The sequence below is a fragment of the Euleptes europaea genome, chromosome 1, assembly GCF_029931775.1.
Source record: "Euleptes europaea isolate rEulEur1 chromosome 1, rEulEur1.hap1, whole genome shotgun sequence".
Taxonomy (NCBI): domain Eukaryota; kingdom Metazoa; phylum Chordata; class Lepidosauria; order Squamata; family Sphaerodactylidae; genus Euleptes; species Euleptes europaea.
In genome coordinates this window covers 99,559,489-99,631,577 of record NC_079312.1, presented here as the reverse complement: position 1 = coordinate 99,631,577, position 72,089 = coordinate 99,559,489, and the positions used below count along the sequence as shown (strand labels likewise).

Sequence of the window (72,089 nt, the reverse complement as noted above, 5' to 3'; positions counted from 1 at the left end):
ATGCTTGGATTTTTGCCCACCCAAGGTTGCACTCCATCAAAGGGCACTCCTGGCGGAAATGCCCCCACATTTGCCGCAGGTGTAACAGGAACTGGGGCCAGAGGGTTCCTTTTCCTCCTCAGAGCCTTTCTCACCTGTTAGCTTGGGGCCTGATTTAGGGGGCTCTGTTCCCACCTCCAGGACAATGGCCCTCCATCATGGTGTGGAATCACCCAGTGGAGGTGCTCTGGGGAAGAGGCGAGCTCTGCCACTCTTCCCTGCCTCTGCTCCCCCCCTTCAGCCTTTTCCTTCTAGTCTGGGTTTTTCCCTACCCCCTTCTCACATCTCAGCTGCCATGAAGTTCTCCAGCAGCATGGTGGCCTCCTATAGGTCGTGGGGTTTCCTTTACAAAATCCATGACCGGGATCTTGGGGGCATGTTTAGCAACAACTGCTCTATGACTACTTGCTCCACAATGCCATTCTCTCTATCAGTGAGAGCCACCACCATACTGCATCCTTTAATTTGGATACAAATACTCGAGGGCGATCTGCTTTTTGGACACCTGTATGTCATTAGATGGATGATAGAAGTGTAAGAGAGGTTTGCCACACTTAGCAGTATCCCGTTGGGGAACTCAGCTCACTATCCTCACATAGGAATTTATTAAAAGAAATTGAGCTTGCTGGTGACTCTGAAAATGGATCCAGTAAAATACATGTTTGTAAGTATGACTATTGAAATTGGAGTTTATTATGCCTGAGTGATGTTGTATGTTTATGTAAGTTTACTGTAGAATATTTAATTGTGTATAGGACTAGAAGTGGGGCTGAAGAAGAATTCGAAACGGCCGTACCCCTTCTATGATTATTTTCTTCTTGATACCATGCTGAAGGATTGCTACCAACTCTACACAACTCTACACAAAGAAGAGGAATAGCCAATTAGAGATTGTGGGATACATTACCTATATGGATGTATTTCTCATTGGACTGAGTCACTTTTGGATAGGGCTGTCAAAAAAAAAATTCGGTACAGTTCGGATTCGGCCGAATTTGGCCCTTGTGGGTTCGGTACGTGCCGAAGTCCGAACTCCCCCACTTCGGATCCGTTCAATTCGGCGGGAATTCAAAGTTCGGAAAAAAAATTTGGCCGAATAAAGCCATTAAAAACACAACCGCACCTTTCTGCGGCTCTTGGGGGGGGCATTTTTGGGCTTAGAGGTCCCAAACTTTCAGCAGAGCTTCAAAGGACGTATATTGAAAGACTCCTCAAGTTTTGTAAATATTGGGTCAGGGGGGGCTGAGATATGGGCCCTGAAAGAGGTCCCCCCCACCCTTAATGTGTATCTCTCAGCAGAGCTTGCCCCGGCCCGACAAACAGCTGATGAGAGCAAGGGCGGGGCAGGTGCTAAGAACTTTGCAAAGCAACACAACTGAAAAGCAACACCTTTGCAAACATGCAAAGGGCAGGGCAGGTGTGAAGAATTTTGCAAAACAATACAACTGCAAAGCAACACAAGCACACAATGCAACACCTTTGCAACAGTGCAAAGCAACACCTGACACCTGGGAGTTTGCATACCATGGAAAGGGACAGAGGCAGCTAGCTATGCATAATGAGCAGGAGGGGGTGGAATTTCTCCTTTTGCATTGGATTTGGGACCAGGCAGATGCATTCTTTAAGTCACCATTTGAAAACCAGTTTTGAGCAAGCATCAAAATAACCTAACTGATCTTATGAATGAGGAAAAACCTGAAGAATAAAAATGAAGCCCCCCCTCAAACCAGGGAGAGAGAGACTGGAGGGGGAACACACACCCCAGGCAGAACCGGCAAAAGCCCCTTTGGCTTCCCCCCCCCACAGAAACTGCTCCCTCCCCACACACACACACAGACTCTGCTTTCCCCCCACACACACACAGAAAAGAAAAAATATAGATTAAAGCCCCCAAAGGGGTCTTACTGTGGCTGTCTTCTGTTCCAGCAGGAGGGGCTGGGAGGCTGGGTAATCCAATATGATTCCATTTGTATCCAATATAAGATCCATATGTATGCATCTCTCGAGGGTGATCCATTCATCCCAATAGGGAAAAGGGGAAAGCCCATATCTCGGGGGGCCCTGACCCAATGTTTACAAAACTTGGGTGGTCTCTTAAAAAGCCTTGACTGAAGCTCCGCTGAAAGTCTGGGGTCGGCACACCCAAAAATGCGCCCCCTGCAGCTACGGAAAGAGAAAAGGGGGGGAGCCGATATTTCAGCCCCCACTGAAGCCATCTTTACAAAACTTGGGTGGTCTCTTAAGAGGGATTCTCTGAATCTATGATAAAAGTTTGGGGGCTGCACCCCCAAAAAAGCGCCCCCTGCAGCCACGAAAATGGAAAAGGGGGGAGAGGAAAAAGGGGTGGAGCCCATATCTCGGGGGGCCCTGACCCAATGTTTACAAAACTTGGGGGGTATCTTAAGAAGCCTTGTCTGATGCTCCGCTGAAAGTTTGGGGTCGGCACACCCAAAAATGCGCCCTCTGCATCCATGGAAAGAAAAAGGGGGGGAGCCCATATCTCGGGACCCCCTGACCCAATGTTTACAAAACTTGGGTGGTCTCTTAAGAAAACCTGTCTGAATATCCCCTGAAAGTTTGGGGTCTGTACCCCAAAAAATGCGCCCCCTGCAGCAACGGAAAGGAGCGAATGTGCACAAGCACCCCCTCACACACACACATGAGGATTTCCCTCTCTCTCTCTCTTTCCCCGGCCGGCCGCACATCAGCTGATTCCTCCAGTACTCAATCCTGACTGATTGGCCAGAAGAAGACCCAGCTTGGCCACCGATTGGCCGGGGGAGGAGAATGCTGCTCACTGAAGGTTATGCTGCTTACTGACGGCCCCGAATTGGCCAAATTTATTCGCGAACTCCCGAACTCGCTGAATTCGGCCCCCCCGGTTGCCCGCCAGTTTTGAGTTCGGTTCCTCCCGAACTAAAAACCGCCGAATCAAGGGAAATTCGGCTGATTTTCAGTTCGGGCCGAACCAAATTGACAGCCCTACTTTTGGATGTTACTTTGTAACTATATAGTGTATACATAGGGTTGCCAGGTCCCTCTTCTCAACCAGTGGGAGATTTTGGGGGCCGAGCCTGAGGAGGGCGGGTTTTGGGGGGGGAGGGACTTCGATGCCATAGAGTTCAATTGCCAAAGCGGACATTTTTCTCCAGGTGATCTGATCTCTATTGGCTGGCGATCAGTTGAATTAGCAGGAGATCTGCTACTACCTGGCAGTTAGCAACCCTAATACTGTATACATTTAGGATTAGGATAGGTTGTTCTAGCATTGTTAAGATCACATATTGTATATATTGTAGCATTGAATAATAAGGTTTTGCACTTTGTAATATTTTCGCGTCTGTGCTGATTTCCTAATCTCTGTTATATGAGCACAGAAGTGTCGATTTCTCTGCAACCTCCAGGTACTAGCTGGACACCTCCTGCTATTACAAGTGATCTCCAGCTGAGAGAGATTAGTTCACCTGGAGAAAATGGCCGCTTTGGCAATTGGACTCTATGGTATTGAAGTCCCTCCCCTCCCCAAACCCCATCCTCCTCAGGCTCTGCCCCAAAAACCTCCCGCCGGCGGCGAAGAGGGACCTGGCAACCCTAGGGATAGGTCTCTAGCGAAATTTCATACCTGTCGAGTATTGCTGCCTTCAGCTTCTCATAGCTGGCTGCCTCCTCTTTAGGTGAAGCTATTAATGGTGCCTGAGCTTCTCCCGTCAGATAGGATCCCAAGATAAAGGCCCAAATGTTCCTTGGGCCAGCTGGCTGCCTCCGCTGTCCTCTCAAATGCCTCTAGGTAACCTTCTATATAATCTTCCACCCCCAACTTTGCCAGCAGAGCCCAAGGGAGGCATCCCTGGGTGAGGCCCAGGCTAGTAAAATCTAATGATGGCTGGCTGAAATGCAGCATATGATTATGGCCAATTATTTGGCTGGCCAAACATGGTAACTCTGGACACTAAAACAAAAGTATCCAGCCACAAGCAAGTGTAAATCCAGTCCTTGCCAAGCTGCTGGTACCCCACTTGTTCCATGTTCCCTGAAATATAAAAACCCATCTGTGTGTTGGCCATGTAGATTTTATAAATGTGTATAACATTGGCGTTGCCGTTGCATGCCATTTACATCAATGCTCAATGAAACCTTCATTAAAGTTTGAAATGAAAGATAACAATCAAAATGGGAAGGGAACAGACCCTTGTCACCTGAATTAAAACCATCTCTTTCACATTTGCATCCTTGGCTTTTAATTAATTTTTAAAAGCCAAACATAACACTGTGATGTGCCAGAGTCAAAAAATAAACAGTTGCTCACTGGCCAAAAAAGACGTGGATTGTTAGTCACATGCTTGTTTCAAATCCCATGTATGTTGTCAGTACTGACAAGTCAGAGCTTCCTGTGCCATTTAACTGTGTTTTATTAAGGACCAGAATTTGTTGGGCCTTGTAGCTGGCACACCTTCCTTCTCGTACACCAACTGAATTTCCCTGCTACCTCAGATACTATCTGGCTGTATGCATTACATGGTATTTTGAGAAGGCCTGTGTGCCATCTTCTGACAAATATCCCTCAGAATTTTATATTGTTCTTGTTTGTGTCACAGGTCGGGGGATTTCTTGTTTGCCGCTTTCAGCTCAAGGAGGTTTCATGTGACCCCCCTGGGGGTGAAATCTGGGTCCTGGTTCTGTAAAATTGGAAGAATACAGGTACAGCAGATGGAGACTGCTGGGCTAGCACAGAGACATCTGGATTCAGACACAGGTCTGCTGTGATCAGGTCACCTGCCCTCGGTTCAGCATTCCTCATGTAACTTGCAGTTTGCAGTACTTTGCAGCTTCTGTTGAAGAAGCGACAGCCTGTTAAGAGTCTAGTTAACATAAATTCTGATGAAAGAGTCGTTTAGTCCACTTCTACACTAAGGGGAGCTCTGGTGCATACTCTAGTGTTCAGGGTTTATTGAATGGTTTCTCTTGGAGTTCAGCCTGCTTCTTGTTGTTTTTCTCTCTTTGCTGTGTGTTGATGGTGACGGTGAGTTGATGGTGAGTTAGTGTTTGTACTCTAAAGTGACCTGTATTAGTGACCTGGAGTCAATTATTGTCTTTTTGCAAATCCGGTTGCAGTAAAGGTAACTGAAAGCACACTCCAAAGCATGGGACTGGATTATTTCTCAAATTCTGCCAACAGGTGAAAAGAGTGATATGTAGGGTTGCCAGCCTCCAGGTACTAGCTGAAGAGCTCCTGCTATTACAACTGATCTCCAGCCGATAGAGATCAGTTCACCTGGAGAAAATGGCCGCTTTGGCAATTGGACTCTATGGCATTGAAGTCCCTCTCCTCTCCAAACCCCGCCCTCCTCAGGCTCCGCCCCCAAAATCTCCAGGTATTTCCCAACCCGGAGCTGGCAACCCTAGTGATACGGTATCTGAAGGGAACAAACCAGTTGAAGCTGTGACTACCAGCAACTGCAGATCCAAAATTAAAAGCATAAGTGGATGGCAGGGTTGCCAGGTCCCCCTTCTCCATAGGTGGGAGGTTTTAGGGGGTGGGGCTGGGTGATCGTGCACACACGGCCGCTTGCGGCGTGATTACATCACTTCCAGGTTTAACCCAGGAAGCGCTGCATCGCCGTGGCCGCTTTAGCACTCAAACCCCAGCTGGACAAGCTGGACAAGCGGCTGTCTGGATTCACCAGTTAATTTCAGACGTAGAACTGGATGGACCTGAACCAATAACAATCTCTGATTATAACCCAAGGGTTTATAAAACTGTCACAGATTGGAAGGGTCAACCTGCGGTCTAAACACATCGATGTTAAGTATCACCTTCTGAAGGATATGCAAAAGCAAGGACTCATCAACATGCAGTATTGCCCTCACGATCCTCTCACGAAACCATAGCCTGGAAAGCACCATTGGAAACTTCTACTAAAAATAAACATGGTGGAATAGTGTACAGGTTGTTGAGAAGGGGTGCTGGAGAAGCAACAGCCTGTTAAGTGTCTAGTTCAGAGGTCCCCAACCTTTTTGAGCCTGTGGGCACATTTAAAATTCTGACGTGGCATGGTTGGTGCACCAACGAAATGACCGCCCAAAAAATGGCTGCTGCAGGAGTCGGAGCCAGCCACAAAATGATTGCCACAGGTTAACTTAAGCCACACAGCGTGGATACTTGTGCTGTGGTGGCAGCTGCTGCCAAAGCAACATTTTTAAAGAATCTCCAAAGCCAATCAAATCTTCAGCAGTCAATCAGAAGCCATGCTGGGCAAAAGCCCTACCTGGCCCCACCTGCTTCCTAAAAAACACTTGGCGGGTGCCAGAAAAGGTGTTGGCGGGTGCCCAGACGCCCACAGGCACCACATAGGGGACCCCTGGTCTAGTTAATGTAAATACTGATGAAAGAGACATTTAATCCGCTTTTTCCCTAGGGGTAGCTGTGGTGCATTCTCTAGTGTTCAGAGTTTATCCAGTGCTTTCTCTTGCAGCTCAGCCTGCCTCTTGTTTTTTTTTTTTGCTGTGTGTTGGTGTGAGTTAGTGCCTGCACTCTGAAGGCCTCTCTGTTGTATTAGTGGCCTGAAATCCGTTGTCTTTTTGCAAATCCTGTTGCAGTCAAAGTAGTCGAGAGCAAACTCCAAAGCGTGGGATTGGATGATTTCTCAGATTCTGCCAACAGCTTCAAGCTGACCCTTGGTTACAAACCTGCCTTGAGTTCTTTAGAAGAAGGTTGGAATACAACTGAATAACACAAGTCCAAGTTACAAGTAAATAAATAATGACTTCCACAAAAGAATAAAGGCAGTAAGCCTTTCAGACAAAAGGTGTTGCAGATCTGAACACAAGTATAGCAGAAGTTCAGGACGATGGGCACGGGGAGTGGGGGGAACTAACCCTCACCATTTATGAAATGGATTTCAAATGTTCCAGGTCTGCTCTGCCAAAGAGTGTTCCTTAGTTTTCCCTGACCTGTGCATAACCCAAAGTCACTCTAAAATGTGAAAGCAGAGAGTAGATGGAATTGTTGTTTGACACATTTTTGGCCACAAGAGACCACACAGGAGTACATTATAGTGAATTGACTCCAAATAATTTTCACATGAATTACTAAAGTGCCAGAAATGTATAATTTATTAGCATTTAAATAAATCACAGACATTAGGAGTGCTTTGAGGTTATCACTATAAAGAGCCGCAGAATACCAAATTATGATTATTTTAAAATGTTATTCAGTACAATAGCTTTGCGTCTGCCAAAAACGAGATGAACAGGTTTAAGAGTGAAGATGGTAGACAACCGTTTTTAAACCATGCTGTGGCCAGAGGTTCTTTTCAGGCTCATTAAGGTTTTCTCATGGAGGAATAGGGTTGACAACCTCCAGGTACTAGCTGGAGATCGCCTTCTATTACAACTGATCTCCAGCCGATAGAGATCAGTTCACTTGGAGAAAATGGCCGCTGTGGCAATTGGACTCTATGGCATTGAAGTCCCTCCCTTCCCCAAACCCCGCCCTCCTCAGGCTTCACCCCAAAAATCTCCCGCCGGTGGCAAAGACGGACCTGGCAACCCTATGGAGGAAGCATCCCTGAAAGACATGTTGACATGACTAAACTTCCCATTCAATGCGCAGCAACAGGACAGTGCTGCGTGTAGTCCACATGGCCCGACAGACCTGCCTCAAGTCAAGAGAACAGAGCTTGTGCCTCAAAATCCTTTGCTAAGTGGAATTCCATGGCAGGTGTTTAGCAGTTATTTGATCTACCAGTCAATTCTATAAGGTTCATCTAGAATATGTCTCGGATCTGGCACAACACTTCATTGAGAAATGCAGAGGACGTCTTAAAAATCTCAGAATTCCTCTGTCAGGTTGGTTGCCGGCATCCTTTGTAGTGAGGAAACAAACTGCAGCAGCATTTCTTTCTTTTATAGCCTGGAACCTCACGTGCCACAATCACACAAACTAATGGAACATTGTACTTTGGACAAGGGTCAGTTCTCAGTAGGGACCCTTGTCAGTTTTTCTGCATTACTCACTAACTGTTTAGGAAAATAAATTAATAGGGATATTTTTTTAGTTAGATTTGGGATGAGGTGTGTCAATTTCAAAATTAGAATTGGATTCTTTAATAATGGGAGCAGATGATCATATTAGGAAACGAATAATTGGCTTTATTGGTTTTAATGAAAATCACATTTCTGGGTGTACATCTTCTTGGGATGAAATTCTCAGAGATTATATCCCTCAGTCCAGGGATCTTTCCTCCCAAATTTCAGGCACACGGACCAAAAAATCCCCATTATACAGGTAATTAAAATTCTCAGCTGCATAGGCCATCTGTTTTCTGACAAAATTGGGGTTGGAGCCTATGAAGGATTTCTGTGATTGGAGGGATCCTCTGAATGGCTGTTTCTCCCTTCAGGGGTCGGTTTCCCGCCTCCAGCAGGCAATTGGGAACCCTCCTTAGCACCCATGAATGCATCCCTCTCCAGTCTCAACAAAGCTCCTGCTTTACTATCTGTTCAGTAGGGCAATATGGGGGGTGGAGAGTGCTAATTTACTGGCAGGCTAAGTAGCGTGTCTGATGAGGTGTGTTTGCCTTGGTGGGCTGCAACTTTGAGCAGGAGGACATCTATTGCGCTAGTTTATTTAGATCCCGCCTTTCTTGCTGAGACTCACGGCAGGTTACGACAGTGTGATGGACTGGCTTATATAGAAAATGCCAGTACTGAATTCTTACCTTTTACCACATGGAACAGGTTCTTTTCTGTGTGGACATGCCCTGAGTGGTTGCATATGGAGATATTTGTGCTTGTGTGTCACATGTGACCTTTGTTGGTATATTTATGTTTGTGAAAACGTTATAGGAGCTTAATGAATTTCTCTTTATGAAAGTCTAGTTACTGTTGCAATTGCCTGAGTTGCTTTGTTTTTTGTTTAGTACTTTTAGACTGGCAATGGAAAGCCAGATCGTTCATGACTGTATAAATACCTTTGGTTATTTTTGTGCTGTTTTATAGAATTCCAGTCCCTGATAGGGTTGCCAACTCCAGATTTCGAAATACCTGTGGATTTGAGGGTGGAGCCAAAAATGGTGGGGTTTAGGGCTGGGAGGGACCTTGATAGAGTATAATGCCATAAAATTATCCTTCTGAAGCAGCCATTTTCTCCAGGAGAAGGGGAAATAAATGTTTTAATTAATTAATTAATGAGCAAACTATGTAGTCTGGAGATCAGTTGTAATTCCAAGAGATCTCCAGCCCCCCCCACTTGCAACCCTAGTCCCCTATGCGTAAGATGGGGGGGGGAGGAACTGTTGTTCACATCCCTATTCAAAATAGAACGTGAGGATGTTGGGGGTGGGACCGAAGATTCATGTAACCCAACCGATAAAAGGACTGACGATTTAAGCCAGCTTCTCATCTGTTGGCCATTGTCTTGCCAGCTGCTTCCCCATCCACCTTCTCTTTATGATATGGGATTACCCAGTTACCTTGCAAGGACTGAACAGGACATTTTTGGGACTGCCTTCAAATTGTCCACAAGGGGGTCTTTTTCTACCCTAACTGACAGTGCTTCTTTAGCAGAGAAGTTATTTCCTGACTCCTGCTATCCGAGATCCTTGGAGATTCCAGGGTCTGAACCTAGGACCTTGTACATGTAAAGCCTATGCCCTACCACTTAGCCAGAGCCTTCCTTCTCAGTGGCAGAGGCAGGAGGATTCGTTGCAAATGCCTGCTGTGTCAAGGCAGTCCAGGCAAATATGCTACGTCAGCCTTTTCGGTCCATGCAGGAATACCACCACCCAAAATTTGAAATCCTCAGTAAGTCAGATAAGTTTATGAATTTTCATGTTAGGGTATGGTTAACAGAAAGGACTAGCTGAAGGAATAATGAAAAACCAGCAGAGACAATGTCTAAAAAACTGAAAGATCATCACAATCTGTCTTGCTGCGGCAAAGACGCATTTCAGTGGATATTGAAAATAAAATAAGAAACAGCCCAAATATTATGAAGTGCATCAATTTCTTGGGCAAACATTGCTGAGGTCACATCTGATATTGCTTTTAAATATGTTTATCTGTGGATTAACATAAAGTCTGTTCTGTGTGCTTTCCAATAAAAGGGATTTGTTCTGTGCTTCACCTTCCTCCCAGGAGACCAGAGCTCAAATTCAACTTGCAGATGAAGATGGATGAAGTTAAGCCTGACAGACGTAAATAAATTGGCCTGCTAGAAGTGGCAATAGCATACCTATGCACACCTCCTTGGAGAGGATACGTACAAAGCAAAAGAAAACAATCTGTTATTTATGCTTTTCCTAAAAGTGAATAGAAGTTCACATAATTACCTCAGTAATCTTTTTAATAACCCTGTAAGCTGCATCACTGTTATTATCCCTTTATTATAGAAGGGTGTTTAGATTCAGAGACAATGGCATATCCAGAGTTCATTGAGGGAATTCATGGTTGAGGTGAGATGTATACCAGAGACTTCCCAGCTCAGAACGCATTGTCATAGCCACTATGTGTTAGATCCAGACTAGGTTTACTGCTGGTGGAAGGCCAGTGGAACAGAGCTTTCCTGCCTCCCCTTTCTCACTTCACTACATCAATCTCCCTGAAATGTTGCCCCAAGGGACCAGAGGACCCCTAGGAATGGAACGAGGAGCAAACTGGGGGTCTGCAGCAGGAAGTAGGGTTGCCAGCTCCGGGTTGGGTAATACCTGGAGATTTTTGGGGCGGAGCTTGAGGAGGGTGGGATTTGGGGGAGGGGAGGGACATCAATGCCATAGAGTCCAATTGCCAAAGCAGCCATTTTCTTCAGGGGACCTGATCTCTATCGGCTGGAGACCAGTTGTAATAGCAGGAGATCTCCAGCTAGTACCTGCGACAGTGATATGTCCTTCTGTGTTCTATGGCAATACCGGGGGCGTCCTTTTGATATTCAAAACATTCAAAAACTCCTACACCAAATGGAAACCAGACATTTTTCTTCTGAGAACCCTGTCCCCAGATGGTCTGAATAATGAAATTGATTACTCCTGTTTCTTATGATTTGTTATCTTGTTTCAATAACTTTCCCTTTAAGAATCCTGTTTGACTAGACAGTGATCTGTTCAGCTGCAGCTAATTAAGGGTCTTTACAATCCTTTTAGTTATGTTCTAGCCTTATTCAACTTTATTCTGTCCTAATGGAGACCTGAATAGACATTGCTGCTGGTCCCTAATGAGATGCTACCTACTACGGTGTTTTGAAGTTATACTTTTGGGTAAGATATATTTATTTAATAAAATATTTATATATTTATATAACCTTTTAGGCTTTTTACAGTATGAATTTTATAAACAATGGATAATTGAGGGCTTAGCTTTTTATTTGAACTATTGTACTAAAAATATTGTAATAAATATGTTATTATACGGATTTTATTGTACACAGATACATGTAGCTGACGAAGCCATATGCGAAACGTGATTGATTATGATCTAGACAACACGTCATTCACTTATAAAATTAAGCATTGCATATATTGTTTCTGTGCTGTTTTGGTTCTCCAGTACCTGGAGGTTGGTAAACCTAGAAGGAAGGGAGAACTGGTAGCAACTACTTCTCCCCTTCTGTTGGTGGAAAATTTAGTCTGAATCAAATCCATTTGCTCTTATTGGATTGGATCCCCCCACTCTGCTCAGCTAAGTGTTCTTGTCCCAGAAGAAAGCCCCACAACCCAGGAAAGGACATTCTGGCCTCTGCCTGTGGCTAGAGGACTAAGGGCCAGAGGATTGTTCCACCAGCAAGGGAAGATCAGCCAGGCCCAGCTGTAATTGCCAAATTCCCTTTGCCCTCTACTCTTCCCTTATGTGACTTTTTAAATTAGATTGTAAGCCTGTGGTCTCTGCCTGCTTTTCTCTGCTGATCTGAGCTGCTTTGGAAGAAGGTTGTAGGGGAAGAATGCCTGGGCCCCACTTTACTTCTGCCCTGTCTTGTCTCCCAGCATGAGGACTTTCGGGGTGCCTCATTTCTCCTCAGTGACAGAGCCATATAGCCAAATATTACTGGTTACGTGTTCACTGTATGATCCCTGTTTGGCTGATCACTATGTAGGGTTGCCAATTGCCAGGTAGTAGCAGGAGATCTCCTGCTAATACAACTCATCTCCAGCCGATAGAGATCAGATCACCTGGAGGAAAATGGCCACTTTGGCAATTGGACTCTATGGCATTGAAGTCCCTCCCCTCCCCAAACCCTGCCCTCCTTAGGCTCTGCCCCCAAAATCTCCTGCCGGTGGTGAAGAGGGACCTGGCAACCCTAACACTATGTAATCTCACATTGAAGCAGATCTTTAAAAAATGACCAACAGATGCAAATGAGGAATAGTGCAGATGCTAAAAATATGCAAAAGAATAGAATATAGGCTTATTTTGGAACCATTTTCAAACCCTTGAATATCAAAACCTCATAAACATTCAGCGCTGAACTAGATGGGAATGCAACATGTGCCAAAACTGAAATTAACCAGGAAATATAAATATATAATGACACTAGACAAGATGTTTTATCAAATCAGTAGTTCAAATGATCTTCAAAGACATTAATCGATTTTTTTTATACCCAAGTCTTGTGACGGGGAAGAAGTTAAAGCAGACAAAAGCCATTGCTTGCTTTGCAAATTCAGATTGTAGCGTGGGAAACCATGCCCTCCACAGGACCGCTTTGGAAATTGCAAGGTAACTTCCTATCACCTCAGCCTTTCAAGGGCAGAACCTGCTAGCATCAGGTACATTGCAAGTGATATTTAGGAATAATAGCAGAAGAAGTCAGAAGAACAGCTGTAGGATGACTGCATGGGCAAAAACCAAAGCTTTACTTGGAGGAGGGGATCTATCTGTTTTACCCAGAAATCTCATGCACGAATTTTCTCATAAAATCATCAGTCACTTCTACTCTTGTGCAATTTTCCTCATGTGTTCACAGCTATGGTTTCCCCACTCTGCAAAGAAGGGGAAGGGAGAGGACTCATCTCTGCTTATCTAACCAATGCATCTTGCTTTGCCGTGTTGTCTTGACGTTTTCATTGCCGGCTATGTGGGGAGATGCCCACTGTTATCCAGCTCCAATCACACATAGTTACATACAAGTCATAAGTACTTGGGTGAAAATACTGGATTCACATTCTTTTATTTTTTTTACCCCCCCCCCTCATTTCCCCCAAGTAGGGACCTAAAGCAAATTACAAAAATGAAGAGTACAATACCCCTCATCCTGTGCTGGTTCTGTAACTAGGCTGTAAGCTACGAGCTAAGATCCAAGGGCTAAGAACCCTTTGACTCTTGTTGGATTAGGATCTGGGAGACCCCTCTGCGCCACAAAAGCTTACTGGGTGACCTTGGCCAATCACACATTCTCAGCCTAACCTACCTCACAGGACTATTGTGAGGTTAAAATGGAGGAGGGGAGATATAAGTTGCTTTTGATCCCGTTGGGAAGAAAGGCAGGGTATAAATGAGGTAAATAAATAAATAAATGTTGATCCAAATAAATGTTGATCCTCATCCACATTCTCAAGTAAACACAGCTGGTTCATGAATGAATCAGAGAGGATCAGTTCATTTGCCTGGGCAACAGTGGTGCATTTCTTCCCTTCCTCGGAATGTCTCCCTGTGAACAATTTTGCACCCTTTCATTAAGAGGTACAAAAACCATTAAAAAACTGTATGTACATTTTTGAGACAAGAATGGTCGTGAAAGGAACCCCGTTTTTTTCTCAGCACTTGGTACCTTCTCCCATACTCCATTTAGAACTTACCATTTCTTGATTCCCAGGAGCCAGATGTGGCTGACATATCATGTTTCATATGTTCAGATTTAAGAGGTAAACGTTGACTTTTCCTTATGTGGAAAACCGGAAACCTGACAATTACTATTTAAAAGGTCTAGAACAAGCAATGGAGGCAAAAATAAGACATTTATGGAGCAACACCCTTCCCAACCCCAGTCACCAAATGGAAGCCAGAAGATTCTGATGTAAAACAAATCTCACCTGCAACAAAAAAGGGCTGAGAACTGTAACTCCAGGGGGATGACTCCAGGACACAGCCTGCACTAGTCTCTTGTACCATCACTCATTTCTCTGCCTTCTAGTTGCCAGACTTATTTGGATGTTTCAATATTTAATAATCGTGGAGCTTATTTCCATCACAGTCCTGAGTATTGGCTCTTTATCCTTCCCAGTGTGGGCATAACTTGGTGTACCGATGAAGCTACAGTAGACATTACTGATGACTGGAATGCAATAATAAAATATGCAGAGGCCAAAGCAGAAGTTAAAATGCTCACACCTTGATGGGAGTAGTCCTTTAAAGGCAATGCAATAGGACCAGGATTGCAGAACTGGTTAACTGGTTAGACAAGATCCATGTTTTAGAGCAAAACACACACACACCAATTATTTACCCAAATTGGATTTATGGTCAGACATTGGAAATGGCAACAGAATAGTTAGAAATAGAATTCAGATTGCTCAATGCTGATATTGTTTCTGGACAATATGTAATGGCTAAATCCTTCAACAATATACTCGTGGCATGTTTTTTGTTTCTTTTGTGTGTTGTTGCAGTTTAATTAATTTTATTTTTTATAAATATAATCAAAATGCTTGCAGCTAACTATCTTTTTGAGCATGATATAGGTCTCCAAAAGTATAAGTTACAGATCACAGTAAGAAGTCGTGCACAGTAACAGTGGCCAGAACAGATGAGCAGAAGTCTCATATATTGCCGGCCTATGGTATTTGCACTTGGGAGATCAAATGTTTAAATACACCATCATGTAAGAACAACCGGGGAGGTGCGATGGCTCAGTGGTAGAGCATCTGCTTGGCATGCAGAAGGTCCCAGGTTCAATCCCTGGCATCTCCAGTGAAAGGGACTAGGCAAGTCGGTGATGTGAAAGACTTCTGCCAGAGACCCTGGAGAGCCGCTGCTGGTCTGTGTAGACAATACCGACTTTGATGGACCAAGGGTCTGGTTCATTGTAAGGCAGCTTCATGTGTTCAACCATCCCAAATCTCCCTGCTAAACAGCACATTAGGAAAAAGGCTAACCAAGAACTTCCTGACATTTGGGAGCAGCATTCTCCCTCCCTGCTAAATCTTATATAGCTCAGGGACAGATGCATCACCTGGGGGCTTCTGTCTAGTTTACAATGCCTCTCTAAGCCCATCAACTTCATCTGCACTTCTGGAGGAGCATAACCCTATCCACAACAGAGATACCTCAATTCCCAGGTCAGTCTTTCCACTTACCAGCAGCACTTCTGTCTTGTCAGGGTTCAACTTGTTTATGAGCCTACATCCAACCCAAAACTGCCTCTAAGGATTAGTTTAGAATTTCTAGAACTGTTGGTTTTTACATGCAAACTTTCTCTACCTTTTAAGGAGAGTCAAACTGGCTTACAATCTCCTTCCCTTCCTCTCCCCACAACAGGGACCTTGTGAGGTAGGTGGGGCTGAGATAGTTCAGAGAGAACTGTGACTAGCCCAAGGTCACCCAGCTGGCTTCATGTGCAGGAGTGGGGAAACCAACCTGGTTCACCAGACTAGTCTTGTGCTCTTAACTACACCATGCTGGCTCTTTACATGCTCCCTTGGATGCTGGAAGCATGAGATCAGAGCTGAATGTAATTGTCATCAGTGAAAGCTCTGTTCAACTCTTTGGATGAACTTACCTAGCTGACTCATGTACATGTTAAAGAGAATGGGGAACAAGATGGAATCCTGTGGGGTTCAAACAAAAACCCAAGGAGCCAAGCAGCACTGTCCCAGTACCATCTTCTGAAACCTACCTTCCAGATAGGGCTGAAACGACCACAAAATGGTGCCTCCCAGTCCAAAAGGATACCATGATCAATGGTACTGAAAGCTGCTGAGAGGTCCCAGAGAATCAGCAGGGTTGCACTCCCCCATCCATGTCCTGGTACAGGTCATGCACCAGGGCTATTTAGCTTGGAAAGGGGGCGGCTAAGGGGAGACATGATAGAGGTCTATAACATTATGCATGGTTTGGAGTGGACAGGGAGAAGCTTTTCTCCCTCTCATACTAGAACACAGGGTCATCTGCTGAAGCTGGAGTGAGAGATTCAAAACTGATAGAAGTATTTCTTCATGCAACACATAGTTAAATTGTTTAACTCCCTGCCCCAGGATGTGGTGATGGCTACCAACTTGGAAGGCTTTAAGAGGGGAGTGGACATGCTCATGGAGTATTCATGGCTACTAGTTAAAATGGATACTAGTCATGATGCACATCTCTTCTCTCCAGGATCAGAGGAGCATGCCGAATATATTAGGTGCTATGGAACACAAGCAGGATGGTGCTGTTGCAGTTGTCTGGTTTGTGGGCTTCCTAGAGGCACCTGGTTGACCACTGTGTTAACAGACTGCTGGACTTGATGGGCCTTGGTCTGATCCAGCATGGCTTTTCTTATGGCAACCAAAGCTATTTCAGTCCCATACTCAGGCCTGATATTGGACTGGAAAGGATCCAAGTAATTCACTTCTCCCAGAGTTCTCCAACAATCACCAGGTCAATCATGGTACATCTAATGCTTACTTATAATTACTGTACTAAATTGCCTGATGTGTTTAATTGGAATTGCGACCAGGATTGTAAATAATTTCCTTTAATTACTACCATTGCTCCCCCTTCCCTATTTAATAATGGGGTACCATTACAGTTTCAATATGCAGTACAAGGAACTTAGGTTGGAAAGCACAGTACTGGTTTCAGGCAGTTTGGGCTTGGATTCTAAGCAGTATGGGGGGGGGGTCATGCTTGAGGAAGGCAATTTTTCTACCTTCTCCCCCATTGCAGCTTTCTGTGAGCTTAGAAACTGTGTTGCTCCAGGTCAGCGAGAACCAGCACAGGAGACCAAAGAGGAAATCTACAGCAGGAGAGGGGAATCAGCAAAAATCACTCCCCTGCCCTTAACAAATGAAAATGCTGTTCTCGGCTCAGAGGAACAAAGGGCATCTTCAAGATGGGTGTTTCCTTTTCCTCTTAGCTCGGGAGGCAGGAATTAATATTTAAATTTTTCCTTGGCTTCTGAGGGTAAACGCCCCCTACAGCCAGTTCTACTTCCTGCCTTGATCGGGAGAGCAGCCTTCGCAGCTCTCAGCTACAAGGAATAGAAAATCCAAGCCTTTCTTACTATTCTTATCTAAATACTATTCTCTACTTACTTATCTCTTAACTATTCTTATTCTTCTATTCTGTCCTATTATAAAAGGGGAAATAGGGGAATAATCTTCTCTAATACTAACGGGCCCCTTCCCGCCAAAACAAAATGGCGGATCGGCAAGAGGACAATTATATTGCCTCAACCGATTTGGACCCGAGTTTATTAACAGCCATGCCTCATATATCGGAGGCAATCGAACCCTCTACCAGTCAACAAGTTGACTCGAGGGTCAAAACAAAGAAAAAGGGCACAACAAACGGCGGAGGCAAGCGCAAAAGAGCCGACTCGGCCGGTAATAAACGCGCCAAACGCCTAATTGACGCCGCCCGAACTACAGCCGCGCCGCAACGAAACGAACGAAAGTACGCAGCGGCAGGCGGCTCGGAGACTTCAGCGGCGCTAGCCGCTCCCTCCGTAAAGCATTCTCAGGGGACGCATGTCGAGGCTGGCGGCTCGCCATTAGCCTTTGCCGCTCCGACTACAGGTATGGAGACCTCAGCGGCACCAACTGCCCCTCCGCCCCCGCGAACGCTCTGGGGACAGGGACAGGAGGCTCGCGGCTCGCCTTTGCCTCCTGATGCTTCGTCCGTAGGCGGCTCGCCTTTTCTGCACGGACAAGAAGCTGCAGCGGAGACACCGGCCACCGGTAGGATCTCCTTTCCCCCATTACAAGAGGGCGGGTTAGCCTTTCTCAGGTCGGAACTCTCCTCGCTCATCAGGGACGCCTTCACAGAAGGCTTAAGAGCGGCTCAACCCCCTCCCATGCCATTTTACCCCCAGCCTTTCACAGCCCAAGGAATACAAACGGCCCAGTTCCTTCCAGCCCAGGGAACTCAGCCGACCCAGACCTATTCCAACATGGGACCCCAGATGCAACAGACAAATGTTGGCAATGAGGCTAGTACTTCTTATGGGGATGGCAGATGGCCCACTAGAGCGGCCCTAAAGGACAACTCTGTACAACAGACTATGCAAGGGGAGGAGGGGGATGATTCTATCTCCTCAGCAGGAGGAGACAAATATGAAAAGGAAGAAGGAGAATTTAGTTCCGATGGGGAAGATATTACTGAACAGCCTAAACAATCAAGAGTATTTAACACAGAGGAATTTCCTCTTTTATTAACAAAAACTCTGGCAGCTCTTGATCTCTCAGATGACACTGAATCATCAAACCCTCAGACAAAAAAGGGAACAAGAGAGTTTTTTCATATGCATGACACTCCTGATAAAGTTGTGCCAGTACCAGAATATTTTTTATCACTCATGAAGTCAGAGTGGGAGAAACCCATGGCTTCCAAACAATGGCCTATACTCTCAAAAAAGTTTTATAACTTAGATCAGAACACCTCAGAAATTCTCAAAGCTCCCCCGGTGGAAGCACCGGTCACTGCACTACATACATCAGATCTAGTTACTGAGGAAGGACAGGCCATGATCAGGGATCCTGCCGATAGAAAGGCAGAGTTAGCCTGCAAAAAATCACACGAGGCCTCTGCACTGGCAATTAAAGCATCAGTGACATCAGCACTGGTATCCAGAGCAGCAATAATCTGGGCCAGAAAATTGACACAACTCATTCCCCAGGAGGAAAAGCAGGCATGCGAAGGAGTGTCCAGACTTCTGAGAGCAGTATCCTTCCTGGCTGATTCAACCTTAGACACCATGACGTATGCGGCTAGGGCCATGGCCACCACAGCAGCTGCTAGAAGAGCACTTTGGCTGCGCCCATGGCAAGTGGAGCACCGATCTAAATCGGTTTTAATGGGTTACCCCTACCAAGGGAAACGATTGTTCGGAGATAAATTGGACCTCATATTAGTCGAGACAAAGGACAAAAAGAAAGCCTTACCTAAGAGCCTGCACAGAGAATCCAAGAATTTCTCAAATTCCACTACATTTCGTTCATATCATACACTTCAAAGATATAGACCTGACCAACGTAGAAACAATTGGAATCAGAACCGTAACTCCTTTCGGAGAGGAGGGAAGTTCTCAAGAGGTGCAAAATTGTCCACATTTCAGAGCGACAAAGGGAATAAACCCGGTCGCCAAACAAAACAATGACTCTGCAATTCAGCCTGTGGGAGGAAGGCTAAATCTGTTTCACCCACAATGGTCAACCTCCCAGCCGGACCAGTGGGTACTAAACATAATAACACAGGGATACAAAATAGAGTTTTCCCACATTCCACCAAACACACTGGTGACATCACCAACATCCAAAAACATAGACAAACTTCGGAGAACATCAGCAGCCATCCAACACCTGATGGAAATAAATGCAATAGAAGCAGTGCCTCTATTGGAACGCTCATTGGGAATCTATTCAGTATTCTTCACTGTTCCCAAAAAAGATGGAGGATGGAGGGCCATCCTAGACTTGAAGTTTCTGAACAGATTTATCCCACTGAGACGTTTCAGAATGGAAACACTGAAGTCAGTTACAGAGGCATTACGGCCAATGGACTTCCTAACGTCCATCGATCTCACCGAAGCTTACTTACATATACTCATATACCCACAACATCGGCGCTTTCTGAGATTTCTATACCAGGGAATGCACTACCAGTTCAGAGCCCTCCCCTTCGGGTTGACGTCTGCCCCAAGGGTATTTACCAAAGTCCTGGTCACTCTGGTGGCAAATCTACGCAGAAAGGGCATAAGAATACACCCTTATCTAGACGACATACTGGTGTGCGCAGACTCAGAACAACAAAGCGTACGACACACAAATCTAGTAATAGAAACATTGACAACACACGGATTCTTAATCAACTACAAAAAGAGCAAGTTGACTCCTTCCCAAAGACTGACACACCTTGGGGTAGAAATAGACACAAGACAAAACATGCTGTTTCTCACTGGGGAAAAAGTCAAACTCATATCTTCTCTAGCAAGAAAAACCTACATTACACAGGTATCCAAACTCATGTCACTTGCAAAACTACAGGGTCACATGGTAGCTTGCATCCCTACAATTCAATGGGCACGTCTACATGCGAGGCCCCTACAATGGCTACTCAGACCTTACCAAAGAGACATTCAAAAGAAAAGGGACCTAAACATTCTCCTCTCCAAGGAAGCCAAAAACAGTCTGATATGGTGGTCAGACCAAAACAACCTAACAAAGGGACTCAGATTCATTCTACCCGTTCCGGAACAGATATACACAGACGCTTGCACGACAGGCTGGGGGGCGACATTCCAAGAACACATAGCCCAGGGCACCTGGACCCCCCAAGAACAAAAGTTACACATAAACGCTCTCGAAATCAGAGCGGTACACAAAGCCCTTCAGAGCTTCGGACAACAAGTTCAAGGGAAAGACATATTAATCAGGACAGACAATGTGGCCGCGAAGGCACATTTAAACAAGCAGGGGGGATCCAGATCTTCAATACTTCACAAGGAAGTAATGCCGATTTTACAGTGGGCGGAGACCAATCTAGCGTCAATCACAGCAGAACACATTCAGGGATCCACCAATGTGCAGGCAGATTGGCTCAGCAGGGAGACAATCAACGAAGCGGAATGGTCGCTACATCCAGACATATTCCAATTAATTACACAGAAATTTGGAACACCAATAGTGGATCTATTTGCCAACAGCTTAAACCACCAGATACCACGTTACTATTCCAGGTACACACAAGCGGGGGCGGAACAAACGGACGCACTAACAGCGAACTGGCCCAAGGGAATGTTATACGCCTTCCCACCTCTGCCACTCATCCCAAGAGTGCTGAGGAGGATAAGAATGCTGAAGGCACACGTATTGTTCATAGCCCCGTATTGGCCCAGACGACCATGGTTCCCTACATTGATACAAATGTCAAACAACAACCTCTGGAGACTTCCAGACAGACCAGATCTATTGATTCAGGGCCCAGTTTGCCATCCCGACCCAGGATGGTACAAAATGACCGTGTGGGTATTGAACGCAGGAGACTGCATAAATTAGGGTATACTGAAGACATAGTCAACACTATCCAGGCCGCACGCAGACCTTCCACACAGAGAATCTATAATTCAACCTGGAAAGCCTTCACTAGGTGGTGCAGGCGCAAAAACATCAATCCACTCAAACCTCACACACTGGGTATACTGACCTTTCTCCAAGAAGGTCACAGACTCGGCTTGGCTACTTCAACGCTAAAAAGGCAGTTAGCTTCCATAGCCACCATAGTCCCTCGAGTGGCGGGCTATAGAGTAACCAGACACCCCCACATAAAATCCTTCCTTAGGGGTTTGACTCTTACAGCTCCACCTGTTAAGCACAGGTTTCCCACCTGGAGCTTACATACAGTACTAACAGCTCTCACGAAGCCACCATTCGAACCTCTTGCAAAGGTCGGTTTAAAATGGGTGAGAATGAAGGTTCTCTTTCTAACGGCTATAACTTCAGCACGTAGGATATCAGAGATAGGGGCACTATCAACTCGCCCAGGTCTCATCATATTCCACAAGGACAAAGTAGTCCTCAGACACGATCATTCGTTCATACCTAAATGCAACACAAAGTTCCATAGAGAACAAGACATAGTCCTACCGTCATTCTGTCCCAATCCAAGAACACCTGTAGAAAAGACATGGCACTCACTAGATCTGCGTAGAGCACTCCATGTATACATATCCAGAACTGAAAGTATCAGAACATCTGACTCATTATTTGTTAATATTTCCCAACCAAAGCAGGGAAAACCCATGTCGAAAGCATCAATCAGCCGTACCATCTCCACATGCATAAAGACAGCTTACAAGGAAAGCAAACTACCAGTACCAGGAGGCATAACTGCCCATTCGGTTAGAAGCATGGCCACCTCGACAGCCTTCGATAGACAGGCTCCCTTAGAAGAAATTTGTAAGGCAGCCACATGGTCATCTGTGTCTACCTTCGTAAGACACTACAAATTAAACCTTTACTCGTCCGCAGATGCCGCATTCGGCAGACGAGTACTGCAAAGCATTTTGAAGGACGTCTAACCCTCCCAGGGCAGGGACAGCTCTTGTATGTCCCATCTTGAAGATGCCCTTTGTTCCTCTGAGCCGAGAAAGAGCCTTGGCTACTTACCGTGAAGGCTTCTTCTGCTCAGAGGGACAAAGGGCATCTTGCCCTCCCAGACGTCTATTGCATGTTGTATCTAGTTTGTCAGTTGCTTACGATTACAGTTCACTGAAAGAATAGTTCTTTTTTCTAACCTTTCCTACTTATAAAGTCCAGGAGGTTTTAGAATACAGTTCAATGACATATATGCTGTTTGTTAACAATTTTTTCTCACTAATCTTATATGGCTTGGAAAGTTTTAAACTGGCTGTAGGGGGCGTTTACCCTCAGAAGCCAAGGAAAAATTTAAATATTAATTCCTGCCTCCCGAGCTAAGAGGAAAAGGAAACACCCATCTTGAAGATGCCCTTTGTCCCTCTGAGCAGAAGAAGCCTTCACGGTAAGTAGCCAAGGCTCTTTCTGTCAACAGAATACCTTAGCATCCACACCTTTATTTTTAAAGGGGCTTTACTGGTAAGCATCTTTTTTAGCACCTAATAACTGGGGTGGCAGTGCAGAAGGGGTTGCAGGTGCACAAGGATTTCCTTAGAGTGCCCTGGAGGGGATGCCCCCACAGATTTTCCAAACAGCTGGGGGGGGAGGGGGAATTGCCCTAAGAGAAGTTCTCAGGAAAAAAAATCTAAAGCATACATGTCCATTTAGATCAAAGTATTGATTACCTGTCTATTTCTACAGAGATATCCAACACCTGAGTTTGTAGTGATCACTGGAGAACTAATTTCCTTCCAATGCCTTTCAACGACCATATTTTTCTCTCACACATATGCAGGGTACAAGACTGTACAAGCATTCATGCCAATACACATCCCAAAAGAAACCAAGCGATACAGCTCTTTTTGTGGTAATATTTTTTTTGGGAATGGTTACTAAATTTTCCAAATTTTAATTTAAACTGTTTATGTCTTTTTTTAAAATTTTGAACCATTCCATATTCTCTCTTTATTGCAAAAAGACAACATGCATCTTAGAAATTCAGATTGTAATCAATAAAACAAACATTACATGTATGAATTTAAATGTATAAACAGTTAGAAATTCAACAATATCTCCTAATATACTATTACACGTTCACAATTTTGTAAAAACTATAATACAAGTTTACTATACATTGAGAGGAATTTAATATTCCTTTTCACATGATTTTGTTAAAAACCACTGAAGCGTCTCTATTGTATGTGGCCATATATTTTCAAACCAGTTTTCAAATGCTTTTTTTTAATATTTCAGGATTTATAAAACAAAAGAAAACAAAGGATTTCACACCAGAGAGCTTATACAGCAGTAATACAAGTAAGCTTTAGGAGGGGGATTCACTGACCAATTGACACTTGAATTCTTCTCATTTTCTATCAGCTCTATACACTCTTCAGTGGTCAGTAAAGCATAATTCTAGAATGGTAACATTTTATTTTAGATTGACTTAATAGTTCTGAGGTTACTGGGAAGATATATTTAACATTACAGTTTGTGAAGGTGGAAATTATTTTCACAGCAACCAAAAATAAAGCGTTACCCAAAGTTACCTTCCTAAAACATACAAATAGTGTCCAAATAAGTTCTAATACAGGGAGATCCATAGCTGTGTCAAAATGAAGGTCACTTTGAACTAGTTTTTGCCTTCTCCTCCGTATTAACTGAATTACCACTCCACTGCCCATCACTTACATTCCCAGTAACACAATATATGCTTTCAATACGTGAGTTCAGGGGCACAACTCATTTTTGTGCTTCTGGGCCAAGAAATCACATTTAAGATGTCACTAGAGGATTTATGTAAGCCAACATATCCTTAAAAAACCTCCTCATTAAACACCTTTCCCCTCGGCCCCTGTATTTCATACACAACTAAAAAAAAAGCCAACACTTATGAACAAGGACATTTGTCCTTTCTTGAACAGTGTGCTAACAAAATTTTAAAAACCATATGAAAAGGAATCCCATCCGGTCTGTGTCAAAGGCTACTGAAATTTCTCTTATAGCTTCACTTACTCCTTGTAGTCTTCCGGATACAAAAATACAAGAATTCTTATGGAAATCTAGATGCTGGTAGTTTTAGTACACAAAAAAGCAAAATATTTACAAAATTATACAGCTTTAAGAAAAACCCTGTACAAAATATATATATAGAAACCCTTTGTTCCCTCTATCATTTGTTTAAACTGTCCAGACCCCAAGCACTTTGCTGTGGTGGGACATTCAAACCATAAGCTGAGCCACAGACATTCCAAAGACATTACAGGCGACAGGAGAAGAGCAAGGTGTTGTATATTAGATGTGCAACTATCGTGCTTTTTTTTTTTTTAAAGAAAAAACTTCATTCACTGAGATTCAACTTTAGTAGGAATGTAGCAATTCAGAAAACAAAGACCTTCATGTAGAGGGGAAAAAATCTCTTTAAAATTATACTCTCCAGATTTCACTAGAACCTAAATTGATACTGGTTTGGCTTTTACAAACCACCACAAGAATAAAGAACCCAAATTGAGAGGAGGAAGAGAGAAAAAATATGCCTGACATTGGTTTGGCTTTTATAAACCACCACAAGAATAAAGAACCCAAATTGAGGGGGGGGGAAAACATATGCCTGACTACATGTAACGTCACTTCCAGAATTTGTTGATTCACTCTTAAGTAACAGAAGTAGTAAATTAAGTACCAGTTGTGTTATTACATTTTGAACATAAAAACTTCTGAAGGATGAAATTAATATTTTTTCCAATTTGCTTGCACCTATGTTTTAGTATCAGGAGACTTCATACAATGTTTGCTCCGCTTCTTCACATCTTAACGTTCAGAATGCAAGTAGCATTACATACCTCCTTACATAACATAGTGCTATTGTGTACAGAGTACAGTACAGAGGCACTAAGAATGAAGGGAAAAGACCCACTGGGTAAAACGTTTAGGTTTCAGGGCAACACAAGAGGTATGAATATATAGTGTTCTATTAACCTAGTCTCTCTCAGAATTAGCACAATGTACTGTTTGGTGCTTAAAAAAAATAAGATAAAATCAAATGCACAAAAAAAGGCATCTAAGTTAATCATCATCCTATCTGTCTCTCTTCAACGGCAGTTTTAACATCCAGTTTAATTACTCTGTAGAGAGTGCAGCAATATATCACACCCAAAGTGCTTCCTTAGAGCAAGGTTTGGCCTTTGAGGGCTAGAGGCAGTAACTTTCTTGGAATACCGCACAGATTTGGACTAAAAAAAAATTAAAAATAGCTAATTCAATCATTGAGTTAGGAGAACGAGTTCTAACGGCTGGGGAACATTTAAAAGTCTAAGCACATTTTCCAATATGGGTAGAGGGTGCCCTACACAAAAAACTGTTCAATGCAGTCTGTGCAGGATGCCTACTCTTGCTCCGCCAAAGTGAATGCGGAGTTCACGAAAACAGCGGCTGGTCAACCGAACCCAAAATTAATCAAACAAATTGAGTTAATTTCTGAGGATTAAATTGAGAAGAACTAAGATATTATGATAGGTCTCAGCAGTGCTCACAATGACTAGACAGAACACCACACCGTGGACTTGGGCTGGGCAGCCTTGCACTATAGTCTCTTCCACAATCACATTATGTGCAATTCTTGATGGCTTACAAACATGGAAGTGAAACTGATTTAAAGCTAAATAGCACATCACCAAATGAAGGAACTTGGCTGAATTATCAGATTCAAGGCAATGCTTATATATAAATGAATTTCACCCACATCTCTCATCTGAGACTTATTATTAAATAAAACCTGTAAAGGTAATTGACAACAGAATAATCCATATTTTAAAACAGAGTGGATGCAAGTTGGGCTCGAAAGGTTAAAGACGAAATGTATCAGAGGATCACAACCATCTTTAAAGTTCTGTATAAGCTTTGGGCCTTTGGCTGATCTAATGTAATGGCTACTTCTTTGCCAAGTTCATATATGAAACTCACTCTTGCTCTATTGTATATAAGAAAAGGAAAACAAAACAAAACAGATTTTTGGCTCATTCACTTCCTTTAAATAATCTTTAAAAGTTTTAGTTTGAACAGTTCTAAAACTATATGATTCAATTTCAAGTTTCATCTTCTCCAAGAACGAGATTCATCTTCATCTTCATCATCGTCGTCATCATCTTCAGGCAAAAATAAATCTGACGTTTCTGTCTCCTGGGTAAAGACGAAAGATAATGTGGTTTCAGAAAAAATGACACTATCTAGAGATACAGCAGACAAGAAGCAACATTTTGATCTAAACTAATCCCCCCAGTATATTTTAACATGACTAAAGCTGTTTTAAACACGTATCTCATTATCAAATCACACTTATTACAGTAATGAGCAGGTGACAAACAGAATTAGGCAATTGATTCTAAATGCTGTGAAGCAATCACACTTGTCCATCGAATGATCAGTGCTGTTAAGTTACTGAAAATAAGTAGCATGGTTTGTTTCTACAGTAAATAAGAGCCCTGCTGGATCAGACCAATGGCCCATCTTAGTCCAGCATTCTCTGTCACACAGTGGCCAACCAGTTGCCCTGGAAGTCCAACAAACAGAAGATATGAGGCAAAGAAACTCCTGACATTTTCTCCTAACAAACCGAGAAGTTTGCTGCCTCCGACTATGGTGGTTCCCTTTACTCCCCATGGCTAGTAGCTGTTCACAGACCTATCCCGCATGAATCTATGCTCATCGCGATTACTATGTCCCCCAATTGTGAACTCCACAATTTAATTACTCATTCAGTAAAAAAGCATTTCCTTTTGTTTGTCCTGAACTTATTACCTACCAACTTCACTGAGTGTTCCTGAGTTCTAGCATTATGGGAGAGGGAGAGAAAGCTCGCCATCCACTTTCTCTAGCCCACGCATAGTTTGATAAACCTCCCCTATCACATAGCTGTATTTTAAGATGATCCAGGATCGTTACCAGCTTTGTTGAGGTTGACATCCTACATCAGCAGCTGCCTCATAGATTGTTATTTTGGCCCAAACACACATCATGTACTCTAGTTTGTTTTCAAACTAGGAGAGATCTCCTGCAGGAGCAAATGGAACTACCACTTGCAAGCATGATGGTGGTGTCTGCAATTTCTGTCAACTTCCCACTTGAGAAACACTCCCACCACCCATGCAGCATCCCTGTGCTGTTTGTGAGTACCCAGACCTCTAGGAGAAGCTTTGCAAGTAAAACAGGGACTGCAGAAGAGAGACAGGAAAGATCCATTACATTAACAGAGTTTCATTTTAGTTTTCTTATACCTATCCATAAGAGAGATCAACAGATAGGCTGTCATACTGTTCCCCAATTATTATAAGGTTACTAGCTAGTAGGAAGGTAGAATTAACTTTATATTAAGCTAAATCCTACTGTAAACACTTTCACTGAAGAATTATTTCATTGCTCAGGAACTGTTGGTGGTTATTTTGGCACAAGTGATACTTATTTTTGTACCTGGTAAAGTGGAATGGGAATATGCATACAAGATTGAAGCATGGGGATTTCATTAACTTTGTATGCAAGAGTGAGAATAACTCTGGATTGCATGATGCCCTATGCTTCTTGCCTCCCACTGCTAGGAATTCCTGAATATATAAAGTGACCTGCGATGCACATTCCACAAATACACCTGTGCGTTAATTGGATGTTTGGCTATATGAAGTCATGCAGGTGACTTCAGACCAAAAGACTCAAGTTTGCTTTTAGTTTCAGAAGTGAGAATTTCGTAAATCAGGCCAGAAAAGATAGTTAGCATTATTCAACTATTTTAACAAAGAGTTAAACAAGAGCTAAATTTTCTATTAATCCTGCTGAATTTATATTAGATGTATTTAGTGCTGCAATATAGAGAACTGAACCAGTCCACGAGCTTTCTTAAATGGGTATACTCCAGTCCAGAAACAATGACAAACTACTCCAGTAAATTATTCCAGTACCTCTTCCTTAGGCTCCTCCTCCTCAGTTTCAGCAGATACAGAGGGTACCTTGGGTTTGTGCCATGATATCTGAAGTTGTCGGTCTTTGAATTTTAATCCTTGGTTGGCAGCCTAAAGTAGGATATTTCAGAAAATGACAGTTATGCATGTAATATAGTGAGAAAAATCAGTGACAACATACCATTTGTTTGAGCACCAAAAGAAGCTCCAAATACTATTCTTCACCCGAAGCCTTTATAACATTTGTCACCTGCACACTTTTTTTCTGAATTACTGAGTGCATTGTTATTCATTTGCTGAATTACAAATTTGAATCAGCTTGGAAACGGACTGCAACCATACAAGTTAAACACCTAATGTTTTAAAAATCTTTGTGTTGAAGCCAAACAGGAAAACTACTTATGTTAACCATGAAGCATCCAATAACGTCTATCAACTGACAGTAACTTAACCACTTTTCAGTATGATGAATATTTAGCTTAAATATTGAGCCAGCACCATCTCTTCAGAATTAGAGGAATATTAACTGACTAGCCCTGCCTGCTCAGAGCAAGTGAGAAGATTAACCCATGCTGTAGAACACCTTCCACCAATGGAACATGCAGACTACTCATATCATGCTACTTACAATTTCAGCTTCAGAGCGGGATTTGAACGTCAGAACAACACTTAAAGGAGAGTCCTCCTCGTGAAGGCCTTCAATATCTCCAAATTTCTGTGAGACACATCATATTAATAAGGACCATGCATGTTTTACAGTGCAGCACACTAATATACCATAATAAAAGGTAATATGAGTCACTGAAGATTGTTTTGATGGAAAAGAATGTGCACAAGGGAAAGACGTAATGAAAGAGAAAAATGTCACAGGTGTACTGTACTAGTAAAAGCTAAATCCTAGAAGTATGGAGAGTTTCTGGATTTTCATCTGAAAATTGATTTGTGTATTAAGTATACCAATACTATGTTAATTCAAGAAACTATTCAGTGGCTTCCTGGTCACTTGGCCATTAAGATATTCCTTAAAACAAAAGGCTAATTTGTACAGTGAGCCAAAATGGTACTTATGACGTGACAAATTTATTTCACCCCAGCTTGCCTCTATAATGCTCATCATTCAAAGCCATGGTCATGAACACTGCTGCTATTTGACTGGAACACAAAATGAAGACTATATTATCATCTCATATGTCTTCACAGGATTGTGTGGAATGTATGCTTCTCAGCTCTCACTGAACTCCTAAACTGACTTTTATATTTCCAGGTTTAGACAGCAGTTTGCAAGATTGGTGTCAAGAGTTATTTAATGGGAAAGTGCTTCCAGCACTCATGTGCTATGCTGAATATATCAAGTACTGAAAGACTAGTTAAGAGTTCACTACAGACAGGTGCTGCAGGGGAAGCAAAAGATCTGGCATCCCTATTCAGAACTCCTGCCCTTAAAACGTCTGTCCTAAAAAGTACCTGAATTGTCAAGCAAAAAGCCCAGATCAATGACATAACCAAGACTGCCTCCACACACATCTTTTCCCAGCCCAGAGACTTTCATTCTATTTCATATTTGGGTATATACCCAGAATCCAGACACACCTCTTTCAAACCCTTTTGGTCAATTAGATAACATACCTAACAGCCTACCCGGTCCCCTCCCCTCTTTCCAAGCTGAGAAAAACAATAATATTTAACCCAATCCACTAGTACTGTAACTGGGACCAGAATCTGTTCTCAATGTGCGCTTCTGATGGGCTTCAAACCACCTAAATTCCTTTTGGCTATGACAGAACATTGATCCTGCGATTTCCCTCTGAATTGCTTCCTGCACATGTGAATCCCAGCATGAAGAAGCAGACCTTTGCCTGACCTCCATGAATAAGTAGCTATAGCCAGTTCTGCCTTCACTCTTGCTTTCTCTTTTAGCTTCCCTCTGGAGTTTGTTGCACAGTATGTGTGGATTTTTGGAATACTTGGTTCATTTTAGTGGTAGTGCATATTACATGGAACACCTAATATGGTTTTGACTGCTTGAGTCTGTTAACTATCCAGTGCTGATATCTGTATTATTCCCCTCACTAATGTTATTTGCTTTCACTTTATCGTGATTCTCAGTACTCCTTTTAAATGTGTAGATACATTTCACCATTTTGTCAACAGATTCCTTACAGTCATTTGTGTAGGTCAAAGTAGGGACGTTCCTTTAAGTTGGGTGTAGAACTTAAACAGTAACTCCTGGCATGGAAGTGAGAGGTGGTGGTGGAAGGAGTTTTTTCTTCCTTATGTCTGGGATACTTTTTGTGTGGATTTCTGTTGAACTGTAGAGTGGGCTACATTCACCTTGACCTGTGTTTAGCATACACTTGTCTTCCTGATCACATGTGATGACATAAGTATTTGACCATGGACCTTTACTTGGCGTAGTGGTGGTTTGAGAACTGCCTTTGTGCAAGTGGAGACCTTTCCAAAATTATGTAGAATAATATTACTTTCATGTACAAAAAGAGGAATTCCCCCTCCCCACATACACATCAATAATTTCTGATGCACATTCATGGGCTGAGCAAGGGGATGCTTCTCAGCTGGCCAGCATCAAGAGATTTCCTTACAAACATATCCATTTGTGGGTTACCAACCAGAACACTGGAGTGGAAGGCCCTCTTTCCCCCAAAAGGTGGTCCTGCATCCTCCTCTTCGATGAACACAAAACCAAGCGGCAGTTGTGACTGTGACAACCCCTGCCTCCTGACTGCTCAGCTTGTTTAAGAGGAGAGTTCCTTCCTGCTTGTGTGTAAGGAAAGAAAGAAGCTCTCTCTAGGGCACTGATTCTCAAAATGTGGGGACAACGTCCCAAAAGTGGGTCACAACTTTTCACTAGTGAGCTTGATACCTAAAAGCTCCAGCCCTGGAGATGGCACCCATAACAGAGACTCACTGAACTGTTTGAAACATTGTTGCCTGCACCTTAATAGCCTGCTGCTCTGGGCTAGCTCTCCCCAGCTTTGTACAACCAGACTTTCCAGGACAAGAGGCCGGATCACCTGCAGAACCTGCAAAAGAATTGCCATGATCCCTGATTGCCTCTTGATCCAAAAGCCTGAGCCAAAGAGAAGCCATTATTGCAAGGCGAGAGCATCACGTAGCCCTTCTCTGCATATCCCCCCCCCTCTCTTCCTGTATCTTGTGGGAAAAACCTCAGCTATCTACATTAAAGGATTCCCCCTGCCGCCTCCCTGGAATGTGAAGTTTTACAACCTCCGATTTGGTCAAACGTGAAGGACCATCTCAGGATGTATAAATCAAGGATGCCAGCTTAGGAAACAAATTGCCACCTCACCCTATCTCTGACCCTGAAATCTTTTTAATCTCTTTTTGTTGTTGGAAGGAGCCATCTGGAGAATCTCACTCCCCCCCCACCCCCAGAAAAGGGTATATTTTGCCCTACCCAACAAGGCTCAGTGCAGATCTTCCCCCTTCACTCTGCCATGTCTCCCTCGTGTGTTAAGTTCCATACACCCCTCCCTCCCCCCCCACTGTATTCTGTCTACCTCTATGCCACGGATTTTGGAACATCTCCACTTCTAGAGATTGGTAAAGTATCCTAATTAATAACTCCCTCAATATCTCTTACTTACCTCCTTTATCTTTATTCCTATTTTCTTGTACGTGTGTTATTTGTAACATTGAATGAATGAATATATATATATAAACCTTTTAATTTGGAATTCCTGAGTCTGTCTTTATTTGGGGAGTCACTGAGAAAAAACCCTCGTAGACATAGGGCGATCCTGGCTTAATAAATACATAGTTACCGATTGCTCGAGCTAATTCCCCATCCAAAGAGCAATTTTGGTAACAGTTTATTGGTGGAGAATGCGGGCAGCCCCTGCACTTGTGAATGCCTTGTGAAGTCGACGCACAAGCATTTCCATGGCAGACGTAAGGGGAAGTCTCGGTGACTCTCTGAATCTTGACTGAATGCATCACCTGAACAAAATTGTCATATTAAAAGAACAGAGTGTGTGTGTAAACTGTGTGTTTGGCTCTAGAGAGCACTATCTTGTGGGTTGGCTTCCCTCCCCATCTGGAAAACTCTCTGTAGGGGAGCCCTTTTGAAATTCTTTGTGTAACCAGTCCCTCTCTTCTTGAGATTTCTCTGTGGTGTGCTTACTTTCCAGCCACCACCAGAGCTGAGTAACTGAATATTTTTGCGAAACTGAATCTTTTTGTGAACCTGATTGTGAACCTGAATCTTTTTTGTGAACCTGAATTTTTTTTGAGTAACTGCATATTTGAATATTGAGTACCTGAAAACTTGCGATCTGGACGCAGATCATAGCCGGGGTGAGCTCAAGCCCCCCCCCCCAAACAGGAGCGACGGCACTGGCTGTCTGCTACTGAGTGAAACTGAAAGATTGGCCGGGAGCGAGGTGCCCCCCCAATCCAAGAGCAACTGCAAAGTCTGAACCCCAGGAGCGACGGCACTGGCTGTCTGCTACTGAGTAATTGATAGGATGGGCTCGAGAGCGAGGTGCGTCGAGGCCCCAATCCAAGAGCATTGGAAAGTCTGGAGTGGAATGCACAGAATTTCCAATAGAGAACCCTGGAGGGGAGTATCCCCTTGAAACAATATGGGTTGTGTAGTCTGGCTGCAGCAGACTGCACTAGCCTGCCTTAAGCAATGGACCCTGGGTTAAAACCACCCCCAGAGCAATAAAAGAGTGCTTGCAAAAATATCTAATTAGAAATTGTAGCAATTATAGCTCAACTTGAATCCCTGAACTTTTCTTCCACGCTGGGCTGCACCCCCACAGCCAGTGATTAATAATCCAAGGAGCCCGGATCGACTCAAACCCCTCCCTTGATGTGGACTATGGAACGTTTTCCCCCGCCACCCTGAAATACCCACAGGTGGCGTTTCAATCCCAAGAGTGCAGATCAGGCTCAAACCCATTCCCCTGGTTCTCTACTGAGAAACGGATTTCTTTTGCCTCACCAGGATCAGCCAGAGCGATCCACCCTTTCCCCCAGAGCTATAGTTTTCATCATGGCAGGAAAATTGAACAGTGACCCCAGCCTAAGCAAACTAAAGAGATGGCTGCCAAAATTAAGTCATGGTGATCCTTCAAGGCACAATATTGGCAAACGCGACCCTGTTGGATCCCAGGCAACTAATACTGGACTAATGAAGGATAGGAGTGATTTGTCCCACGCTCTCCTTGAAACACAGAAGGAATTAAATCAAGGGAAAGGAGCAATGAAAGCTGCCTTGAGCAGGATCACCTCACTTCAGCAAGAACTAGACCATTCTAGGGCCACAATCCAGTATTTACAAGAGCAAATCATGGCCCAAGACAAGAGCAGAAACTCTGCTGCCCCTTCCCAAATGAGGGAACAGCAGAAGATCCCATGGGATTGTAGCAAGGCAAAACTGCCTCTGCTCATTCCCTCGAGTGACAAAGGGGAACTATCGGCTTCCTCCCCCGCGGAGGAAAGCTAGCTATAAACGCAGCGACCTGCCTACCCCCGCCTTGGGAGAGGCAAGACACGAAGGAAAATTGCAGTAACTTCATAATCAAAATCCAACATTGTGATTTGGTTCAATACGAAGGAAAAATGCCGTTTCAAGCCTCTGTCTGAAAATTACCATGCAATGTGCATCTCCCCCCCCCTTTTCCATCTCTTGATCCTATGGGCTTTTCCCATGCAATGTGCATCTCTTCTTGCCATGCAATCTGCCCCACCTCTTTCCCCCTTTTGAGTGAATGTGTGTGTGCGCGCATCCCCACCCCCCTCTCTCTTTTCTAAACTTCATTCTGTACTATTCCTAGTCAACTGAACGAACATGCAAAAAGCCTCCTCAGTGCAGGAAGGGAAATGGTTAAAGAAGTGTGTGCCTAGTTTTAACTATGTAATGAAAGAATTAAAATCTCTGCAACTCAATGTTAAGATGTATAGCCTCTTCGGCAACGAAAGAGTTAACAAGTCAAGCTGTATTGCCATGGGGGAGCGGATCTTGAGGGAAGATCCCTGTGCAGCTCTCTCACTGTTCTTTAAATTATAGCAGAGCCTCCCTGGCTCAGGGAAGTGTGTCTGAACCATAAAGAGTACCAAATAACTTGTTTTCCTTTGCAGGAAACAATGACATGTCTCTGTGTATCTCTCATCACCCTGTGATGGTTTTAAGTAAAGATTTTTACCGGGGCTTGTTTCTTGAGAAAGGTATGGCCAGCCTTTCCCAAGAATATCATCAACCCCCGTCCACCTCTCCAAAATAAAGGCAGTTTTCGCACAATTTGGCAAAGAGGAAAATGAAGTGAAATTACATGTGTGTATATGCCCCCCCCTTGTCTGCTTCATATTGAAACTTGTATGTGTGTGTGTGTGTGTGTGTGTGTGTCGACCCCACGGTACCAGGGGAAGGCACTGGAAAGAGATATTTTGTGAGTGTATTGAATGAAGTGAATATGGAGTGTCTATTTCATTGCGCAATGAAAGCCTTTTTTAAAATTTTCTTTTATGTGAATATATGTGTGGACCGGGGTACTGTATAAAATGTGATGTGTTCTCCAGCCAGTTAGGAATATGTGACCCAGTGAAGAGTCTGTGTGAGTGCATCAGAGCAAAGGTTTCCTTGTTTGTTTGTTTTTACCCTATGGAATGAATGAGGGAAGGGACAGCTTAGTACGCTTTGCTTCCCCCCCCCCCCTTTCAGCTCCTCACTCGATATTTTCTGGGTCTTGTAGTCATTTATTGTGGTGGAAAAAGGAATGGTAAAAGTATGTAGAAAGACAGGATTTTTATAGAAAGTGATGGTTGATGGCATGGCATCTACTGTGAGGCTGCTACTCATAACAGATGCCTGTTAAGGTGTGTTTTCGTAAATGGAAGGTTTTGAAGGTATGGAAATGAAAGGATTTGACAGAGGTGTCTATGTGTTTCAGAGGGGCTGCACTGAACTGATGCAGCAGTAAAAGGAAACTTTCCCCACAAAATAATGGTCACAGCCCAAGATTGTAATATTATATGTAAACAATGGTCTTGCCCATCCCAAGATTGTATTGTTATTTGTATGTATAAAACGCTTAAAGGCAGTCCTGTCCCATTTAAATCAATGTTCAGGACTTGCATTGTACTTTTCCAAGCAGCACTTTGCACATGCCCAAGTGCTGCCACAAAGCCCCATTTATACTCCTTTCATCTGATTGCATCAGAAGAAAGGAAGTGGGGAGAGAAGGACACCCGGTCCAGTCCGGTCCATTTTTGTTTTTTTTTATCTGAAAACTTTTAAAGGAAAGGGAGATATGACCCACTTTTTATTTCTTTTGGACTTTGAATTTGAGGGATTTTTTTTTTTGAAGTTCCTGAACAATACCTGATCATTTGCAATGGATCCATTTTAATCATTGTGCCTTCTAAGAATCCAGCCTAAGTTTGTGATTTAGTTTATATGATTTTGGCCTTCTTCCATTTTTTTTTGAATTTTATTTTTGAGGAGTTTTAAATGCTTCAACCTAGCTCTTTCATTCCCCTTGCGGAGTACCAATGAATATGGCTATCAGAGATATGAAAGGGGGGAGCCCCCCCCCCACTTGAAGGATCTCTTCCCCCCCCCCTTCTTCTTGAAATGAAGATTGCCTGGTATTCATTAACAATCTTGCCTCCTGTTTTCCCTCCCTCCTGAAAGCCATGCCAACCAGCCAGGAAACCGGGAAGAGAGGCAACGCACTACCAACTTTTGTTTTGTTTTGTGTGCAGTGTTTTAACTTTCTCTCCACCTTAATGAGTTTTTTTTTCTGTTTTGCGTCAAGGAGCAGCTGTCCTTGGAGTGATCCTCCAACCACTAATGTGTATAAGTTCTATCCCTAAATATACAGGTCTCTGCTATCAGTCACTGGTGGAACTCCCTGCTGCGTGCTCCCCCCCATAGTCACCTCCCAGGCAGGAGACTCTTGATCTGAAGCAATGCTACTTCAGCCCACCTGCGGGGAGAAAGGAGGAGAGTCAACAAGGAGCTTGTTGTAGGGGCATACTTAGGAAATGAATCCCTGTCTCGAAACAAACATGCTATTGGGTATATATGAGTCATTCAGTCCCAGGTTACTATGATGTATGTATTAATGCAAGGATGGGATTGGTTCAGATGGGACCCTGCGCTGACATTTGAAACCCAGGGCTCCCCCTTGTGCCAACCTCCCATGTAAGGAACACACACACCCCCAACCAAAACATTGGGTATCCAGACAACTGCCAACTACCGCTTCCACTAGCAATGTTCTTGCACTGTCCTTTCTCACAAGGACTCATTAACAAATTGACTTAACCCTTTCCAGTACTTATAGTCCTATGATTTCTTGTTATTTTGTAGGCACAGATGCTTAGGTTTCCCTGCAAACAGCCATGCTGATAGCTTTAGTATACTAATCCAGATAGCACTGGTATCCTACATCCATTACTTGTCTGTACCTGCTTCACCTTCCAAGGTTTTATATTAGTTCAATGCCTAGACTTAATGATTTAGTAATGTTTACAAACTTGCCAAGTTTTATGTATGTTAGCATTAGGATTTTTCTGAAACAGTTGATTGCCCAAGATGGAAAGATTAAGATAACAACCTATCTCAGCCACTGCATTGACAGAATAGATTTTAGATATTTATATGTGTAGTCTCTTTTATTGGGTTTAAACATGAATGTTATGATTTGATCCCATTGGATATATATGTGTGTGCAAGCTGCCATTCTTCCTTTACCTATGCTTTCACACATCTATGAGTTTTTGGTAGATGGATGCAAAAATGGCCCAGCAAAACGATAGTCACCTACCAGGCTACACGGCTCTCCTAAAAGCAATATAGAGACCTGTGTAACCCCTAGGCTTGCTCTTAAGTTTTTATTATTTTCTATTTTTGACTTTCCAAGGTGGGGACAACATTTGGCATCCCCTAGACAAAAATTAAAGGGAGGGACTGAGGGACCCCCCTTCCCCCCTCTAAAAAGGTCCTGCCCTTGGACAGTCAATCTCTTTTTGCACCTGAAAATGTGTTTTTGCTTCTTCATGTGTCAATCCCCTGACACCTGCTTTTGCCCTGAAAACCAGTAAGGCACCCATCATGCTCCACCATTTGAAGATCTGCATGTGCCAGGCCCTCTGGGGCACGTGATTTTGCACCAATTTCTCTTTTATATAAGGATATAAATGTGTATGAGAAGGCTCGCTTTTGTGTTAGCCTTGCAGCCCGCTCTATTTCCAGCTCACTGTGAACCAATTAACCCCTTCCACAGTCTTCCGGGTATACATCCAAGCAAGAAGCATGAACAGCCGTAAAAGAGCTGTAATTTATGGAATTGTTTCAGCAATGTTATTATTATTATTTTTTGTAACCAAAAAGTGAAAGTGATACCGAGCCTCTAAGCACCTGGAGCCCTGCAAGCGTCTCTATCATCAGCCTGTAGCGAAGACCTAGTTAAGCTAATTAACCCTCTCCTTGCTATAGATATGAGCTCACGAAGTGCTCTAAGGGGGGTGCTTTCCTATTTCCTACATTTTAACTTAATTGCGATGCCAGCGGAAACTTTCCTTTCCTACTAACTGTAACCTTGTAAAGAAGACTGACAGTTTTTTTCTCTGCAAACTGCAACATCCAGAGTTTTTTCTGTACAGTTTTCTATGTATTGTAAATAGCAGATAGCCAATTTAGTTACTCTCTCTCCTTCTTGTTATCTTTAAACTAGTTAGAAAATCAACAAGTGTAAATAATTGTACATATATATCTATACCTCCTAGCACATCTCTATTCAATGTATCTACTTCTCACGAGTAGTAACAGCAAAACCAATATAGCACCCAGGTGTTTCCAATTCCCATGGCTGTCACCTTTTTAATCTGGCCCGTTTTTAGCTTAGATTGCAAAATGGCTCATACACTTCCCTTTGATTTATACATCTCCTGGGTCTCCAATCAACACTACAAGCAAGTTCCAGCGACTCCAAGTTCCTGTGTTCCAGTCCGTTCCTGTTTCTAACCCGCTGCCTGCTGTTTCCAGCATTCCTGCTTCAGAGCTCCTGTTATCCTGCCTCCAGCAGTTCCTAAGATCCAGTTTTTGTGGTGGCACCGTCACAAAGTTCTGGAGCCACCAAAGGGGGGAATTGATACCTAAAAGCTCCAGCCCTGGAGATGGCACCCATAACAGAGACTCACTGAACTGTTTGAAACATTGTTGCCTGCACCTTAATAGCCTGCTGCTCTGGGCTAGCTCTCCCCAGCTTTGTACAACCAGACTTTCCAGGACAAGAGGCCGGATCACCTGCAGAACCTGCAAAAGAATTGCCATGATCCCTGATTGCCTCTTGATCCAAAAGCCTGAGCCAAAGAGAAGCCATTATTGCAAGGCGAGAGCATCACGTAGCCCTTCTCTGCATATCCCCCCCCCTCTCTTCCTGTATCTTGTGGGAAAAACCTCAGCTATCTACATTAAAGGATTCCCCCTGCCGCCTCCCTGGAATGTGAAGTTTTACAACCTCCGATTTGGTCAAACGTGAAGGACCATCTCAGGATGTATAAATCAAGGATGCCAGCTTAGGAAACAAATTGCCACCTCACCCTATCTCTGACCCTGAAATCTTTTTAATCTCTTTTTGTTGTTGGAAGGAGCCATCTGGAGAATCTCACTCCCCCCCCACCCCCAGAAAAGGGTATATTTTGCCCTACCCAACAAGGCTCAGTGCAGATCTTCCCCCTTCACTCTGCCATGTCTCCCTCGTGTGTTAAGTTCCATACACCCCTCCCTCCCCCCCCACTGTATTCTGTCTACCTCTATGCCACGGATTTTGGAACATCTCCACTTCTAGAGATTGGTAAAGTATCCTAATTAATAACTCCCTCAATATCTCTTACTTACCTCCTTTATCTTTATTCCTATTTTCTTGTACGTGTGTTATTTGTAACATTGAATGAATGAATATATATATATAAACCTTTTAATTTGGAATTCCTGAGTCTGTCTTTATTTGGGGAGTCACTGAGAAAAAACCCTCGTAGACATAGGGCGATCCTGGCTTAATAAATACATAGTTACCGATTGCTCGAGCTAATTCCCCATCCAAAGAGCAATTTTGGTAACAAGCTGCAATGCCAGGGGGAAGGAAGAGAAGAGGTGAGACAGAAGAGGAGGCTTTCCGATAATGGCAAATTGAGGACTGCCTTAGCATAATGTGCAAAATAGCCATGAAGCACAGGCTGTTGCCCAATAACGCTAATAGTAATTTATTAAGTGCTAATATATGTGAAGTATTCCTGCATTTTATGTTGAGGTGGGGCAAAGTAACATGTTCTACTTTGTGACCCTCTGCAAGCATGTTCTCTGGATAGGCAGCATTCACATTTTCCAAGTAATTAAATTAGAGTGGAGTTACTTTGCATGTCAGTCCCAAAAAAGTACAGTGGCATATATGCAACCAAGGATTCTTAGGAAGAAGGGGTGGCAATATTCTGACGACTTTGCCCCTAAGGGTTCACTGACACCCAGGGAACAAAATCTGAGGACTTGAGTGGGCTATGGCAGGAGGTAGCAGCAAGAAAGCCCCACAGATCTTTTGGATACACACCTGTACATTGAAAAATGGGTCCAACTTCAGAAAGGTTGCGAACCACTACTCTAGTGTAAAAACAGAGTCAGTCTCACTTGAGTGGTAAAAAGTCACTCCAGAGTGATTCCAAGCTTGAGAAGTGTCTTTTCAATCTATGACAGCCCTAATGAACCATTTTAGAGAAATATGATTGAAAATATGTTTGGATAAGAAAATCATAGATCAGGGAAGGATAACCAACTGGAAGCTACGGATAGCTACTATTTAGAATGGCTAATTTGCCACTGAGTGCGCAGAGAGACACAGGATGCAATCCCATCACTACTTCCATTTAAAAGAGCAGACTAAATTCATACAGAACTAGCCAGTCACCAACACAACCAAAAGGGATGGTGTTCATTTTTATAGCAGATACGCCTTTATACAGACAGTAGACAGGTTAGATTAAATCTTAGTCACAAATAGCTAACTTACTGCGAAATGCTGCAATAACTCGTCTTTTTCCTCTTCCACAAAGCCCCTGATAGTTAGTGCTTTGGGACGATGATCTACCACCATATGGTTCACTGTTCCTCTCCCTCTTCCTCCACGGCCTCGTCCTCGTCCTCTATTTTGAGCAGACATTCCTTTTCCACGACCAACAGGCAAGATACCTAAACGGGCAGCCTACAGGAGAAAGGAATTGTCTTCAGCTTTTGTAAACATTGTGTTTTGTACTGTTTACTACACGTAATGGGCTTGTACCTTCGAGATCCATGAGTGGAACAGAGGTTGTGATGTGGGGCTTATGGAATGGGAGTTCTCTGTTCCCCCTTCCTACTGCACTGAGCCCTCCCCCTTTATTCCTAAGGGTCAGGAGACCTTCATGAACAGCTTAGGGGGTAGACCAGGGTTTGCAAATGTGTGTGTGTGGGGAAATTAGTAGAAATCTCCCCCCAATGGTAATGCCTGTCTGCCACTGGAACCAAGCCACATGATGCAAGCCGATATTATTATAATAGAGCAGATAATGTCGCAAATTCACCTCCACCTGTAACTGGTTGAGCTTTTTCCTTAACTCTGTTGTATCTTCTCCTGAAGACAGCCTCTTGTGATAGTCTAGTTCTGCATCCAAAAGTTCCTTTTGTGCCTTGAAATGCAAGAAAAGATTAATGAAATATATTTGCACTTTGTTTCTGTTTTCTTTCAGTAGTGGTTTTGATACAGGTCCTTTTGGAATAGTTTCTCACCCCCAACCTACCTCAGTGCTCACAGAGTGCATTTTAAAAAAGAGGGGCAAGAGAAGAAAATGACACACACTAATTTCACAGCACTGATACTGAGTGTAAGCAATGCTGATTCAGACCACATGACCTCTGGAGGTGCCTTGTGGAACTACAGCTTTTTGTTAGAAAGCCAAGGATCTCAGTGTTTAATTTTTAAGGAATTTAAAAGGTACTCATGGTTGCAGGAACATGTTTGAATAAAATGGTAAAATATTCTACAAGGATGAAATAAGATGGATAGGACTTTTTTTTAAAGTGCAATTTCACTGTATTTTAAAAAATCCATTCATTTTTATGGAGAACCAATTCAGGATAAACATATCCTTTAGTTAAGTGCAACAAGTTGATCACTATGTTAAAAGAAATGACATTATGAAATATGCAGGTCTACTTTCTGGAGCATGCCAGATTTCCAGCACTGGTCTTCATGCTGAGTCCAGTGCTATGATGTAATCCAAGTTTTATAGGAGAGCAGATTAAAATGATAATTCCTAATCTTAGGCTGCTGCACTAACAACGAACAAGAACTGTACAAGGTGGATTAATTAAAAACATTATTTACATTAATTAACATTCATAAGGTCAATGTATTTTTTATGGATAACTTTGACCCAAAATTAATTAATATTAAGCATTTCTTTCTTGACTTTCTCTGCAAGTGGTCTCAAGATGGTAAAACCAACCCGCTGGGTACCTACACTAGGGGTGAGCACCAATTTTTTCGGATTTGGTTTAATAGACCTGAAAATTTGCAAAAAATCTGGAAAAAGCCAAATACTTATTTTGGCCTTTCTCAGAAAATTGAAAAAGTTTGGGTTAATATACCTGAACCCAAAAAACACGTGGCACAGAGCTGAAGGCTGGGCTCAGAGCGAGCCCAGCCTTCAATTTTGCATCCCTGCCACCTTTCAACTCAACATGGAGTTTGGAAGCAGTGGCAGACCCAGCCTGCAGGTAAATGAGGGAGGAGGAGAGGGAGAGTGTTCAAAAATGGCGGCAGGGCCAAAATTTGGCATTATTCGAGATCAGCTTTTTAAGCTCCCTTTTATTGCTACCATTTTTTTCAATATGACCCCCACAAATGTATTTTTCAGGGTTTTTTCTCCCAGTTCGGCGTTATCCAATGCACGCCCCTAATCTGCACTATAGAAATACTGAAATAAAGTGCTTTACTGTATTTTTGCAAGTGAAGAGTTTTGAATTAGCTCTCCAGGCAAACAAGCTAAAAACAAATGGCACACTTATCTTTACAATCTATATCTTCACACTTAGAACCTATCTCCTTGGTTTAAAACCAAGGATATGCCTTGTACTCTGCACTATCTGGGTGGTTCACATATGCCCACCAGTGAAAGAAAACATCTATCCTCAGATCCAGATAGTCAATTTAAAAAAATGTGGTGAATGATTTTGCTACTGATTTCGCTTCACATACCCATTGTATGGATCACACTGGGTGGCAATGCAAAAGGGCTCTGGCAGATTGCGGATGTTTGTTGCATTCCCCTCCGGCACTCCTTTCCAACCCCAGACATGCTGATTTCCACACAGGTCAGGGGGCTGATGTGAGGATGAAGGGGATGCAACTGTCCCTGTTCCGTCAGAGCTGGATTTGGTAGAAAAGGAAGTGATTTCCCCCCTTCACCCTCCTCAAAGCTCCATGTAGGGCCATGGCCATGAGAATGAGCAATCCTTAAAACAGGTCTACTGAGGGGGAGGGGGGAATGGGACACATGGCCACACTCCTTCCACTGGTGATTTCAGCAGATATAACCCAATATCTTCCTTAACTAAAATTATTAGAGTCACCTCAGTTTTAGACTTCAGTTTTGATGTCGTAGAAGCTGAAGATGAAGTTTTTAATTCATCTTTCAACTGAGAGATTTTTCCTGTTAGCTCCTTCAGTGTCTTCATGGTCTCTGCTCTCTCCTCTGGTTTCATGGCTTTATTCTTTTCTAGCCTGGATATCAACATCTATGTGAATGAAAATAAGAAGACCATGTTAGATTAAGTTAAACTTCATCCAAGTCAGCCATTAAAGGCTTAAAATGTTATGTACTGTACCTTCTGAAAAACAAACATGATACACATTAATGGGATAAAATACAAGCTTACCTTTTGACATTCTATTTGCTTCTCTAGCATTTCTTGCTTTTTCTTCCTCATATCTTGTTGCAGCTTCATTGCCTCCTAACAAAGAAGAAAATGCCAGTGAAATAAATAAGCATGCTCTAATTAATGTAAATAGAAAACCAATTTATCAGTTTATTTTTCTTAGATGATTCTGCAAACATTGTCAATTTGAGGTGGGGGGGAACATACCAAACGAAACGTAACTGTCCAGTGGAGACCACAATTACGGTACTATAAATTGTGTCAGAAACAATGTGTGTAATTGGCAACATAAGGCTCAGATCTCAGCTATGGTTCCTAAAATGCCGTTGCTTCCCTGTCCTGTGCATGAAGTCAAACAAATTTTAAATAAATACCTAGGCTCACAGTCAGCATAACACGGTTTTCAGTACCTCTCACCCACCTCCAATCAGGCAAGTAACAAAATAGCGGAAAAAAACCCTTGTTTTCACAAAAGGAAGTCAATTCAGAAATGCACTGCTGAAGAGCCCCTTATATGCAAAGTTCATCTATTTGCTGATGGGAAGAAATAATCCAATATGATGAAACTGATTTGTGTTCCAGAAGACCTTTCATAAGGCGGCAGACTCATCATACTTATGCCAAAACATTGTCAGTTTCAAGGTGAAGCCTGAAACAAACCTTTCTCATATGAACTCTTGGGAACTTGCCCATCTGCTGAACATGGGCTTTGATGACTATGCAAACTAGATTTCAGTAAAAGGTGCACTCCATTTCCAACTATGGGCAGCACTAGTCAGATAATGTGCGAAGTAAAGGGTTGGAGTCTTACAGCACCAGTGGGAGATGCAAGAAGATTTCTTCCATCTTCCCCTTACCTCATCAGCCTCACCTGTTTGCTGCAAAAAGGTGATACTGAGGGTTGGAGGACCTGCATGGATGAAAAGCTATGCCATACAAGATGCTTTACTGAGGAGGGAAAGTGGGCAAAATCACCCCTTTTGCCTCCTCCATCAGCAGTCTTGAAGCACCACAGCTCAAACTGAACAGCAATTTTACTAGCTTTCTGCTTCTAACTGCAGGTATCCATGTGGCATGGCTTTTCATTAATGTGGATCCTCAAGCCCTCTAAGATCACATTTTCAAAGCTCACAAAAGGGGTGGTGAAATCCACTTCCAATGGCAGCATTTGCTGGCACCCCATGGAACACAACCTGTTGTATCAAATACAGCACAAATAGCAAGCATGTTAACAGTTACCTGTTTCTTTTTCAGAACTTCTTGGACATCATGGGATTTATTTCCTGTACTAGACTTCATGGATGTCTTTAAGTTAGAGGAACTGTAAACCATCTTTGTGTGGGTAGTAGATGTTGGAAACATCTGAAAATAGTAATTTAGGATAATACATATATAATGCCATGATGAGGCTTTTGCAAGTACCTAGCTATCCTGTATAAAAAACAGTATTTTAAAAGATGAAATCACACTGCAAAATTCTCCAGTATTTTTTAGGTTGTGTGGGGATTGTTTTTTTTTTTAACTAGGGTCCAAATATTGTCCACACAGTAAACTCATCACAACAAAGAGGCAGACATCTAGCCCCAGTTTATTAAGAGTTTCTGTAATACTGCATACTGTTGGAGGGCAACGAAGATAGTGAGGGGTCTGGAGACCAAGTCCTAGGAGGAAAGGTTGAAGGAGCTGGGTATGTTCAGCCTGAAGAGGAGAAGACTGAGAGGGGATATGATAACCATCTTCAAGTATTTGAAGGGATGTCATATAGAGGATGGCGCCGAGTTGTTTTCTGTTGCCCCAGAAGGTTGGACCAGAACCAAAGGGTTGAAATTAAATCAAAAGAGTTTCCGTCTAGACATTAGGAAGAATTTTCTAACAGTTACAGTGGAACACGCTTCCTTGATAGGTGGTGAGCTCTCCTTCCCTGGAGGTTTTTAAAGCAGAGGCTAGATGGCCATCTGTCAGCAATGCTGATTCTATTACCTTAGGCAGATCATTGGAGGGAAGGCACCTTGGCCATCATCTGGGCATGAAGTATGGGTCACAGGGTGTGTGGGGGGGAGGGTAGTTTGGAATTTCCTGCATTGTGCAGGGGGTTGGACTAGATGACCCTGGTAATCCCTTCCAACTCTATGATTCTATGCATGGGAAATGGGGTGGACCAACAGAGAAGGTGGTCAGCTCCAGCTACTGTTCTACAGAACCAAGATTCACTTCAGTGCATTATGACCAATGTTTTGCAAGTTCTGATCAACAAGATTCTGTGACATCACAGCAATTCAGCTAGTGGCTGGGGAAAACTCAAATGGTACAGTCTGTTGGTACTTTTTAACTATGGCTTTTTGGCAAAGGGCAAAATTACTATCATTACTTCCCTGATCATCTTCTTGGTTCAACACCTCCTTCTTCAACTAGAATCTTGTCAGAACGGATTTCCTAAATGTCTATCATGATGCACTCTCACCCTTGCACACACAGAAAAAAACCTCACTTGTCATAAACAAATGACATTTTGGAATACAGAAGAGTTTAACTGGCCAATCTAAAAAGGCAACTTGTTGTCTTACATTTTATTCATCACCCCACAAAAATTCAGCTTGGTCAGGAACGCAGATCACACCACAATATCAGTGCCTGACTATAATATTCCTTATCCTGCAAAGTACTAAAATCTTTTGTCATACGATGGGAGCTTATAAAGACTTGGGAAAAATAATAAAACTGGCCCTGTGATCTAAGCATTCCATTTCAGAGATCATGAATGCTCAAGACCACCTGAAATACTCATGACAGAACAAAGAAACAAACCAACACATAATTACTAGCCATACACAAAATGCTCTGTTTAGATGCTAATGTACATAGTTGCTTACCTGAGCATCCTCGGCTGCAGCATTGGACTGGCTAAGCAATAGATGGTGAGAATCCGGCTGATTTCCACCAGTTGCTCCAAGGCGATGTTTAACTGGAACCTTGTTAATGACGTAGGAACCCGATGTCAGTGGTTTATTTGCTACCTGCATGGATGGGCATAAAACAGAACAATGTGATTGCGTGTATTTTGAAGTAAAGAATTAGAAACCCAAAGTATTCTTTAGGGGGTAGGAGAAAAACAGTCCCGTCTGAACATGGGCACTTCACCTTTGGCACACTGCTGTGCACTGTTACAGCTGGGGCCTGTGACAGAATTTGTTGCTGCAGGTGAAGTTGGTGATGAAGTGGTGGCAGGTTCTGCTGCTGCTGCTGGGCGGGTTGCAATGGCTGCTGTTCATTGTTTTCTCGGTGCCACAAGACTCTTATAAACCGATTGTTTAACACTGCCTCTGTGCTTGAAATGGCTTTTCTGGCTTCATCATTTGTTAAGTACTGAATTAAAGCAGCTTCAGGATCACTTCGGAAGGCAACCTAAGGAGTATGCATTAAAATCAGTCAGTATTACCAGTGGCAGAAAATCAATACCGAAGACATAATCCGGTATTAAAAAAATATTTCCTGTCCCTAGTTCAAATGCTACATGATGAATTCCACTTGTGTAATGTGTTTCCAAGTCACTTTTCTGGAAGAAGCCATGCACCCATGTTGCCAGAAACACAATTCCTGAAAGCCTAAGAAACTTCAGAAACAATCCCAGATTTGAGGTGCAATGCCCATTTTTAAAAGAATATTTTAAGCCCCACATGTATTTTCCTGTTAGCTCCTATACATAGAAATTCAGGTAGTCATTAACAAAACCTTTTTGGGCTTGCAGGTACATTGACTTCAGATTTTCCTGCAAACTGGTCGCATTTTTCAGGTTTGTAGAATGATCAGACCCGTCTGTCCATGGCTCCATTCTCTGGATTTAATTTATCTTCAGATTTGGCCATGGTGAGAATTAGATAGATTGATATTTGATCAATGTGGGGCCAGTATTTGTGTGAGAGAAAGGTTATCTTGAAGAAATTTTACATAAGTGATGGGAATTTCAACTTCTAACAATTGCACTATACTGTAGCTTCCTACCTGATTCACAAATCTGATGACTAGTGCTGAAGGGCTAACTAATCCCTTAACTAGTAGAGAGCTATGGGATTGAGTCATTCCACTGGAGGCTTGAATATATATACACTGGTCTTCAATCAAGACTTTGTACGGAGACTAAATAGCTTCCATATAAAACAGCATAATGTATGACAAAAGCAGCATGCTGTATGACTGGTCACACAATCTTTTCATTTATGTCAGACCCTCACACACACCCCATCTAGCACACTATCAATTTACCTGAATGTTGACAATTGTTCCAAATTTGCTGAAGTGTTCATTCAGCTGGGTAATATTGTTCAGTTCTGGGGGAATTTTACGAACTTCCAGCTTGGTGTTTGTATACTGGTTCTTCTTTGGGAATCCCGGCTTATTCTGATTGTTATTAGCTTGTCTGAAGAAATAAAAACAAGGCTCACATTTTTTTATACAGACAATTTATTGAGATACTTAGGCATTAAAGGAATGCTTACTTCTGCAAAACAGTTTAAGAACTGCCTTGCTGTGTCAAACTACATTCAATTTAATCAAGTGCATACTATCCAGAACAGATAGATGCCCCCAGAGGCTCACAAGCAGGGTAAGATGGAAATACTCACTCTTGCTGGCTGCTACTCAAATAATCCAGTTTTTTTGCCATCATGACAAATAGTTATTGATACACACACTCTTTATAAATTCACGTAATCCTTCTTAAAACCACCTACACCAGTAGTTATAACTGTCTATGGCAATACATTTGGTTGCTGGAAGAATTGCCTCCTTTTGTAATCCTAAACCTATCATCAATTGATTTCATTATAAGCCTGCAAGTTCTAATTATGTGCCATCTTTTTGTCAGTGCATTCACGGCGGTTTAAAAAACTAATAAAAGAAAAGCGATACCAAAAGACAACAAAAAGGGCAAGAGTCCAGTAGCACCTTAAAGACTAACAAAAATATTTTCTGGTAGGGTATGAGCTTTCGTGAAGAAGTGAGCTGTGGCTCACGAAAGCTCATACCCTACCAGAAAATATTTTTGTTAGTCTTTAAGGTGCTACTGGACTCTTGCCCTTTTTGACTACTACAAACAGACTAACACGGCTACCCACTGTGAAAAGACAACAAAACAGTATAGTAGTTTTAGGTCACTGGCAGTTTCTTCAAAACACATTTCCAGAATTCCCTGGTTTGGGCCTCTCTCTTATTTTGCCCTCTGAGCACTTCCATTTTTCAGGAGCTCTCAGGAAAGTGAGGGAGAGTCTGCTCAGTTGGACTCCCAGGTGTTGCTGGTCCCTCCAGAAACATACTGTATGAACTTTTTGTGAATTTAATGTGCCTCAGAAGCAAAATAACAAAGATATCCAGTAAACTGCCTTAAGCCTGGAGAATGGGATGAAATTAAACCTAAATCAAGCCACCAATATCACGGGATGGCTGAGAAAGCTTGTAAGTAAAGCTATGTAGTCACAGTAGTCATGGAGGAACAAGCTGAAAGAATTCATTCTCTGTAACTCTAATATGCATAAATTGTTTCCCATAAAGATACCTCTAAGTGAAATTAAATAATTATCAAACTAAACAAAGTTAATTTCTTTGTATTACTTGCTCACTGACACAAACTCTTACCTTCCAATCCAGGGTTTCTTTGCAGATGGTCCTTCTACAATGTTTGAAACTCGCTTCCTGTTGTCGGGCTCAAGCACCACTCTGGATACATTAGTGCTGTTACTCACTATGCCAACTGGAGGCTCAGTCTGGATGATAATATTAGCAGCTGGAGGAGAAAGCATAAGTGTATTATCTGCAGTGGACTGGCATATTTATAAAATGGCAAAATGAGTAAGAGCAAACTTTTCTGATATACACACACACACACACACACATTTCCCAAAAAACAAGATCTTGTGCAATTATGTGGCCCCATACACAACTCCTGCTCCTTTGAGATCAGAAATCTGCCATGACTTGAGCTACCTTTACTCTTTGCTTCAACGGTTGATACAGCATGGACTCTCTGCCATGGAGGGTGTGCTCCTCAAATCAGGAAGACCGGCAGCCCAGCCTATTTCCTGTGCTCTGGGCAGCAATAAACTGAGAGGCCCAAAGGTGGAAAATTAGCAAAAGGGACCTCTAAGAGCCTCTGCTTTCAATTTTATAAAGCTTTATTCTACGCATAGACAAATACCAAGACCAAGGAAAGGAAGAAGAGAATGCAAATGAAGATAAAAATATATCTTCTGATCTAGCACAACACTAGCAGCATTTCTAGACGTATACCCTTCCTTCTAGCCATTATTTTAGGCCAGGGAGGGGGGCTGAAACCCCAGACAAATTAAACTACCCATATTTGCAAGATCAGAACAGTCAAATTAAGTGCCATTTTAGGACCGGGAGTTTAAGTGGTAGCCTACTCATCCTATTCTTAGAACCGCAAAGTTCGGATCATTAGAAACTTCAATGTAATTGTAGAGCTGTGAATGGCAATTCAACAAACCTCATTTTGTTTGCAAAATGAGGGACAAGTACTCACTAAAAAAGGACTGAGAATGCCAGTATAATAAATTGGGAAGTCTTGTGGTCCAGCAGGTTTTCAGTTTCCATGCTTCCCAGAGAAGCTTGAACTATGGGGACAGACATGCTCTAGCATACTATATTAATGGAGATATGGCTGGAGATGCAGAGCCCCAAAGACTTATTTTATACACCATCGCAGCATTCTTCTAGGATAAGGTCTCAGAAGACATCAGTCTCATGCTGCACTATTACGGCTATGTGGAAAACTAGTAGTAAGTGAGCAGCACTGGCTGCAGTATGATTCCGTTGCCCACCTTTGTCAGATTAAAGATTTGTAGGAAAGAAAAGCATAGTACATAGAAAGCAAGACAAAGACTTTCATTACAACTTTTGTCCATCTTCCAAGAATTATCAAGACGGTAAAGCTGCCTCCTAAAGCGTATGCCTGGTGACAGGAACAAGGAGACAAGATCTCACCTCTTGGATTTGTATCCATCTCACCAGAAGTCAGGCCAATAAGATTTGGACGCTGCATTGGTGTTCTTGAAAAGAACTGTCGATACTGAGATCTACCAGCACTAGTAATACTAGGAGCCTCTGGATTATAGCCGTCTGGTTCGTATGTGTCTATTGTTAGAGAGAAAAAATAGGGGATGAATTTCTGATTAGTTGAAAGTGAGCAATTCTATGCACTTAGGCTAGGGTTTCTGACAAAGCACAGGATTAGAATACATAATTATTTCAAAGTTTCAAGTTCTACTTCAGTAATTTCTGCAGTTCTAGGAAGCGGATGGACTACCTAAATTGTGGATCCAGAAAAAAACTTGTACTGGATATAGCAGTTTTTCAATTTCAGAAAACACTGACTGGCTTCTATGAGCTCTGACACATTCCTGTTGAAAAAACTGAGGTGAGCTTTAAAAAAGAAATTCAAATGAATGCATGCTATGCGAGTCCCTTCACTTCAGCATAAAGACCATAACTCTCCCTTAATATTTCATGTATTACCCAAGAAAGAATATGACTGTGCCAAAGTGCCAACATTAACGGCCTGAAAGAATCTCGAAGTATTTTGGAACATTTCTTATTCAACCAGCAACAGAGAGGCCGGGAAAGAGGAACACTTGTGCCTGAAGAAGAAATTGTCAAACCTCAGGAGGCTAAAAAGGCTATGTTCAAATGCAAAAGTAAGTTAGACACAGTTACACAAGGTTTCTGTGAATGATGCATAGATTCAAATAATTATTCCAACTGCACACTCAACAATGTTTATCCCAACACATATAAATCATTTGTAAGGGAATGCCAAATTATTATATAAACCTGCATAAAAATGAATATATTCAACAAATCATCAGTACACAGGTCATACATCCACGAAAGACTTTTTACCTATGGCCTGGTTTAGGTGCTTACTTAAGATCTGGACTGTGTTCCTGTGGTGGTGGAATGAACACCACAACACTATACTCATAACCTTGTGTGTCATGCAGAGCCCCACACTGAGGACCAAGTTGTCCTATTCATACATCCCTTTTCAAAGGTAATTTTTCCTTTTTAGCCCACTAAATATGATTTAGCCCACTAAATATGCCTCTATCAATGTTATGAGTATGGTGCAGATGACATGCCTGTACCCTCCTTCACAACCTGAGTATGATCTCTAGCCTATGAAAGTGTCTGATGTATTTCCTTATATTTGGTTGTAATTTTCTTTCCTGCTACAAGTTGACTCTTAAAAATAAATTTCTGAAAAACATAAATTTCATGGAAGCTAAAATGTTGAGCTACATCAAGAATTCAACTGGGAACTGGGACAGATATGCAGAACTGTGTGGATTTGCATAATTTATTCTGAGTGCAATTAAATTGATCTTTTCTTTTGGTACAGCATATTTCTTGTGCAAAGTTTTCTGCTTCACTCTGTCCTATATCTTCTTGTAAAACCTATCAGTGGTCTTGGACATGAAATACAGTTGTATTTACATACATGATTTACATATTCCATTACATCCAGTTCTTAAATTTGCATAGTACAGTATTACTGTAATTTTGGGCACTGACTTTGGTTCTCTCCCCATTACCTACTGGGAGACTTGTCTTTGATCTTTTACTTCATGCTAAGGGCCATTTCAGACATGGCAAGTATCCTAAAAAATGCTTTTGAAGAAAAAGGTATTGATAGCAATCTTTATAATATGAAAACATATGATATACTCAATTTAGGGTGTGTACATGGTAGATAATCCTAAATGGATTAATGCTGTATGTATATATAAATAAGGGCATGTCCCTTTAGTACTAGAGATAATATACACAGTTTCCTTTTATCCATTTAGAAATTTATCATGTGTACAATGACTTATGAAAGATGCAAGAAAAATTATGATGTGCAATGTCAACAGTCACACATACTACTCTAACCACGAGTACAAAATTACATTTGCTTACATTCGGATACTGTATATAATAGGTTTTGGGGTAGAGGAGGAGGTAGTCTTGCTCCTACAGGTGCAAGGCTAGGCACCGTAGTTGTACCTGGCTGGTCACGGTTGTTTATCAAACTCGACTGTGACAAAGGTGGCCCTGTAATGAAATAATAAAAACTAAGTCAGGTTTTATACCAGTTTTAGTTCACACAGTAGTGCATACAGGAACCTTACAACAATTTCATGAAAGAATTAAAAATGCCAATCTTAATAGTTTTCAGTTATTTAAAAACAGCACTCAAGAAAAAAAAAGTACTTCCAAAAAGGATAATGGTATACGGTAAGAGTGCTTCCACTGGTGTCCCTCGAACAAACTCAGTGAAATAAACTACATTATTTAAAAGCTCATTTCAGAGTTCCAGGGCTTTAACAGAAAAGGCCCTGCTTCCTCTGGAAACCAGTTTAGCACCATTAAGAGCTGGAATATAAAGCACTGCTTCATTGGCTCATTTTAAATTTCAGGACATTTTATGGGTGAAGGTGCTCCCTCAGACAATGATGGTCAAGATTATTCAGGGATTCTTTTAACTGGATAATTTGTACATCTAATAGATTCTGAATAGTTACATTAAACAAGATTTGGATCTGCATTTCTCACGTTACAAAGAGAAATATTATAATATAACAGTCTGATTAAATCTCACGGAGATACCAAGATGGATAAAGTCCAGGATGAGTAGCACCTATTACTGGAAAGCTCTTGCCTGTCTATCACTTAACAGTATTGAAGGTTAAGATTCTCACATTCAAACAGTCATGGGATCTATTTGATCAGAAATCTCCTTGAATGTAAAATGAGGAAGAACATCAGCCTGGGGAGCCATTCTCAGTCTCATCACATGCTGTGAGAGTGAAAAAAGGGGTAGGATCCGGGCAGCCCATTCCTGAAGGGGAGGCTGAAACTCCTTTGGAGCTAGAGTGGAGGCAAACATGCCAGCCCCCAGGCACGGCCGGCCCCCACCACCAGTGCAGCCATGCCAGCAGGGCTTTCACAGAAGAGAAAGCCTGCACTAGAATGGGGGGAGGGGTCCCCAGGGGTGGAGCTTCCTTTAGGCAGATTCCACAGCCCTTTCGCCCCAGGAATGCCCCCTGCGCCACCCTTGCTGTTTTCAATGGGGCATTTTCTCCCTTTTCACTGTTTTATTTTTTGTAATGCTTTTTTAGGCTCTGTGGCGTCCGGGAAGCCTCGGAGGAGGTGGTGTGGCTCCGCTGCTCCCGACCGCCACAGATCTACCCCCACTTCAGGATTGTGCTCAAAGTTAACAGAATACATTACCCCTGCAGACTAACCCAGAACAAGAGATTGTGGATCTTCTGTTATCCAAGCAAATGGCTTATTCAAAACTTATCTATGTCTTCCCATTCCTTTCTTCCACTGCTGCGAACTTCTCCTATAATTATTTGTTTCCTGTTGTTTGAGGTCCTTTAAAACCCCTTTATAGAAAGCTGTATTCTGGCATCAAAGCAACTCTGCTTTCCTGCCTCCAACTTCCATTTAGTCCTAGGAGTATGCGGAGTTGCCAAACAACCTGACCAAGGCTTCTTCTGTGACAGCACGTTATGTTCAGTACCAAGATCAGAAATAGCAGAAGCAAGACGACTTCACATACTAAGGGAATCACCCCCACTCTCTCTACAAAATGAAATCTCCATGTTCAGTGATAGCTTACCACTGAATCCCATACCACTGAATGCAGTTGGTGGCTTCATACTTTGGGACTTTCTGGAAACATCTAACTGACCTCCGCTGAAAATTGGTCACTGGTCCACATGGAACCTAAGTGTTATCCAACAGGGTTCTTTCCTTTGCTTTTAATTATTCATTTACTCTAATGAATGCCCTAATTTATAACACTGTATATTTTTGGGAGATATAGTCCTAAACTGGACCTCCAGTTTAGCAGAGTTTGTATTTTGGCAAGTCCCCTCCAAAACCAGCAAATAATTCTGAGGCCGAATTTAGGCGTTTCTAATAATTATCAGAATTAGTAGAATTTATGCCTGCAGCTTAGCTCTAAAAATGTTTTCACTGAAATACAGTATTAGTAGTAGATCCTTTCCAAAATGCAATGCTATTGCCTCTTTTTTTTTTACATCTGAAAAGCTGGGCTGTGGCACACACACAAAAATTATAACAATAAATCTTTCAATCTTTAAGGGGGGGCACAAAATTCTTCACTATTTTGCTCTTCTCTGGATTCTGTTTTATTTTGCTCTTCAGTGTAACCCTTTTCTACCATCTCTGTTTTGGAGAGAAGAAAAAAAAGTGACTTTTATTAGTCAAAGGTAAAAAAGAAAGGAAGAAAAAGGTCAAATTTTCCAAGAGGCTACTAGTTCAAATACAGAACCAAATCGAATTTGATCTACCTGCCATGTCACAAAGAAGAACAGAGGATGGAATGCTTTATCACTATACCCCCAACAGCTGTCTGTACCTCTAGAGCCAGTACTGGCGCTGGGCCTATAAACTGAAACAGCAGCTGTTGGCATGCCTCCATCCACCACTATCCCTGTAACCATTCTCTTTTGCAGTTCTCATGTCTGTCTTTACCTTCCCCGAGTGCCATCCTCAGCACGGAGCTTGGATTACAATGTTGCCGATTTAGAGTCTGGCACTGTGCAGGATTCTGCTCCTGATTGCCCGTGTCTCCCACAGAACCTGTTTTTCTTTAACCACAACCTTTAATCTTCCTTATGCTGTCATCTATGATCGATGAATCAGGGATCTCTGTGTGCTCACTTTTCCCCCACCTCTGATTCTGTCATTCAGATGTCCCTTTACCCTAAAAAGTTACCCAGTTCTACACTTAGGGCAGTTTATTCTTATTCCTGGAAGGGGGGGGGGCTTTTAGAAATGACCTGCTGAATCTTACATTGGTTCTCGTAGGTTATCCGGGCTGTGTAACCGTGGTCTTGGTACAGCCCGGATAACCTACGAGAACCAATGAACTCTGACCGTGAAAGCCTTCGACAATATAAGGATCTTACATTTTACAAATTTATTAAAGGCAGTAGCCAAGATCCAAAAATGGATTATGCAATTTGATCTCACCCACTGTACTCATTACTAGTGTATTATCATACTATTGAGAGAGCTTTGGCTGTTCACCAGGTGACAACCCTATCGTTAATGTGTGCAGAATTGCAGCCTTATCAGTACATATATCTTTTGATTCCTACAACTATTTTTCAACAATCCAATTGCCATTTTAACAGCACCCTACATTTAGACAGTACATAATATACAGGCACAGTAACTCTTGTAGACAACTTTATAGAGTGCTATACTTGGGGGAAAAAAACTTACTTGGTATAGGAATTCTGATAGGAGGTGGTGGCCGAGGATGTACTTGCGGTCCTGGCATTCTCATGTTGTGAGCGGGGCCTTGTGAGGGCAGCATCAGCATTCCTGGTGGAGGAAGCCCGGGAGGTGGTGGAGGAAAAGGAATCATGCTTGGCAAAGACACTTCATCTACGACCAGTGGGTCATTTCCATGATCAAATTGGCAGAGGTCACCAAGTACACAAAAACCCCGTTCTGCAAAATAAAGCACAACCATCACTTGTAGTAATAACAATAATAAGCCATCTTGGCTGGAGTATCTTCAAAAGATGTTCTAAATCTGAAGTTTTCTTCTTCTTCTTATACTACATGAGCTAACAAATAATTCTAATCTGAGGGTGAAGTTCAGAATAATCCAAAAAGGCAGTATTCTGTACTGACCTTTCTGCAGACTGGTACTAATTCCAGTGTATACAATCTTGCTAATTAGCATCAACTATAATACTCTGCATGGTACTGATACTGTCTATACCACTTTAGACCAAGGTAAGTATTAGCATTAAGTTACCTTGTGCCAAACACCTGCTTTTTAACAAAGGAAGTCTGTGAAAGTGCACAACAGTTTAAATTTAAATAAATTAAGAAGGTAAGAGGGAAGGAATCAAACTGCAGTAATGCAAACTAGCTCTCCCACAGCATGGCACAAGGCAGGGTTGGGGAATAGCTGAACATTTGACTCCCCCAGCGTTATCTAAATTAGATATTAAACCTTATTCAGCATGACTGATAATAAAGATAATAAAGATATGTGCCATATTTATGAGCAAACATTTACTCTTGTTAGGATGAAAAACTAACCCTAATCTAAAACCAGACCAAAAAAGCCGCACTCCCATAAAAATTGAAGTATTATTTATAAACAAAACAAGCATGGTATATCCATCAAAGTATCATTTGTATTATTAACTGGCAGTACAAGAATGGCATGAAAAGGTGTTAAAAGGGAAATACCCACATGAGACTAGAGACTGAAGGACCACCAGGAGGAAACAGAAGTTAGACTTACCATCATAATCTCGACAACGCCTTTTTGGTGGAGCATTTCTGCCAAACGAGTTAGAAGAATGATTGTTGTAGTAATTTGACCAGCTTTCTGTTGTGTTTTCAGGATGGTGAGCAGGTGCAATCACAGTAACAGCACTGGGAATACACTGTGCACCAGAGGAATACTGCTCAGTAGAGTTAGCAAGAGACAATGATACTGGGTTATATGAGCTTTCCATGTCACTCCTTTCACTCTTGAATTTGGCTCTCTCTCTGTGCTCTGTTAAAAACAAAAACAAATTAGGTACGTTTCTATGCTCTTTCCGCATTTTTCACATTTTTTCTAAGACAACTGCACATAACAGGAACACCACGTATGTCAGCTTGGTATATTAAAAAGTCTAAGCTCTGACTGGTTAATTTTGTTGAAAGGCTTGAACTTGGCTAACTTGGCTAACTCTTAAAATAAAATGCTAACACTCCACTTGTTACTCACTCCAACTAAACCATCTTCTTTAAAAAAAAATTGATTTTCTTTTTGTACATAATTTCAATGAACAGATTTCCCCCTCAAAGCTTGCTGCACAGGTAAATACTTACGAAGGCCTGAGAGTCTTAAAAAAAAAATCCATTGGTAAATAGAAACCAGAAACCTCTTCCCTGCTAAAAGAACACAGCAATTTATACCACTGGTCTCTACCAGCAGGAAAAGTATAATAGAAGGTTCAGTTATCGCAGAATACTCCTGAGAACAAATTAAAAGAGAGAGACAGAGACAGACAGACAGAAGTCCCCTGACTAGCTTACTCTGCAGAACACAGGGCTAAATTGGCTTTAATGAAGTCAGAAATCTTTAGTTCTCCAAATCAATTCCAGTACCATGCTAAAGTCGTTAAGAGATCTAGTTGATGAAAGACTTCTCTTAAAAAAACAAACAAGATTTATGCAGGGTTCCCCCCAACAGCTTTTAAATCAGTTACTATGAAACTGGGATCAGAAATTCTTCAGCCATAATATGCTGGCAACTCACCAATATTTCTGTTTGTATCCCGCTCTTTGTTTGCATCCTGGTCTTTGCTTCTACCTCTGCTGCGACTCCGGCTTCGACTCAATCCTCTGCTTTTACTGCGGCTCTTACTTCTTCCTCTTCGCCAATCATATTTGTCTCTGTACATGTCATTCCGGTCATAGTATCTATCATAGTCTCTCCATTTGCCATCATCTCTTTTTCTTTCTCTTGCTCTGTTCAAAAAGAAGGAAAGAAAAGAAAAATGGATTTCTATAATGCAACAAATTTAAAATACATGTGATTTGCCCTTGCAGTGTCAAAACCAACAGCCAAGATAGAACACAAGACCGTTCATGCAAAAATCTAAAAAATTTTGTATACTAAACATAGATCCAGCCTGGAAAATTACTGAAACCAGAATGGAAATAAATAGAATAAAATTAATCTGGACACAAGCCTGACAGGCATACTAGTCCTAAAGCCACCACACTCCCAAAGGGTGCTTAATGACACATGAAAACCAACCATGTTAATTTTTGTTGGCACAGCTAGAAAACTACCTTAAATACCTGGCTTTCAACATCAAACTCTGAAGCATCAGAAACAACATTTTAAGTGACATTCACTAGAAGGCCAAATAAATGCAACTCAGTAATGGTGAGTTAAGTTGGTACTTTTCTTGACTAATCCTGAAGTACAAGAAGTTATTTAGGATGAATTTTTTTTTACAAATCTCAGGGGCAGTGTAAAAGGCTCTTTTGGTGAGGGGACGTGGCAAAATAACAACAGGGTGGCAGAAGGATTCACACAGCCATTATATGTAATTTGAAAAGCTTCTCCACAAAACTATGAGTACCAGACACTTGCACTTGCTATTCCAAAGAGTGATCACGGTTGGAATGAAGAAGTTACTTTCAGTTCTCATGAACCTTCAGGTGGGGCGGAAGGAGTTAAAGAAGGAGTTTGCATTCAGTCCAGGTACTCTCTGGCCATCCCCTCCATTCCAGATCAGCATTGTGAAGAGCTTTTCAAAGAAACCCTGACAGCATTTAGTACGTCACAGCTATATTATAGAATTCCCCACTGAACAAGATCCTCCAAGCAACTTCCTTATGCACCTTTCAGTGACAGGCCTAAGCAATTTCATGTGGCTACTGTTCTCTACTAATAGTATCACTCATCTTGTTCTTAATAATATGCATGGTTTGCATGCTGAATTCTATTATTTTGTATGATTATGCATTGATTTAAAATGACTGAACACAACAAAAAAAGGACCAAAAATAAATCAGTCAAGACTGCACATTCCTGGAACTACTCTATCAAAGGAACAGAGCAGTTGCAAAGTACGGGAATTTCTCCCCCATTTTCCACGCCAGGTAACAGCCATTTGCTCCTCTGTGCCAAGCAGATCCACATGGGGAAATTATTTCCGCAATAACATTCTTCTTAAAGGAACAGACAAAAACAAACAGCAACAATGTGTAATCAGAATACAAAAAAGAGGGTACACATTATTAAATAACACTAACCTTTGTTCATTAATATCCAAACGGTTTTTCTGTGGGCTAGTATATTTCTTCTTTTTGCCTTCTCGCTCTTCTTCAAAAGATTCCTGAAACGTCTAAGGACAAAACAGCAAATCATTATCTCCTACCAGTTCTCCCTTACAAAAATACAGAAAAAAGGCTGTGGACACTTCACCTAATAGACACTTAAATTCACAAGCAGAAGGAATGCAATAAAAATTAGAGCAGTAGTCTTCAGACTATGGGCTAGGACACCTCAACTGGGTCATAAATACCTATAGAATTGCTACCTCTCTTGCAGCCTTTTGGAAGGCCCTGCTGCTAGCATGCATACACAGTAAGCAGGGGTACCCTCTCTCCTTGATTCTATTTTCACACATGCTGAGAGGAGTCACAGGATGCCAAGGTGAAGTCTTACAGTGGTGGAAAGGATTCTTCCATGGCTCCAACCTTTGGCTTGTTCCTCACTGGGACATACCTCCTGGTAGTCAAAAAGGGCAAGAGTCCAGTAGCACCTTAAAGACTAACAAAAATATTTTCTGGTAGGGTATGAGCTTTCGTGAGCCACAGCTCACTTCTTCAGATGAAGAAGTGAGCTGTGGCTCACGAAAGCTCATACCCTACCAGAAAATATTTTTGTTAGTCTTTAAGGTGCTACTGGACTCTTGCCCTTTTTGACTACTGCAAACAGACTAACACGGCTACCCACTGTGAAATACCTCCTGGTGTTTAACTTGTACTTCCTGTCCATGGATCTCTTATTCTAGTGACCACAATGACACCCATTAGGTCATAACTCAAGCCATCCTCTTCCAGTCACATGGAATTGATGTCGCATGACTTCCTATCATTTGATTGAAGCTCTGTAAGCAGGACTGTCACCTATTCTTTGTGTGGGCTCAAATATGTAGAAGTGTGTACTCCATGCAGTCACTGGCCAAGCCCAGATCAGCTTCACTTTGAATATGGAATTATGTTGGGTATCTTCAGAACCTTTTCAAACCATGGTATGCCTGTTATTTCTGTTGACACTGAATATGGAATTAGAGAGTGCACATCTTGCAATAAGACAGTATTCTTCTTAAGAGGTTTTCTCAAATATGAAAAAGTAGAAGTCAGTCTTTGAAAAGCATACTAAACATTACAGTGGATTTTTTTCTTAATTTGCATCTTTATTTTTTCCTCATTTAACAATCTATCACATTTTGAAACTCTGCAACTACGTGAGCTAAACCTGTTCTATCAATCACAGCTACTTCGCTACGGCATACCTAACTGAACAATTCTGGATTGTACCCATGGGCCAGTGCAAACCTAGTCTGTCAAGGGTGGAGAATTTGCACAATTCAGAGATACAGCAGTTATAGATCTGCACTGGCCCTGTTCCTTTAGGACCAACACTGCTGCCACTCTTGCAGTAGACTTTTTAAAATCAAGGCTAGCATTCTAATTCTCATCTAGCAACTGTTCACAGCCAAACGAAAAATGCCCCCCACACAGTGCACAGCTTCCCTAGCTTCTGAACTAAACAAACTGGCTTTTAAACAGTTTTTTTAAAAAAAATAACAAAGCATGTTTTTGTGGGTTATTAGCCCCTATAAGCACAAAAGTTGCAGTCACTCATAGCAGGTCTGTAGAGAATGCATTACAGTAATTTAGTTTTGCATTCTCAAAGCCATTAACTTTCATCACATAATGCAAGTCATATCTGTTCATAATCATTGTGAAAGGAAGACAGCAAAACAGTGACAAAGGATACTGAATAAGTCTACAGAAAGTCCAAAAGGTTGTTCTAAACATACCGGAAGTATTCCTCAATTAATCATTTTATAATAAAGGAAAACATTCAGAACTAGAATAAAAACTCCCGTTTAATGTTACAGGATATACATGCCTATGAGATGGGGGTGGGGTAGAACTGCATGAAGCAAAGATATCATCTCTCATTTGACCTTATCTAAGTATAGCAAAGTTCTTTACAAGTAATGTGTTCATCACTTAAACCAGGCCAGTCCATCTGAAGCTAAGAGATACTATGCTACAGTCCTTTACCCCAGTATACTTACTCCCTGACTAACAGCCACTGTGCTCTGCACTGTATAATCTTAAAAAGAGGACCCTATCCTGAGATGCTAACAACCAGAATAAGAGGTAAGGAAAAGTGAGCAGCAAGTCTGCGCCTTTTTTGCCACTGTAAAACGAAGTGACATTTCATGACGCAGAGGTCAGTGTCTGAGACTCAGATCTGAGAGACTAGGTTCAGACCCCCACTCTGACATGGAAGCTTGGTGTGTGACCTCAGATTAGTAACTATATCTCAGTCTAACCTACCTAACAGGATTGTTTCACAGGTAAGAGGAAAAGCAACAATGTAAGATACCTAGGCTCCTAATTGGGCAGAAAAGTGGGGTATAAGTATTTAAATAAAGATTACATAGTGAGATACAAAATATTACTGTTCCCCAGTGCAATCTGTCTCCATAGCACTATTCCAATCCTTGAGATTGTTATTAAATAACTTAATTTGGATTTTTTCCTTACATCACGTAAAAGGACTGAGAGTTAAAACATTTAAAGACAACCCACACAGTATACATTATATGCTGTAACACACTTTCAGTACCAGTTGAAACCCTGGTAATTGAAACACCACACAAACAGAAACATATACCAGCATATGGAAGAATTTCAGGCTTGAGTGAGTCCATCTAGGGAGGACTGTAATTGACAGAAAGCCAAGCTTATAACTAAGGGGTTTTAGTGTCTGCTCAGAGCCAGAAGACTTTTTAAATTTATGTTGTTGTAGACTATTTTACTTTATGCTGCTTTTATGTCTTTGCACGTCTTTGAGTTTTGGGGCTTCATTGTATTAGTTGTGAACTAGTGGAATATAAATTATCTAAATAAATAAATGAATGGTAATATGCCCCCCAATGACTTTTCCATTCACAATTTCCTAAATTTTACATTTTTATAACTAACTACAGAATCAACTCTACACTTTGGTTTCTGGAGCAGGGACTGAATAACTGCATATCTGAAGCCACACAGCAAGTCAGCCTCCTTTTTTAGCGGCACATATAATACCTGCCAACAAGGGACCTAGCTTTAGCCACTTACCTTTGTTCATTCAAGATGAATATGAGCCCTATCAACAACCTAGTCTACAAGCACACATTGACCCCCACAGTAAAGAATGCTAACAAATGGATTCAAATAAGAACAAGAATGGCCCACTTTGCTTAATATTTAAAAAATGTATGGTCAAGCTGGCCCCCAGATAAGTTATTTTGTTGCTCAAATATGTCTTAAACAGGGGTTTAATTAGCCTAAGTAACATATTCATAAAAGTAACTTTTCTTTCTTCAGTTTCTTTGCTTGCTTTAATATCCAATGGGGAAACATATTAAATACATATAAAGGCAGGTTCTCTCCCAAGCAGGATACAGAGAAATTTTAATATTACCTCTTCTTTGATTTCTTCTTTTCCTTGTCCTGCAGGCTTAGATTCTGGTTTTGCTGGTTCATTGGGAGATAGGTAATCCTTGGTGTACAAGCTCTCAAACAGTTTATCGACAAACCCTGATGTTTCTGGCACAAAAAGCATGCAAAAAAGATCATTCAAGAATGAAAATATGAAAATTTGGAAAGAAAACTGGAGGAAACACTTTCCTGTCCTCAGGGCATTTTGGCAGTTTTTCACTTGAAAAACTGAAAGTTTTGGAAGCAAATGAACATCACTTACAAAATACTTGTATTATATAAAGATGATTAAACTATTTTCAACTCAGAGTACAAAATATTGTTTTAAACTGCCTTTTTAAACTGCTCTTTTACTGCCTCAAAATGTTTTCTAACAACTATGTAAGATTGGTTCTTGTAGGTTATCCGGGCTGTGTGACCGTGGCCTTGGTATTTTCTTTCCTGACGTTTCGCCAGCAGCTGTGGCAGGCATCTTCAGAGGAGTAACACTGAAGGACAGTGTCTCTCAGTGTCAAGTGTGAAGGAAGAGTAATATATTGTCAGAAAGGGGTTGGGTTTGAGCTGAATCATTGTCCTGCAAAAAGTATCAAAGGTAATGTGCTAATCATTGTCCTGTAAGTATCAAGATAATGTGCTAATGAGGGTATGTTAATATGGAACCACTGTATCCTGAAGTGATCTGTTAATGTGTGAAATCCAAAGCTAATCCGCATGGCTATTGTGGACTGTAGTCTTTGTTAGTCTGGAGGTTTTCTTCCCATTGTTAAACACAACTTCTATTATATTTACTTAGCTTAACAACATGGAACTCTTCAGTAGGGTACTGCTACCTCAAAATTTAACTTCATATCCAGATTTATTAACGGCACTTGATGTTGTGATCTGTTCGGCTGAAGGCAGATGCTAATTTCCCCCTGTACGAAAGAGGGATCAAAACTTGCTTTCCCAGTTGACAAAACTAAGACATCCTTAAGTACCTTAAGGTGCACCAGCTTGCTGCTTCAGCTGGAACACTGGATGTATTTGCAATTATTGTTTGAGTAAAGCTCACAGTACAATTTTGTGTATAAAGTTATACAGAAGTGAATTCTATCTCAGATGAGCAGAGCTGCACTAGACTAAAGTTATTGTTTCTACTTCCCCACTCCCACCTGCTATGGACTACCAAGAACAGTGTGAGGGTGAAGTGGCGGTATGCAATTGGAAAGCGAAATTACAGTGGCTTCTCTAAGAGGCAAGTGAAGGCAATGTTGTTTATATTCTTAAAGTAGTATGGTTTAGGATCTGACAAGAATGATTACATATTCTTCCATTTTCGCACAAACTGCATTTTTTCAAAGGAAAAAATGGCTTTCTTCAATATTTTCAGAAACTCCTTCACTAATTTATAATGGCCCCAACTTCCTTATTTTATAGTAAACACAGTCTTGGATACAGAGAACAGAGCTATTTGTTCCATGTGAGTGAAGAAGTTTGTGCTTGCTATTCTCAAATGTAAGTCCGATGCCACATGGCAAAGCGTCTTTGGATATTGTGGGTCATTCCAAAAGCAGTTTGTGATATGACATGGCAACCTGCCATTCCTAGGAAGTGCTCCCAAGATCTTGAGTATGATTCAAGTATCTCTTTGCTTCCCAGCCACATTCTCACGTGCACTAAGAAATCATTTTTCTGTATACAGTGTGATTAACCAATATCTGTAAACTGTAACTGTAAATAAGCTACAAAGATGGAACCACACTAAAGCTTGAAAAATACTCCACATCATAACTTTCTGCACAATTTTTCCTGGAGCAAGTATTATTGCTTAAGGCAGTAATCTTACATCATTAATGTATAGATTTCCTCCCAACTTCTCCAAAAATATACAAATATGTTCACTTCCAATTAGTTCTGCGGATTATCAGTGCAATTTACCCCCCCAGTAATTTCCCTATGAACATAAGAATGTCTGATCTGATATAGTTTACTAACTAGCTAAAAAGGCAAAACTAATCCAATTTGATACTTACAGCCCATTCCTGACCTCCAAGGATGAAAGTCCTTTGGAGGCCAGGAAGGGGCTGCGCCAGCGTTTGGGCCCCCTGCGCCGGCATTACTTATGCCATCCAGGATGGGCCGGACGCTGATGGGGAGGCCTGGATGCTGTGAAAGCGCTGCCCAGGGACGCTGCCTGGGCCTTCCACCGGACTGCAACATAAATACTAGAGGTAAATATTCTTCAAATTAAGACCAGGTCAGAAGGTATGTATTACTACTAAAAAAAAAAGCCAAGTAGTGTTTTGTTCTGTGCCACAATAAGAGTTAACCTGTAAATTACCACAGCACTTTTTGTTTTACTGCTGCCATACATTAGCATAGTTGCTCCCCAGGGCATTTATAACTGCCTCCTCACTGCTTTGGTTTCTAAGTTTAACTATCTGTGATGTATAAAAACCTGATCTTTCACACTCCTATACCTGTAGTTAAGTTTCCTTGAGTGTAGTACAGTCATTTTGTAGCGAAAAAAGCTTTTATATATTTGGCATGCTACAATTCATCTGCATACCTAGATTTCTAATTTACCATATTAACAAATTGCTGCCATGAACAAACTAGCACACAATACCTTTTTGTAGAAAGACATCTAGCTGATCAGCACAGAAAGCCTTCAGCTCCTTCTCTGGCTTGTCTTTCTTGACCAACGCCACAACATAGTTAGCCAAGGCTGAAGGGTCAGCATCACATCTAAGAAAGAAGTTAGTTTTATTAACATGTTACTTAGGTGTCTCTAATTGATTTTGGTAAAACATACTTCTAAATGTGTGTGCTTACCATCAAAACCTAAGAACTGGCATACATTTTATGTTATTTTACTTCATTTATGGTTCGCCTTCCTTGCTGAGACTGAAGGCAGGTTACAAAATACAGAAAACAGTTCAACCAAATAGCACAGAATATCCAATAAACATTGGTTCTTGTAGATTATCCGGGCTGATTATCCGGGCTGTGTAACCGTGGTCTTGGTATTTTCTTTCCTGACGTTTCGCCAGCAGCTGTGGCAGGAATCTTCAGAGGAGTAACACTGAAGGACAGTGTCTCTCAGTGTCAAGGAAGAGTAATATATTGTCAGAAAGGGGTTGGGTTTGAGCTGAATCATTGTCCTGCAAAAACTAACAAAGGTAATGTGCTAATCATTGTCCTGTAAGTATCAAGATAATGTGCTAATGAGGGTGTGGTACGTTAATATGGAACCACTGTATCCTGAAGTGATCTGTTAATGTGTGAAATCCAAAGCTAATCTGCATGGCTATTGTGGACTGTAGTCTTTGTTAGTCTGGAGGTTTTCAAGACAGGAAGCCAAGCCTTATTCATTCTTAAACTCTCTTCTTTTCTGTTAAAGTTGTGCTGATGTTTATGAATTTCAATGGCTTCTCTGTGCAATCTGACAAAATAGTTGGTAGTATTGTCCAGTCTTTCAGTGTCTTGGAATAAGACCCTGTGTCCTGTTTGTGTCAGTCCATGTTCAGCCACTGCTGATTTCTCAGGTTGGCCCAGTCTGCAGTATCTTTCATGTTCTTTTATCCTTGTTTGTATGCTGCGTTTTGTTGTCCCGATGTAAACTTGTCCACAGCTGCAAGGTATACGATATACTCGGGCAGAGGTGAGGGGGTCTCTTTTGTCTTTTGCTGATCGTAGCATTTGTTGTATTTTCTTGGTGGGTTTAAACACTGTTTGTAGGTTATGTTTTTTCAAAAGTTTCTCCATCCTATCAGTGACTCCTTTAATAAATGGCAAGAATACCTTTCCTATGGGAGACTGTTTTTCCTGAGTTTTCTGATTTTTGTTTGGTTTAATGGCCCTTCTGATTTCATTCTTGGAATAGCCGTTTGGTAGCAGTGCGTGATTTAGATGATTAGTTTCTTCCTTGAGAAACTGTGGTTCACAGATCCGTCTTGCACGGTCCATTAATGTTTTGATTATTCCTCTTTTCTGTCGGGGGTGGTGGTTGGAGTTTTTGTGTAAGTAGCGATCTGTGTGAGTTGGTTTCCGGTAGACCTTGTGACCTAACTGAAAGTTTGTTTTACGGATGACAAGGGTACCAAGAAATGGGAGTTTACCCTCAATTTCCTTTTCCATGGTAAACTGAATGTTTGGATGGATATTATTAAGATGGTTTAGAAAGTCCATTAATTTTTCTTCACCATGGCTCCAAATAGTAAATGTGTCATCTACGAACCTGAACCAGACTGTAGGTTTGTAAGGTGCCGATTCTAATGCTGTCTTTTCAAAATATTCCATGTAAAAGTTTGCTATTACTTGACTGAGTGGACTTCCCATAGCTACTCCATCAATCTGTTCATAAAATTCTTTATCCCATAGGAAATAACTTGTTGTCAGACAATGGTGAAATAAGGCTGTTATATCTTCTGGAAAAATCTGGTTAATCAATGAGATTGTGTCTTTTACTGGAACCTTGGTAAAGCGGGATACAACATCAAAACTGACTAATATATCCTGTGGATTGAGTCTCAACGGACTGATTTTGTTGATGAAGTGAGTTGAGTCTTTGATGTAAGAAGTGGTTTTTTCAATGTGGTCCTGTAGGAGGGTGGTCAAATATCTAGCTAATTCATATGTTGGGGAACCAATGGCGCTCACGATGGGTCGGAGTGGGACGGAATCCTTATGAATTTTAGGTACTCCATATAATTGTGGTGGTTGTGCTTCTGTCTTGTATAATTTTCTGTGTGTGTCCGGATGAAGAGTGGAATTCTTGATCAGTATGCTAGTTTTCCTGGTAATTTTGCAAGTTGGATCTCGTTTTAGTTTTTTGTATGTGGCAGGGTCCAGACGTTCCTCCTCTGAAGATACCTGCCACAGCTGCTGGCGAAACGTCAGGAAAGAAAATACCAAGACCACGGTTACACAGCCCGGATAACCTACAAGAACCAATGAACTCTGACCGTGAAAGCCTTCGACAATATTTTATCCAATAAACAGTCCAATAGGTCTAAGATTACAGAATTGGAAGACTACGCCAAAAAATAAGTTAGAAGTAGACTAAAACCTTACAGTCAAATGACTGGATGATGAAATTCAGCATCTCTAACCCCACTGCTTCTTGGCTCTTGTGGCCTCCTTAGCTTTTCAGTCCTCTATCTATTTTATTCCTACTTATTTGGCAGCCCTGTCCTTCATCAGCCTCTCTAATACCACCCACCCAATAGCATACAGCCTCTCTGATTAGCTCTTTCTTGTTCCAGTTCTTAAATTCCTCTGTTCTTTTCCTCAAACGTTCTTCTTCACCTATTCCCCATTCAGCCAATTCATTTAATACCCTTACTACTATGATAGAATGACAAAATTTAGACACCAAGATTATATCTGATTGATTTCAATCCTTTAGCAAGATCAGATCATTCAGCTATTCTTTACAGAAAGTTATTCTTGAAAGCTCCTAAGAACAGCCATCTTCAAAAGATACTTGAAAGTAACATAGGACCCAAAATGCTTCAAGGTAATCCAGAATGACACTTCTGATAATATAAGGCAAACAGTCTAAGCTGCTCTCTTGTTCCAGTTTACAAAGTACTAACCCTGGTCTACTGGAGAACCACTGCCAGTGAGAAGACACAGTAATTGGCAATTGCCACATTCAGTTTAAGAACCAATACTGTGATTCAATATACAACAGTTTCCTACTTTAAGCACGCATACATTATGCTTCAGTGAACCTTGTATTTACTGTTTTACTGAAAACTCAGTTTGACTCGTCCTAAAAGCAAAAATTGAAAACACGTACATGCACCTCCCGCAACATGCATATAATGATCAAAAAGTAAGTTTCAGCAAGACCCTAACTATAATTTTTGAAAAATCAGTTTTAGCCCAATGTCCTGCTGTATAGAGTCTAACCACATATTTTTGCCCTATGACTGCTATGCACAATTAAATACACTATAAAGTAGTTGGGAACTTGGTTAGTTGTGGCAGTGCCCTGCAATTATGCAGTGTCAAAATTATTCAGATGTTTGGGGGTGACGTTTTCCCAACTATAATTTTAATATAGCATTTATATGCTGCTGCATTGTTGAATGATAAATTAGCATTGTGGAGGATATGTAATGCACACTAAAGCCAACAACATACACAAAGACTGAATAATCAGCACTTGAATTATCTTTAAAGAACTGTGCAGACATTTATAAAATTTTCCACAACTCTATGTGAAAGAAAAATACACATTAAAATCCACGAATGAGATGGAAACATGGCTATTTGTGCATATACATACAATTCAGGATCGCTTTTTCCTCAGGGAACTCACTTCATTTTGCCATAAAAGTATTGGTAGAAAAACTAATTCACTGAACTCAGAATCTAATCGAAAGCAAGTGGAATATTAATTTCATCAGGGTCAGGGGGACAGTTTAACAATCCAAATGCAAGAATTTAGGAATCAGGATAATGTAAGGATCCTGTCCATAATTTCTAAGCATCACTGTGTTGGATTTAAAATGGCAAGGGGTAAGAACATTTAAATGACAGCTTGACAGATCAGATTAATTTACAAACTCCAGCTGCAAGGATATATGCAAATTAGTGTGAAATAATGACAGCAATACAGCCATAACATAATTCTATGCCTGATCATACTATACAGTCATTCAAGAACCTGATCCCTTCATTAACTTTGAAAACTACCAAAAGAGAAAACTAGAATGTAAATAGCTATTCTGGATCAGACCAACAGGTATCCTAGTCCTGCATCCTGCTTCACACAGTGGCCAATAAGATGACACCAGAAGGTCTACAAGCAAGGAACAGAGGCTACAGTCTTTTGCTGCTATTATCCCCAGGATTAATATAGGCACTGGGCATCTTCCTGATCATTATCAGCAATTGTCAACAGGGCCAAAATCTGTGGACCAGAGTTTTCCTGGAGATAGGCTGCCAGGGGGAGAGAAGGAGGAAAAGCTAAGGGGGGGTGGGCAAATAAAGGTAGGTTGGCTGGTGGGTGGGAAGGAAAGAGCAAAACGGGAGAAGCTATAGGGGCTTTCAGGGAAGGGAAAATAGTGGGGGGAAAGGAAAATGAGATGCCCCCCAAAGTCCTTATGGGCTTGTATATTCTAATTCTCAACCCAGCCAGATCTGAGAATACTTACATCCAGTGACTGGAGCCCAGAATGGACAAGACAGATATTTCTACAAACGTGAAAAATACTCCTGGTTTGCAGAAAAATCTGAAATCTTAAGATAAAAAAATGGGGAGGTTAAAAAACCCAGTATGATAAAAGGAGTACCAGTAGCTTTAAGAAACAGATACCCTCAGTGGCCATTGCTAGGCGACCACAGCATTCCAGGTCTGGTTTCTGACAGTAAAAGCAGGACCGGGGCTGTTTTGGCTTTTGAGGGAAGACTCATTGGAGCCAACAGCAGTCACCAGGTGACTTGCTACTAACTGGTATGACTGGCATGACTGACCTAGGCCTGGCTGTTTGCTACTGTTCAACAGCAGCCACCTTACAAAAGCCATGTGGTGTAGTGGCTAGAGCTTTAGGCTAGGGTCTAGGAGACCCAGGTTCATGCCAACTCACGAAGTGACCTTGGGCCGGTTACATACCTTCAGCCTAACCTACCTCACAGGGCTGCTGTGAAGATAAAAAGGAGAAGAGGAGAATGCTGTAAGCTGCTTTGGTCTGTGGAGAAACATGTGATATAAATGAAGTAAATAAATAATAAATATAGCTGAAGATGGGAGAAAGATAAAGGTAGGTTGGTGAATGGCTGAGAAGGAAAGAAAGAGGCAAGGAAAAGGGAGATGATACGAAGGTTGTTATGCGAAGGGAGAGAGAAAATAGTGTGGGGGCAGGGATACAGGGGAAGGTGAGGTACACCCCTCAAGTCCATACAGGTTTCTTACCATGCAAGTGGGCCTAGTCCAGTGGCTGGCACCACACATCTGGACCATAGTTTTCCCAGGTACAGGGGGAGGGAAAACTGAAGATGGGGAGGCAGATAAAGGCAGACTGGCTGTTGGGTGAGAAGGAAGCCAGAAAAAGAGACAGACTATGGAAGCTTTCAGGGGAGGGAAAGAGAGCAAGATGTGAAAATGAGATACCCCCCCACAAGACCTCGCGTGTCCCCTGGTTGTCCAAAACAATTTGAGAGGCACTTTCTTATGCATGGGCAGAAGCAGGGACTGGCAGGGTACTAGCCTAGGAGCAGCTGGTTTAAGAGTCCACTGAAATCATGCCCTAGAAGCCCCTGCACCTTCCAAGGAGACTCAAAGCGCACCCTTGAAGACTGCGCAAGGGTTCATCAAGGAGCAGACAAGGCGCCAGAACCGGGCCTCACCAAAACCTGCTGCAGGGCTGACAAAACCCTGAAGCTCAGAACGGCTCAACAACACAGACTGCACACTAGCCCCTGAACGCTTCACAGTCTCCTTCTGCTTACCACCAGCCCTGATGCTAGGGAGGAGCGCACAGAAAAAGCGAGGGGGGGGGGCAGCGCTTTGCCCCTCCGACAGAATCCCAGCAGCGGGGGCAAGAGCAGCCCGAACATTTGCACTTCCCAGCAGAAGTTCTGCAGAGCAGCTTCCCGGCTAACGACACCCGACAAGTCGTTGTGTGTTATTAAACAATCCGTCACTCGGCGGAGCGAGGAGGCGGCGCGGAGCCCCACAAAGAAGGGGGGAGGAGGGGGGGAGGAGGGGGGGGAGAGCGTCGGCGCTCCGGAAAAGCGCACGGGAGCCCTCTGTCCCCCGGACCTCAACTCTGGCCTCTGTCGTTCCCCTCGCACCCCCTTCTCCTTCCCTAGTGACCAAGCCAGGCTCCGGACGGCCCAATGCAGAGCAGCCATTGCCGCCACCCCCCCACGTCGCTCCACAAACCCCCCCCCCGACCTTCCAGGCGCAACCACTCCTCAAGCGCGCCTTCCTCCCCACAGAGCCCAAGGACCCCCCCCCCGCACCCGCGACTCCAACCGCCCCTCCTCACTGGTTGAGCCCCCCATGCGCGGCCCTTCCCCCCTTCCCCTCAGGGGCTGGCCCCTCACCCCTCGCCTCACCCGCGAGCGCCGTCCCCCCCGCCCAACCCCCCGCACTCACATTGGCTCCAGCAACTTGGCCAGCCACGACTTGAGCGCGTCCACGTTCTCTATGATCATGGTGATGGGCGCTGCAACGGCTACACCGCGGGCCGCATCGCCCCGTCGCGCCGCCGCCGCCGAGTTGCCCGTGACCGGCCACAGCCCCCGCCCCTCCCCCCCTCTCTCCGGCCGAGCGTAGGCCTCGACTCGGACCAGGAACTAGCCAACCGAAGGCGCGACCGAACCTGCTGGGTGCCGGAGAGGGGGGGGGCGGGCACCCGGTCTGCGGCGGAGCCAATCGCACGGCAGGGCCCTTTCGACACCCCAGCCAATCAGAAGCCGCTGAGAGTAAGGCTCGGGGGTCACGGGTAAGAAGGCCGCAGCAAGCTTGGTGGAGTCAGCTTCCGTGAAAGGCGTGTGGTGCGGCGGCGAAGCGGAGGGTTCGGGGAGAGTTGACGG

General features: G+C 42.4%; 1 protein-coding gene across 1 annotated transcript; it reads right to left on the bottom strand.

Annotated features, from left to right (window-relative positions):
- Positions 1-25,839: 25,839 nt before the first annotated feature.
- On the bottom strand, positions 25,840-71,753 carry RBM27 (RNA binding motif protein 27). Its single transcript, XM_056862875.1, has 21 exons — positions 71,650-71,753; positions 65,164-65,282; positions 62,539-62,663; positions 59,076-59,167; positions 57,565-57,776; positions 56,557-56,814; positions 55,515-55,745; positions 52,170-52,304; positions 50,196-50,345; positions 48,831-48,978; positions 47,463-47,616; positions 46,341-46,604; positions 46,073-46,216; positions 44,442-44,564; positions 43,203-43,277; positions 42,897-43,061; positions 40,847-40,951; positions 40,297-40,488; positions 28,872-28,958; positions 28,244-28,354; positions 25,840-26,474 (listed from the first exon to the last, which is right to left on the bottom strand). Exons 1-21 carry the CDS (start codon positions 71,706-71,708, stop codon positions 26,388-26,390), a joined length of 3,036 nt encoding a protein of 1,011 aa, XP_056718853.1. The 5' UTR covers positions 71,709-71,753; the 3' UTR covers positions 25,840-26,387.
- Positions 71,754-72,089: the final 336 nt, after the last annotated feature.

Excerpts from the sequence above, each read along its gene's own strand:
- RBM27 (XM_056862875.1), bottom strand. The coding sequence starts at position 71,708 with ATGATCATAGAGAACGTGGACGCGCTCAAGTCGTGGCTGGCCAAGTTG. Across the intron at positions 62,664-65,163 it reads AGATGTCTTTCTACAAAAAG|AAACATCAGGGTTTGTCGAT; the intron begins GTATTGTGTGCT and ends TTTTTGTGCCAG. Across the intron at positions 57,777-59,075 it reads TTGGATATTAATGAACAAAG|AGCAAGAGAAAGAAAAAGAG; the intron begins GTTAGTGTTATT and ends CTTTTTGAACAG.